This window comes from Capricornis sumatraensis, chromosome 13 (assembly GCF_032405125.1).
Source record: "Capricornis sumatraensis isolate serow.1 chromosome 13, serow.2, whole genome shotgun sequence".
Taxonomy (NCBI): Eukaryota; Metazoa; Chordata; class Mammalia; order Artiodactyla; family Bovidae; genus Capricornis; species Capricornis sumatraensis.
In genome coordinates, this window is record NC_091081.1 from 76,980,333 (window position 1) to 77,052,421 (window position 72,089).

At 39.6% G+C, this 72,089-nt stretch overlaps 2 protein-coding genes across 7 annotated transcripts; both read right to left on the reverse strand.

The window, feature by feature from the left end:
* Positions 1–4,419: 4,419 nt before the first annotated feature.
* Positions 4,420–17,623, reverse strand: MTRF1L (mitochondrial translation release factor 1 like). Of its 6 annotated transcripts, none has more exons than XM_068985173.1 (8): positions 17,450–17,575; positions 14,604–14,683; positions 14,285–14,333; positions 12,548–12,731; positions 11,792–11,955; positions 7,824–7,941; positions 6,566–6,702; positions 4,660–5,064 (listed from the first exon to the last, which is right to left on the reverse strand). In XM_068985173.1, exons 3-8 carry the CDS (start codon positions 14,309–14,311, stop codon positions 4,864–4,866), a joined length of 831 nt encoding a protein of 276 aa, XP_068841274.1. In that variant the 5' UTR covers positions 14,312–14,333; positions 14,604–14,683; positions 17,450–17,575; the 3' UTR covers positions 4,660–4,863. The 6 variants fall into 6 exon arrangements, 5 of the variants coding, with proteins under 5 accessions (XP_068841271.1, XP_068841274.1, XP_068841273.1 ...); XM_068985172.1 differs by lacking the exon at positions 17,450–17,575 and adding an exon at positions 17,341–17,378; XR_011145823.1 differs by lacking the exon at positions 14,285–14,333 and adding an exon at positions 6,011–6,382 and having other exon boundaries at positions 4,957–5,064; positions 17,341–17,623.
* Positions 17,624–27,151: 9,528 nt separating this feature from the next.
* Positions 27,152–60,237, reverse strand: RGS17 (regulator of G protein signaling 17). Its single transcript, XM_068985396.1, has 4 exons — positions 60,101–60,237; positions 40,718–40,807; positions 38,370–38,604; positions 27,152–27,340 (listed from the first exon to the last, which is right to left on the reverse strand). The coding sequence occupies exons 1-4, from the start codon at positions 60,217–60,219 to the stop codon at positions 27,152–27,154; spliced, it is 633 nt and encodes a 210-aa protein (XP_068841497.1). The 5' UTR covers positions 60,220–60,237.
* Positions 60,238–72,089: the final 11,852 nt, after the last annotated feature.

Consider the following 72,089-nt stretch of genomic DNA (forward strand, 5'->3'; position numbering starts at 1 on the left):
CACCGACTCGATGGACGTGAGTCTGAGTGAACGCCAGGCGTTGGTGATGGACAGGGAGGCCTAGCGTGCTGTGATTCATGGGGTCACAAAGAGTAGGACACGACTGAGCGACTGAACTGAACTGAACTGTACATGGCCCCGCCCGTCAGAGCAGGACCCAATTTCCTCCTCAGTCAGTCTCTCCCATCAGGAAGCTCCCATCATAAGCCTCTTACCCTTCTCCATCAGAGGACAGACAGACTGAAAATCACAATCATAGAAAACTATCCAATCTGATATCATGGACCACAGCCTTGTCTAACTCAATGAAACTATGAGCCATGCCTTGTAGGGCCACCCAAGATAGACGGATCATGGTGGAAAGTTCTGACAAAACATGGTCCACTTCAATATTCTTACCTTGAGAACCCCATGAACAGTATGAAAAGGCAAAAAGATAGGACACTGAAAGATGAGCTCCCCAGGTCAGTACGTGCCCAAAATGCTACTGGAGCTCAGTGGAGAAATAACTCCAGAAAGAATGAAGAGACGGAGCCAAAGCAAAAACAACAACCAGTTTTGGATGTGACTGCTGACGGATGTAAAGTCCAATGCTGTAAAGAGCAATATTGCATAGGAACCTGGATGTTAGGTCCATGAGTCAAGGCAAATTGGAAGTGGTCAAACAGGAGACGGCAAGAGTGAACATCGATATTTTAGGAATCAGTGAACTAAAATCGACTGGAATGGGTGAATTTAACTCAGATGACCATTATATCTACTACTGTAGGCAAGAATCCCTTAGAAGAAATGGAGTAGCCATCATAGTCAACAAAAGAGTTCAAAATGCAGTACTTGGATGCAATCTCAAAAATGACAGAATGATCTGTGTTCGTTTCCAAGGCAAACCACGCAGTATCATGGTAATCCAAGTCTATGCCCTGATGAGTAATGCTGAAGAAGCTGAAGTTGAATGGTTCTATGAAGACCGACAAGACATTCTAGAACTAAAACCCAAAAAAGGTGTCCTTTTCATTAGAGGGGTCTGGAATGCAAAAGTAGGGAGTCAAGAAATATCTGGGATAACAGGCAAATTTGGCCTTGGAGTACAGAATGAGGCAGGGCAAAGGCTAATAGAGTTTTGCCAAGAGAACGCACTGGTCATAGCAAACACCCTCTTTCAACAACACAACAGAAGACTCTACACATGGACATCACCAGATGGGCAACACCAAAATCAAATAGCAGCCAAAGATGGAAAAGTTCTATGCAGTGAGCAAAAACAAGACCAGGAGCTGACTGTGGCTCAGAACATTAACTCCTTACTGCCTAATTCAGACTTAAATTGAAAAAAAATGGGGAAAACCACTAGACCATTCAATTATGACCTAAATCAAATCCCTTACAATTATACAGTGGAAGTGACAAATAGATTCAAGGGATAAGATCTGATAGACAGAGTGCCTGAAGAACTATGGACAGAGGTTCCCGACCTTGTACATGAGGCAGAGATCAATACCATCCCCACGGAAAAGAAATGCAAAGAGGTAAAATGGTTGTCTGAGGAGGCCTTACAAATAGCTGTGAATAGAAGAGAAGGTAAAAAGGCAAAGGAGAAAAGGAAAGATATACCCATTTGAAAGCAGATTTCCAAATAGCAAGGAGAGATAAGAAAGCCTTCCTCAGCAATGAATGCAAAGAAATAGAGGAAAACAATAGAATGGGCAAGTCTAGAGATCCCTTCAAGAAAACTAGAGATACGAAGAGAACATTTCATGCAAAGATGGGCTCAAAAAAAGACAGAAATGGTATGGACCTAACCAAAGCAGAAGATATTAAGAAGAGGTGGCAACAATACACGGAGGAAGTATACAAAAAAGATCTTCATGACCAAGATAATCACGATGGTGTGATCACCAGTCTACAGCCAGACATCCTGGAATGTGAAGTTAAGTGGGCCTTAGAAAGCATCACTATGAACAAAGCTAGTGGAGGTGATGGAATTCCAGTTGTGCTATTTCAAATCCTGAAAGATGATGCTGTGAAAGTGCTACACTCAATATGCCAGCAAATTTGGAAAACTCAGCAGTGGCCACAGGACTGGAAAAGGTCAGTTTTCATTCCAATCCCAAAGAAAGGCAATGCCAAAGAATGCTCAAACTACCGCACAATTGCACTCATCTCACATGCTAGTAAAGTAATGGTCAAAATTCTCCAAACCAGGCTTCAACAATATGTGAAGCGTGAACTTTCAGATGTTCTAGCTGGATTTAGAAGAGGCAAAGGAACCAGAGATCAAATTGTCAACATCTGTTGGATCCTCAAAAAAGTGAGAGTTCCAGAAAAACATCTACTTCTGCTTTATTGACTATGCCAAAGGCTTTGACTTTCTGAATCACAACAAATTCTGGCAAATTCTGAGAGATGGGAGTACCAGACCACCTGACCTTCCTCCTGAGAAATCTGTATGCATGTCAGGAAGCAACAGTTAGAACTGGAACAACAGACTGGTTCCAAATAGGAAAAGGAGTATGTCAAGGCTGTATATTGTCACTCTGCTTATTTAACTTATATGCAGAGTACATCATGAGAAGTGCTGGACTGGAAGAAACACAAGCTGGAATCAAGATTGCTGGGAGAAATATCAATAACCTCAGATATGCAGATGACACCACCCTTATGGCAGAAAGTGAAGAGGAGCTAAAAAGCCTCTTGATGAAAGTGAAAGAGGAGAGTGAAAAAGTTAGCTTAAAACTCAACATTCAGAAAACAAAGATCATGGCATCTGGTCCCATCACTTCATGGGAAATAGATGGGGAAACAGTGGAAACAGTGGCAGACTTTTATTTTTTTGGGCTCCAAAATCACTGCAGATGGTGACTTCAGCCATGAAATTAAAAGACGCTTACTCCTGGGAAGAAAAGTTATGACCAATCTAGATAGTATATTCAAAAGCAGAGACATTACTTTGCCAACTAAGGTCCGTCTAGTCAAGGCTACGGTTTTTCTTATGGTCATGTATGGATGTGAGTTGCTCTGTGAAGGCAGAGAGCTGAAGAATTGATGCTTTTGAACTGTGATGCTGGAGAAGAGTCTTCAGAGTCCCTTGGACTGCAAAGAGATCCAACCAGTCCATTCTGAAGATCAGCCCTGGGATTTCTTTGGAAGGAATGATGCTAAAGCTGAAACTCCCGTACTTTGGCCACCTCATGTGAAGAGTTGACTCATTAGAAAAGACTCTGATGCTGGGAGGGATTGGGGGCAGGAGGAGAAGGGGACAACCGAGGATGAGATGGCTGGATGGCATCACAGACTTGATGGACGTGGGTCTGACTGAACTCCGGGAGATGGTGATGGACAGGGAGGCCTGGCATGCTGCGATTCATGGGGTCGCAGAGTTGGACACGACTGAGCGACTGAACTGAACTATTTAATAACCTGCAGCCATGTCCTTTTCATTCTAAAAGGAAACCTAAGACCCAAGGGGAAACTGCCAAGTCCGGGAGAGCCAGGCTTGCAATGTGGATAGTGAATATTGTTGAAGGAACATGTCTTGCCATAATCTTGGTTGCTTAGGTCACTAAAAGCGGTGTTCATCAGCTGTTCTTGTGAAGGCAGAACAGAATGCCTCTCATGAGCAGAACATTCCAGGGGAGAGGGCTACTCTTCAAATTAAAATTACCTCATATATTTGATAACCTTTGGCTAGCTTAAATTTTTAACTGTCTTTAATGGTATTTCTACACCTCCCTTTTAGAGCAGTAAGAAGCCACCAACGTAAAATTACTCTGAAATTTAGCACATGCTGGAACTCTAAAGGAAATCTGGCTAACAAATGTTGACTTACGAAAGAGGAAACAGTTACCTGACAATAATGTAGGTTTGAATCAATGTCATACATATGCCCATCAAAATTCAGACAACTATTGATTTTAACAAATATGGAAAAATGTGCAATTCTGAGAGTTAACTAAATGTCTCCTAGTTCTCTAACATATAAATCATATAACCTTAATAGTGAAATTGCTTTTCCTCCTCTGGAAATCCTACCTAACTTGTTCTGACTAGCATAAATTCAACATTTATTCATTATGTACTATGTGCGACTTCACTTTCACTTTTCACGCGTTGGAGAAGGAAATGGCAACCCACTCCAGTGTTCTTGCCTGGAGAATCCCAGGGATGGGGGAGCCTGGTGGGCTGCCGGCTATGGGGTCGCACAGAGTCGGACACGACTGAAGTGACTTAGCAGCAGCAGCAGAGCTCTTTGTAATTGTCATCCTGGAGTTTATGTTTTCAGAATATTCTTGAGCAAGCATTTCCTGCTTCTCACTTTTTTACAGGATAACTGACATGTCCTATTTCTTTTCCGCAGTTAGGGTGGGATTTATTAATATTTTGAAGTGAAGGAGCACACACACCATGGGAGAACCGTGAGGGTCTGTTTATCAAGCACATGACTTATTGGTGTTGCTCTAAACACCAAGAGGTCTTTGACAGCCGTGCAGCCTCAAGCAGACGTTCCTGGGCTTTCCTTCCCTCTCAGGCTTCCATCCTCTGAAGACAGTCTTATCATTTCGTGTTTCAAGTTTCCCTTAAGAGATAAACCAAATTTCTGATCACTCATTAAATACTTTACATAAAACAAAGGACTATTCTCTTTCGTCTACTTCTTGTAAGGAAGAGTTCAAAATATCCAGCCAGAGTCATAATTATATGTTTTTTCATTTAATACGTTCAGAGACGTACATAAATTATGTTTATTAAAAATGTTACTCTCAACTGTGTTAACTCATGTGTTTCAAGAGAATACTGTGTATATACAACCTGATTTGCTATAACAGAATTTTCAGAAGCTATACAAGTCTTTAATAACAAATCAACTTAAACTTTTTTGGAAATAATTTCTACTAAAGACTCATAATTAGCATAGTCCTTCAATGACTGTACAAGTTCATCCAGTAGGTACTCTCCTTGCATAAAAGTTTCAAGATCATGAAGTGACTTGTTTATTCTGTGATCTGTGACCCGGTTCTGTGGAAAATTGTATGTTCTTATTTTCTCTGACCTTCCTTTTGTGCCAATCTACATATTAAAAGAAAAAAAAAAGGATACAAGATAGTTAAACTCATGGCAACTAAACCTACAAAGTTAATTTACCTGGAGATTAAGCTCTTGGTTTATAATTTGAAACACAATGTTAAAAACCAAATTTTAAACATTTTGAATTCTCAAATAACATGGGCACTTGATACAGAAAAAAGAACATAGGCTTGAAAAGTCAGACAGCTTAGTACTTGAATTTTGAATCCTCTCTGCCATTTTTTACTTTATAACTTCAAGTAATTTATTTCAACTTTAAACTTTAGTTTCCCCATTTATAAAATACAGATAATACCTACTACACAGTGATAGTGTATACATACAGCCTGGCACAGAGCTGATATCCGAAAGTGGTAGCTAAATATATATAATCTCTGTGAATTAATCTGGTTATCATCAGTGATAACAAAGTGATCAACTCTCCATAATAAAGGAGTTAATAGAAGGGCTCTGTAATTATAAAATCAACTGCCAAACAGGAAGAAGGTTAAGTTCAATTTCCTTTCCAACTTTCTTCCATAATTTTGAAAGGATTCAAAATGAATGGGATTTTGGTATTTTTTTTTTTTTAATTTTTTTTTTTTTTAAATTTTAAAATCTTTAATTCTTACATGTGTTCCCAAACATGAACCCCCCTCCCCTCCCTCCCCATAACATCTCAGTGGGTCATCCCCATGCACCAACCCCAAGTAAGCTGTATCCTGCGTCAGACATGGACTGGCGATTCAATTCTTACATGATAGTATACATGATAGAATGCCATTCTCCAAAATCATCCCACCCTCTCCCTCTCCCTCTGAGTCCAAAAGTCCGTTATACACAGCTGTGTCTTTTTTCCTGTCTTGCATACAGGGTCGTCATTGCCATCTTTCTAAATTCCATATATATGTGTTAGTATACTGTATTGGTGTTTTTCTTTCTGGCTTACTTCACTCTGTATAATCGGCTCCAGTTTCATCCATCTCATCAGAACTGATTCAAATGCATTCTTTTTAATGGTTGAGTAATACTCCATTGTGTATATGTACCACAGCTTTCTTATCCATTCATCTGCTGATGGACAACTAGGTTGTTTCCATGTCCTGGCTATTATAAACAGTGCTGCGATGAACATTGGGGTACATGTGTCTCTTTCAATTCTGGTTTCCTCGGTGTGTATGCCCAGCAGTGGGATTGCTGGGTCAAAAGGTAGTTCTATTTGCAATTTTTTAAGGAATCTCCACACTGTTCTCCATAGTGGCTGTACTAGTTTGCAGTCCCACTTTTAAGATAACTTTGCTGAAAAGTCTGAGAAAGACACCTTTGAATACAAAAAACAGTGTAAATGTGTAATAAGATTACTATAAAACAAGCCCTTGGCTGAATGATATGAATTATACTTTATCTTTGACAAATACAGTGAAATAATTTTAATACATATTAAAACCGGGTAATCTAAAACTATTTTTATCCTTTCAAAGCATTTTAAAAAATTCAGTTTTACCTGAATCTTTCTAGCATTGTATCGTTTACTTGTTTCTTCTTCTAGCTGCAGGCTGTACAGTTTTGCACGTAACTTTTTCATAGCCATCTCTTTATTTTTCAGTTGAGATCTTTCTTGCTGGCATTCAGAAACAATACCTGAATAGTGTTATGAGAATTAAAAGAGTTTTAATAGAAACATCTTCATGTATTATCAAGGAATACTCCTTTTCCTTCTTCCTTTATGAGGGGAAAAAATAGGACTCTGATATTAAAAAAGGAATACTAGACACATAACAGATAACTTTACAGTTATTAGAAAACTGAAAATTGGACATATAGCTCAAAATATTTACATACTGAAAGCATACATACTGAAGAGTAAGCATTAGCCACTTAATATGGATTATTTTCTGGTACTTTTAGCTAGTCACCACAATTTTTTTCAAAAAGTAGTAACTACTCATTATACAAACTAAACTATAAAAGTTAATGTTATTACCAGAGACAATCACTATTAATATTTTTGAGGTTCACTTTTTTTATTCCTGTTTATATACTAGGTGTTACATAAAACATCATCTTAAAGTTTAACATGAGAATTTTCTCATTAAAAAAAAAAAAAAGAAAAAAACAAGCAAGGACTCCCAGGAAGCACTACCAACCATGGGAATTACGCCTGAGATCATTTATAGGAAGATTGAGGTTTCCTATCCCTGTGCTCTTTTTCACGTGTAAATCACCGGAGCAGTACTTGTAAAAACACGTGTAGTTCTATCTAACACAATTCTAAAGACTTAAGAAAAATTACAGCTTCACTGCCTAACACTATAATCACGACAGAACCCCCAGATGTCTGCAGATGGACTTAATGGAAAGAAGCCCCTGAAATTACATGCGAAACTTTACATATAAGCAAGTTTCTGGGTAGAAGGTCCAAGTTTTCATTTTCTCAAAGGAATGCATTTCTTCCTCCCTCCAAAAAACACTAAAAACTGGTGATTGAGAGCATTTTCTTTTAAAGAATCACCCATGATATTACTTCACTGTGAGGATTTAAATTAGTGATATAATCACTAATGTGGAAATTTCCTGGAAATGGATCTCTCCCCCTCTTCCTGCCTTTGTAATTACCCTAAAGAGTTTCAGCTAAGGAATCTAGATAAACTGTTGAAAATAAACAGTTCCTAAGAGCCTATATGTCGCTGGTAACTGAAGATCTGTTTCAGAGGGAAAGTCATTCAGAGTTTGATTTTTATGTTGAAGAAGTAACCACGCACCCGTTGGGAGATGAACGACCCGGACAGCACTGTCTGTGGTGTTCACATGCTGTCCCCCGGCTCCACTGGCTCGCTTAGTATCAATCCTCAAATCCTTAGGATTAATCACCAGGTTAATCTATACGTAAGAGAAAAGTTGGGAGTTTTGAAAATTACATGTGTGATCTGTTCAAAAAGAATTATTTATAAAAATGCATGTCATAGATAATATTTACATTAAGATTTGGAAGGTTTAATTTTAAGAACAGAAACTAATTGGAAGGATACCATTTTTTTAAAGACTTTTCTTATTGGAAGAGTGGGGCTTACCAGGTGGCAGTAGTGGTAAAGAAGCCGCCTGCTAGTGCAGGAGACGTAAGAGACGTAGGTTCAATCTCTGGGACAGGAAGATCCCCTGGGGAAGGAAATGGTAACCCACTCCAGTATTCTTGCCTGGAGAATCCCATGGACAGAGGAGCCTGATGGGCTACAGTCCACAGCGTCACAAAGCGACTAAAGTGTCTTGGCATGCACACAGTGGATAAGTATCAAAATATAATGCACAAAAACCCAAACCCTCCCTAATCCTCAAAAACTAGACTTCTCTGTAAATTACCCTCTTCTTACCAATGGCAGATCTCAGCTATTAATAGAAATGTGAATATAATCACTAAAATGATTTCTGAGTTCAAAAAGACTTTAGCGGAGAAAAAAAAAGACACTAAAACACTATAGGAAGGTTTTATTTTGTTTCATTTTAAATACAGGAGGACTTAAACATACCTAGAGGCAGAGTAGAGATGAATGGAAATGGCAAATACCAAGAAGTCAAGGATACAGACTCAATTCACAAATACACTGGATCTGATGTCAGCATAATGCTCTGTCCTGGCAGTCACCATCCAAACACTGTGTTTAAAAAGCTCTTGCATGAACTATACCCACACTGTGAGATGTCCACTACTCTAGCAGCAGGCATCTTATCATTCACAGGCCTTCTAGGTTTCCCTATGTAGCTCTTTACTGTTGCTACGAAGAATTAAATGAGATGATATATGGACCTCAGTCTCCCATCTTTTCCTGAAAACCTCCATCTCCAAGATGCTTAAGCCAAAGTGACTAGTATCAAGGTGTCGCTTTTGCCATTTATCCTGCTTCCCTCTCTCTCTTAACTATCCTGTTCCTCACCTAGATTTCCTACAAAAATTAGACTAAAGAAAGGAACTGTGTACCCTACTAGACAGTAATACAGACTTTCTAAAAAGTAATAATCAGAAATCCTCAAGCTTCCTTCTAATGTGCTTCTTATTTCATTCTAAACAACAAGTTACAAATTTCCCATCACTTTTCAGCGTAAGTGATGTAAGCAAAATATAACTTCCCAACTAAGCTACTTAAAAATATATAGACTGAGAATTTGCTGGTGAAAATAAAGTATACTCATTGTGTACAATGTAGCGATGTTACTATTTTAATATGATTGGATTATAAACTAGCAATTCTGTAAAGCAGTTGAATGAATGAACATGAAGTCGCTCAGTTGTGTCCAACTCTGCGACCCCAAGGACTGTAGCCTACCAGGCTCCTCTGTCCATGGGATTTTCTAGGCAATAGTACTGGAGTGGATTGCCATTTCCTTCTCCAAAGGATCTTCCTAACCAAGGGATCGAACCCGGGTCTCCCGCATTGTAGACAGACACTTTACCGTCTGAGCCACCAGGGAAGTCAGTAAAGTAGTTACCCTTTGTTAAAACAGGATACTTGCTATTGATCTTCTGGGAACAAGTCACACAAAGCAAGTCTCCATAAAGGCAAGCAGCTCGTAAACTTCTCCTTTAGATGGTCTCAAAATACCTGCTGTAAGCTTAGTAGTGGAGAAAAATAGACCATGCAAGATTATATGACTTTGTTGTCGTTTAGTCACCAAATCATGCAAAGATGGACACAATAAAGGACAGAAATGGTATGGACCTAACAGAAGCAGAAGATATTAAGAGGAGGAGGCAAGAATACATAGAAGAAAGATCTTCATGACCTAGATAACCATGATGGTGTGATCACTCACCTAGAGCCAGACATCCTCGAATGTAAAGTCAAGTGGGCCTTAGGAAGCATCATTATGAACAAAGTTAGTGGAGGTGATGTAATTCCAGTTTAGCTATTTCAAATCCTAAAAGATGATGCTGTGAAAGTGCTTCACTCAATATGTCAGCAAATTTGGAAAATTAAGCAGTGGCCGCAGGACTGGAAAAGGTCAGTTTTCATTCCAGTTCCAAAGATAGGCAATGCCGAAGAATATTCAAATGACCGCACAATTGCACTCATCTCACATGCTAGCAAAGTAATGCTCAAAATTCTCCAAGCCAGGCTTCAACAGTACGTGAACCATGAACTTCCAGATGTTCAAGCTGGATTTAGAAAAGGCAGAGGAACCAGAGATCAAATTGCCAACATCCGCTGGGTCATCAAAAAAGCAAGAGTTCCAGAAAGACATCTACTTCTGCTTTATTGACTACGCCAAAGCCTTTGGCTGTGTGGGTCACAACAAACTGGAAAATTCTTAAAGAGATGGGAACACCAGACCACCTGACTTGCCTCCTGAGAAATCTATATGCAGGTCAAGAAGAAATAGTTACAACTGGACATGGAACAACAGACTGGTTCCAAATAGGGAAAGGAATATGTCAAGGCTATATACTGTCACCCTGCTTGTTTAACTTATATGTAGAGTACATCATGGGAAATGCCGGGCTGGATGAAACACAAGCTGGAATCAAGATTGCCAGGAGAAATATCAATAACCTCAGATATGCAGATGACACCACCCTTACGGCAGAAAGTGAAGAACTAAAGAGCCTCCTGATGAAAGTGAAAGAGGAGAGTGAAAAAGTTGACTTAAAACTCAACATTCAGAAAACTAACATCATGGCATCCAGTCCCACCACTTCATAGCAAATTAGATGGGGAAAAAATGGAAACAGTGACGGCCTTTATTTTTTTTTTGGTTCGAAAATCACTGCAGATGGTGACTGCAGCCATGAAACTAAAAGATGCTTGCTCCTTGGTAGAAAAGCTGTGACCAACCTAGACAGCATATTAAAAAGCAGAGACATTACCTGGCCACCAAAGGTCCGTCTAGTCAAAGCTATGGTTTTTCCAATAGTCATGTATGGTTGTGAGAGTTGAACTATAAAGAAAGCTGAGCGCTGAAAAATTGATACTTTTTTTGAACTGTGGTGTTGGAGAAGACTCTTCAGAGTGCCTTGGACTGCAAGGAGATCCAACCAGTCAATCCTAACGGAAATCAGTCCTGAATATTCATTGGAAGGACTGTTGTTGAAGCTGAAGCTCCAATCCTTTGGCCACCTGATGCAAAGAACTGACTCATTTGAAAAGACTCTGATGCTGGGAAAGATGGAAGGCGGGAGGAGAAGGGGATGACAGGTGATGAGATGGTTAGATGGCATCATCAACTCAATGGACATGAATTTGAGTTAAGTTCCGGGAGTTGGTGATAGACAGGGAAACCTGGCATGCTGCAGTCCATGGGTTGCAAAGAGTTGGACACGACTGAGTGACTGAACTGAACTGAACATGTTCAACTTGCAACCCTCTGGACTGCAGCCCTCCAGGCTCCTCTGTCCATGGGATTTCCCAGGCAAGAACACAGGAGTGGGTTGCCATTTCCTTCTCCAGGGGATCTTTCCAACCCAGGAATTGAACCCACATTTCCAGCATTGGCAGGTGGGTTCTTTACCACTGAACCACTAGGGAAGCCCTTACGTTCACTTATATATCCTTAATTCTTACCATTTATTGTTAAAATCATACCTATTGGACGGTGATAATATATTTGAAAAATCAGTTCAAATACAAGATGAAAGTCAAATAAGAAAAGGAGATACTCAGTTCAGTGAGGTGAGTGTTACTTGGGGGCAAGGCACTGTGCTGGGCTAGGACTCCCAGAAGTGTGGGCTATGGCGCCTCACCTCACTGGGCTGGGGTAGGATGGCTACAGTCATGGTGCTGGTGTGGATGCGGCCTTGCTTCTCTGTCTTGGGCACTCTCTGGACTCTGTGCACACCTCCTTCAAACTTCATGTGCTTATAGGCTTCTGAACCCCCAATGCTGGCAGATGCATGTCTAAGGCCACCTTGAAAACATTGGTGAAAGAGGTTTGTTATTCCTGCCAGTTATAAATAACTGACCATCACTTCTACCATCTTGAAATATAATTAAAGGAGCTACAAACTTATATAAACACATCAACTGTGAAACACTGAAAGCCTTTAGCAAGTCTATGATATTCAGTGTTTTAGTGTCTTTATTGGTTGTAATTATTAAACATAAAGCATTTATGGTGTCAATAAACTGACTCAGTAACACCCTGAAGGACCACTTTTAAAAGACCATTAGCCATTGAATGACAAGTATTTTATAGGCCATTTCAAAACTGGTAATATTTCTGCATTCAACATTATTAAGTTTGAGCAAACTCTGCAAGATAGTGAAGGTCAGGGAAGGCTGGCATGCTGCAGTTCACGGGGTTGCAAAAAGTTGGACATGACTTAGCAACTGAACAGCAACAATTATTAAGTAAATGATAAGCATAAAACTACTTAATCCTCCTTACACAAAAATTATAAAGCTTAATCATGGTCTTTCCAACCCTTTTCCCTAAAATACACAGAGATAAATAAATAAAATCTATGCTTTTCTCAAAACAAACTGAACAGTTTACTGACCTATTTCACTTGGAAAATATTCCAGGGTTTCAAAATGCCATCTTTTAAATGCAGCATAGTGCTGATACATATCAAATATCTCTGAGGTAAACAACATTGCCTCCTGACCCCCAACTCCTGCAGTTACCTCCAGGATCAAATCATTTTTATCTGTTTCTTCCGAGGGAACCAAAAGTAAGATAATCTGCAAATAAAAAATATCACCCCTCCTATAACTACGATTTAAAACTTTTTGAAAAAGAGCTCAGTGATTAGATATAGAATTTTAAATATTTAATTTACTTAAAAAAGTTTCTCCAAGCAAATACCTTAATATTGCTGATTACTATTCAACCACCTTGCCAATTAGACCATACAATGCACAACTTCCAAAAACATTAATGTTATAACTACATTACAAATGCTATAAGGTTCAGCTAAAACTTACAAGTTTCTTTCTTTTTGGTGCTCATATATACTTTATATTAGTTCTCTATTCGGTTAATGATTAAGTCCTTGCTGTGAGTAGGACACTGTATTGTGTGTAGCAAGCAGAAGAAGCAATCCTTGAAGATTTATAGCCTACTATGGCAGGGAAAGAACACCTAGATTCCATCTGTATTTTTTCTAAGCTTCTTTAATATGGAAGAGACACTTGCAGTTTTGGAACTGGAACTCTAGCCTGTGCCAACAGGCTCTTAGAAATGATCTGGTCCAATTCCCTCATTTTACAAGTCAAAGAAAATGAGATTAACAGAGTGCAATGATGAATTAAAAAGCCAAGTGTCAGTTACTGGAACTCAGATCCTTGTGCCTAAGTCAGTCTTCCTTCCATTAAAATTGTATGTTTCACACTTCAGTCACAGACACATAGAATTAAGATTTCTCTGATGAGGTGAATTAAGAAAGAAAAGCTGCCAACATTTATAAAATGGTTCTTTATAATAGAGAGGCACTCTGCTAAGGACTTCATGTATTTTAATTCTTAATACATCTTGGGCAGGTACTATTAACAACTCCACCTTAAGATGTGAAAACTAAGTTTCTCTAAGTTTAACTTAACTAATAAGTTTACCCCTAGTTGGCCAATACCCTACAACTAGAACGTGGAAGGGCTAGAACTTGAACCCAAGTCTCCTTGAGTTCTGAAGCATCGCCACGTTGTGTTGGTCAGGAGCTATCCTTGTTCTCCTGCTTTTCCATCGCTCTAGCCTGTGCCAACAGAATGTGACCATTCACATCCTAAACTAGCACAGCGCAGTTTACACCTGTGAACTACAAGCAACGAACAGAAACCGTTAATACACACATTCTTCTACCTCACAAAAAGTTTATAGAGTAGAAGGCAAGTTACCTGAGGCTTTTCCGTCTATTGTGGAACTTTTCTTCTAGAGTAGGTGGTGGGGAAATTAATTTTTGGTAAGTTCCACACTCAGGTAAAGAGAGAGAATTTCTAAGTTAAGCATCCCAGTTCCAAGCTCTGTCCTCATTTTATCATGTTCTTTGACTTATATTTCCAGAGATAACTGCTGTAAACCTTAAAGCTCTGCTTTACAGAATTAACAAACAATGGATCTAATTTCATGATTTTTCATCTAACTTAATATGTTCTTCTGCAGTTCTCCTAGATATAAAGCCAATACTCTTAGATATAAATGCAATTCTGTTTTCCAAATCCTGAGGGGCTTAGTCTAGGCTGGGACTCTAGAAGAGTGTCAAAGATAAAAAAGATAAATAAATATTCCTGCTTCCACCTACCATTGCTCCACAGTCTCTTCTACTCATGTCTACCCCCGCCCTCACCGCTCTTAAAAAACAAGAGAGAAAACATTATCAACATTTCATTGCCTTCTTGGAAAATTCTATTAATGTGACATTCATCTTTCTTTCAGACTTCTACAATCCTTTTAGTATGATAAAAACAGCTACAAGAAGTATGCTTTTTCTGCTTTAAAAACCAGGTTTATAATTGTAAATACTAGCATGCTGATTAGTTCTTGACTTGCTTTTATAAAGTTCTAATAAAATATAATAGAAGTAATAGCAAAATGTTTTAATCTTTGCACAAATGTCATACCTGATGCTTTAATTGAGCTATTTCTTTTTCACATGAAGTTATTTCATTTTCGGCAAGTTTCCTTAAGTCCTCATTTTCATCTAAGAAGAAAAAGGCAGCAGGTTGAGTTTTCCTTAATTAGTATTAAATAGCTAACAGAGTTCAAGGTAAAAGTTCTGTCATTGCTGAAGGGAAACATAACAATTATCCTTTTTTAATAAGTCATTAATTCATAGCACTTTATGCACTGGTTTTTATAAGCAGGCAGTTAAAAAACAAAAACTTTTTCCCTGATGAGAAGGGTAGAAGTTAGAAATAAAAATAATCTCTATAGGAAAATACAAAGAAGCTACTAAACTTTTCTATAATTCTTCCTCCCCCAACTATTCATATTAACAAATATGCTTTTAGTTTTCAAACTTAGACTCTACGATAACGAATGAATGCAATGAGTGAGCTGGATCAGAGGGGAATATAAGGTTCCATTAGTAAAGCCAAAACTGAGTTAAAAAGTAGAAAGTTATTTATTGTCTTATTAGTAAATGTTTCATTAATATAAAAGTATCCACCTAAACATTTAGAGCCTGCCTGATTTTTACAGAGTGTCTACATGAAGTACTCTTCTTCTCTTTCAGGCTTTATTCTAGTTCTTATTTCATCTAGTTTTCACTTTTACCTTACAAAATATACCTCCTCTTTCCTCTATCTGAAGGACAACATGCAACCTATGAAAAGGAGAGAAGGGGAAATTGTATTAGCTATTACAGTTTGCTATCTCTGTTGAAAGATCAAACTCTGTATTGGCTGGAAAGTCTTATTCATTTACTAAGAACCAATTATGCTGGGAACTGGGAATAACATGTAAGACTTGCCCTCAAGGCAGGATTTTAGATCATTTTAGTTTCTTTATATTATTATAGGGGAGAAAAGCTCACCAAAAATAACAGCCTAAAACATTATGTGGTTAAATATTAAAATAACAGCATGCAGAAAGAATTTTTTGCTTGTTTTAGGGATGGGCAGAATAAAGGAAAAAAGGATTAACTCAATGAGATAATAACAACAGCAAATTGAGATAAACAAATACAGGGAGTGTTGGTGACATGGCAGGAAATTATTTTGGTAAGAAGGGGTTATGAGATTTGGTGAAATGGAAAAATGTGCTTCACTAAAAAAGGCAAAAACGAATTAGAGCCCCAGTTCAACCACTAAGGTTCTCTTAGAATCTCTCTCCTAACTTCTCTGAATCTTAGTAATCTTAAGAGTAAAATGAAAGATCTGAGTTGGATGACCTCTAAGGGGCCTTATTAGTTCTGAAATGTAGTGTTCCAGTTAAGATGAAGACTGAACTAGAGTGTAGAAGTAATCTAACTTAAACACTACATTTTACTTAATTCAGGTCCCCCAAACACTATCAATTGCAACAAGTAATGAATATAATTTTTTTTTTGTATTGAGGCTTTGTGGCTGCTACGTGGACTTGAAGCTTGGCTAATAAAACTGATTTAATTTTCCCCTAAAAGATATCACTTCTAATTTTTTTTTTTCTTTAACACTCTGGGCAGCTTCTCTTAAATCACTTAATTTAGACTCTCCTTAAGTCTCAACTATACAGTTGCATTAGCCTTCTGTCTTCCATGGCATCTTTAGTCCCGTTCCAGATTGCTTCTAAACTGCCACTCATCAAAGTTCCTAAGCAACAAAGCTATTCCTATTATTCACTCCCAATCCAAAAGCTTCTGCTGGCTTCCTTCTGCCAAAAGAATGAAACCAAACTTTGCAGGTTAGTATTTGAGCTCTCTTACAAAATGGTTAACCCCACCCCCCACCCTCCCCAAACCTACCCCCTTCCTCAGTTAACACAGAACTCAGTAATTAACAGCATGAGATTTGGAGTCAGCCCTATTCAAGCACTACTCCGTAAGAGCAGTTTAACCTGGGCAGAGCTATGTTCTCTTTGTATCTCAGGTTCCTCTTCTGTTGCATGAACTAATAGAACCTACTTCACAGTTTATTATGTGAACTGGATGAGTTAACAGATAAAGAAAAGCAAAGCCTAGAGTAGGCAAAGGATCGATAAAAGTTAAACTATTATTATATCATCTAAGGTTGGGCCTTTATCCCTGTACAAGCCTTTCTCCTTCCAAGTTCTCCTTGCTCTCCCAGGTCTTTACTGATCTATGTTCTCACTTATCGGCTGTATCAGAATTAAATTTCTTGCTTCAGTAGACTGTGACCCTCTCTAGAACCTTTCCTCTGTGGGCCACAGGCCAGCCACTAGGCAACCCCAGGAATTTGTGCAAATTAAGTAACGGGCCCAATCCAGATTCGAATGGGCATGAATCACTTGGCAAGCTTGTTAAAACCGCCGCATGTTTCCAAGTCTCAGAGTTCCAGTCTGGGTTTACTTAGCACGCATTTCTTCTGTCACTTTTGCGGGTGGCCGCTCTACCACACTGAGAAACACTGCTCTCGACTCCTTAACAGGAATAGGGCCTTGTCTTCGGTGAGCTCATCTCCTGCCATTAAATACGCAACCAATTAAAGTCAACTTAAGTTTTGTAAAAGGGCGTACAGCACTGTTAGGAGAGCACAAGGAGAGGATGGGACCAGAACTAACAAAATGATGTCTTGACCTCTGGTGTAAACCATAAAGAGCTGCAACTGAGTAAAAACTTCAAAATCAGAGTATGTGGAGACGTGAGCGGCGGAGTCAAGACTCGGCTCTGAATCCCGCCGCCCTAGGCCAGGCCCTTACCATGCAGCAGGTGCTGGGTCTCCTGCAGCTCCTGCTCCTTGTCGCTCAGAAGTTTGGCCACCGCCACCAGCTCAGGCCGCCTGACCTGTAACTGGGCTTCAGAGCCTACCTGGCGCTCGAGAAAGGTTCGCAGAGGTCCGCCGCGGGCGAACAGCTCCTCCAGGGGCAGGTTACTGCAGCTTAGGTGTCGGCGGGCCGGGACAACATGCCGGCGGGCCCAAAAGCCCAGAAAAACATTCCAAACTAACCTGGGGCGCATAACTACAGCCAGTCCACCATGGCAGACAAGACCCGGAAGTTCCGGACAGAGCAAATCTCGCGAGACCGCGCGGCTCGGACACAGGGGCGAGACCTATCCGAACTCCGCCCAGCTCACGCGCCGGTTTAAAGGGGCCTCCAGGAAGCCTCGTTGGGAACTTCCGTTCATGCATTATTAAACGCCGTGTTATTCGCGGAGGCCGGAAGTTGAGTAGCAGAGCGAAAAGTCATAGGGGCGGGTCTGAGAGACCTCGGGCACCTCCTTTAAAGAGTAGGTCAACGCCTCCTGGAACGTGCCGGGGCGGAGTATTGGGCCGGAAGGGGAAAGGCATAAATTATTACGCTTTCTGACGTCAAGATTGCTTCTCAGGTACTCAGTGAAGCTTTCAAGTACCGCGATGGAGGGCCGTCCAGTGTCAGCTACAGGAGCTGAGATCACACACAGATGTCAGCCTGGACTGTCGTCTCCAAGGGCGAATTGTAGAATGGCCATCAGTGTGTCTATGTGTGTTTACTCCTCTTCCATTTCTCGTGCTCCTGTTTCTCCTTTCGACGGTGGTTAAGGCTCCTATTAATGGGGACGTGACAAGTGGACTCGAAGACCAGTTACCGAGTGATTTAGCAAAATCTACTTTCCTGCCCTTTATCTGCCACTTAATTTACATAGCCTTTAAGCCACTTGCTTCCACACCGAGTCTCCTGCCTAGTCTCACTTATCCCTTGTTAATCGGCTACTTTCTAAAGACGTAGAGCCATTCGTTTCCTGTTGCTGCTAACCACTGCGAAGCAAAGCCTTGAGAACCCCGCCTCCGGGGGCCCCGCCCGCCGATTTGACATGGTGGATTAGTGCCCAGAATACTGAAGTTTATTGGTGTAATGCTTTGGAATTTTTTAAGACCTCTTCATAGACCTGCCATTGCCTTCTCCAGAAGAATGTATAGTGCTAAGTCACTTAGGTCATATCCGACTCTGTACGACCCCATAGACGGCAGCCCACCAGGCTCCCCCGTCCCTGGGATTCTCCAGGCAAGAACACTGGAGTGGGCTGCCATTTCCTTCTTCAATGCATGAAAGTGAAAAGTGAAAGTGAAGTCGCTCAGTCCGGTCCGACTCTTGGCGACCCCATGGACTGCAGCCTACTAGGCTCCTCCGTCCATGGGATTTTCCAGGCAAGAGTACTGGAGTGGGGTGCCATTGCCTTCTCCAAGTAGGACAGTGCAATACAACCCAGAGAGGCCTGGGGTTGCTACAGCTGAACTCTCAATTGGGGAAGTCTCACCACCTAACTGGTTTGAGCAGGGCTTACAGTACAGAGACCTGATACACTGAAAAATTTTCTCATTTATTTATTTTTTAAAAATAAAAATACAGGAGTCCTCTGCAAGGTTCAGTCATCCTTAAGTCATTTAGTCAAAATTGTTAAATATAAAACTCTTATAAAATGTGCTTGCATTGCCTCTGCTATATTCATTTCTGTACTCTACATACAAATGCAAAGTGAAGTAGAAGAATGAGATCACTCTCCAAACAATATAAAACAAAAATATATTTGGCTACTTAGAAGCTTCCATTAACTCAGATCTTCTTTCATTTTGTATGTGAATTAAAGCCACACTACTTTTCCAAAATTGTCTTGCGTTAAAATAGTGATTGAAATAGAATCTTAAAAAAATTCTAATCTGAGTATAGAACAGGACTGATGAGGTTATCTACATCTCTTTTAGGAACAGGTATTTCTCAAAAAAGGAGTACATCAACTTATATGCAGAGTACATCATGAGAAACGCTGGACTGGAAGAAACACAAGCTGGAATCAAGATTGCCGGGAGAAATATCAATCACCTCAGATATGCAGATGACACCACCCTTATGGCAGAAAGTGAAGAGGAGCTAAAAAGCCTCTTGATGAAAGTGAAAGAGGAGAGCGAAAAAGTTGGCCTAAAGCTCAACATTCAGAAAACGAAGATCATGGCATCCGGTCCCATCACTTCATGGGAAATAGATGGGGAAACAGTGGAAACAGTGTCAGACTTTATTTTTTGGGGCTCCAGAATCACTGCAGATGGTGACTGCAGCCATGAAATTAAAAGATGCTTACTCCTTGGAAGGAAAGTTATGACCAAGCTAGATAGCATATTCAAAAGCAGAGACGTTACTTTGCTGAGTAAGGTCCGTCTAGTCAAGGCTGTGGTTTTTCCTGTGGTCATGTATGGATGTGAGAGATGGACTGTGAAGAAGGCTGAGCGCCGAAGAATTGATGCTTTTGAACTGTGGTGTTGGAGAAGACTCTTGAGAGTCCCTTGGACTGCAAGGAGATCCAACCAGTCCATTCTGAAGGAGATCAGCCCTGGGATTTCTTTGGAAGGAATGATGCTAAAGCTGAAACTCCCGTACTTTGGCCACCTCATGAGAAGAGTTGACTCATTGGAAAAAACTCTGATGCTGGGACGGATTGGGGGCAGGAGGAGAAGGGGACAACCGAGGATGAGATGGCTGGATGGCATCACGGACTCGATGGACGTGAGTCTGAGTGAACTCTGGGAGTTGGTGATGGACAGGGAGGCCTGGCGTGCTGCGATTCATGGGGTCGCAAGGAGTCGGACACGACTGAGCAACTGAACTGAACTGAAACTCAACTTTGAATATTGTTTTAAGCGCAGAACTGGGGGGAGCTACTTGACTCCAATCTCTCAGCTGAATTTTCAAAACAAGTCATTTCATGGACATACTTCATTACTTATAAAAGGTGCAAAAATGTAATAAGCAATAACCTTGTAAAATAATGTAAAGAATCCAACCAGAATTATTTTCCCTCAATTGTGTAACAATTTAAATAATATAAATAAGTGTACCTTTACTCCTGTAATGTGACACCAATGAGGAAACAGTGACTTGTCTAAGGATACATGGGTGAATTCTTTATTAATTCAAAACATTTTTAAAAAGTCAGTGTGTAATACATGTGTTTTACAGTAATGTCCATGTGTGTCCACAGTGTAGTCAAATGAAAACAGCTTTAGTTTGATTTACTTTGAAAAGTCAAAGATATATACTGTTTGAGATTTCTGAATTTTCTTACATTATTGTCATGCTCAACTTCTATTATATGTTGAAAATTCTAGCATTTTCAGGAAGTCTTCTTGTACATAGGTAAAAATAATAAAATAGATTCAAGGAAGGAGGAATAAAAACCCCAAACAACTTAAGTTAGAGGAAAAATGATCCGGATTATCTATTCAATTTATAAGTACCTACAGTTATTTTGGCATTTCAAAATAACCAAGCATGGTATCTCAAGTTATTCATGCATTCAAAACTTCTTTATGGTCCATTAATAAATATTGATCAACTCCAAAATATGGATATAGATTATTAAGTACAATGAACAGAGTAGCAAAAATTTACACATGTTCAATATGATAAATTTTACAAGAATTGAACACATTGAAATTATTTTTAATATTTAGCAAACATCTTAAAATCATATACAAGAAACATTGTATTTATGACAAATAGGTTAAAGCAAGACAGAAAAAATCAAGTCTTTTACATTATTCCAGTATTCGGTACTCATTGTTCAGTGAAAGGCAATATAGAAAAGTACTCACCAAAATGACCATCAATTGAGATTACCTTTTAAGACAGCAAGACTAAAATCTTCACTACCCAAGAGACATAGAGGATTAAGGTAATTATACACGTAATTCAAGAGAAGAAATTCACTTTCACCCCCATTAAGTGAATATTCAACTTAACACTATTTTGGAGTTTTACTTTCCTATATCAATTTCCAGTTCATTATATTTTCTTCATAGTGTTTGTTAGCAGTCATTTAGTGGAAACTAATAGCAGTGCGGAGGAATCTGCTCGGAGTATTATCTCAGTGTAAATGTCCAGTAAATTTACCTCTAAAATACCCTCTTAAAAAATGTATCACTTTACAGTGGGAAAATTTAACAGACACTACCTCAGTCAGACGATGAAGTTCAACATCAACAATAAGTCATGTTGATGATGGTATGTACCTTTGATATGGTGTGATATGAGTGGCACTTCTGTGGTCTTTCCTCCAAAATCTGATAACACCTGTCTAATCTGGGAAAATGATCAGAAAAAATCTAGTTGAGGGACATCTTACAAAACACTAGGCCTGTAACTCCCCAGTACTGCCAAGGTTATCAAAAACAAGAGAAGTTTGAGAAAATATCATAGCTAAGAAGGTAACATGATGACTAAATATAATACCGTATCTTGAACAGAATCCTGGAACAGGAGAAAAAAAAATTATGAAAAGCAAAGAAGGACAGGGAAGCCTGGCATGCTGCAGTCCATGGTGTCTCGAAGAGTCGGACATGGCTGAGCAACTGAACAACAGCAAAGGAATCTGAATAAAGTGTGGACTTAATAATGCATTGATATTGGTTCACTGGAGAAGGAAATGGCAACCTACTCCAATAGTCTTGCCTGAAAAAAATCCCATGGACAGAGGAGTGGTGGGCTGCAGTCTTTGGGGTTGCAAAGAGTTGGATGGGACTTTGCGACTGAACATGCATGTATTGGTTCATTTATTGTGACAAATGTTTCATGAGCGTGACATGTATGGATCCTATCTGTACTATCTTTTCAATTTTTCTGTAAATCTAAAACTATTCTAAAATTAAAAGTTTAATAAAAATTTTTATGAACACACAACTACCTTTTATTCTCTTACTTTCATGATAAACTTATTTTAAAAATCATACTACCTTAATAGTAAAAAGCATGCTTTCTATTCCATGGCAGTGTCAATGTTTTCTACTGGCTGTCTTTTTTAACTTGAGTTTTAGCTCTAACTCCTACATATTTACTTGGCAAATTAACTGAAAAATTCTTCCTATGCTTGGGAATGATTATTTCCTGTGGAATTTAAATTTTCAAATGATTTCTCTTAAACTTTGATTTAAACCTACAATATTGTACACACACACACATCTGCATACATACATCTAAATATATCTGTGTGTGTGTCATTGAAAGAAACATATTTCTTGTTTGTAGATTGAGTGTGATGTTGGTGAACTGAGAACAGTGATTTTGAATCACATTATTGAACAAAGCAATAACATATTCATATATTCTTCTGTCAAAATGAGCTTGATTGTATTTTTTGAATGAATAATTCAATCAGATTTTTAAAGTACAGTTTCAAAAAAATCTGGGCAAGTGCATTGAAGGCACTTAATGCATACATTCTTGAAACGGGAATTACTGAGCTAGAGAACTTTGATAAACTAATAATACATAACAGTTCACTCTTTCCATGTTTAATTCATTCTCATGGCAACCCTGTAAATTGTTATATTCTTCGTTTGAAGAGAAAAAAAACAGGTTCAGAGAGGATAAATGATTTGCCCAAAGTCACATGAGATAGAAGTATAACTGGAAGTCAAATTTATAATCAAAGCCTGGCATTTGGAAAGAAAATATATTCCTCTGTGGACTGTTGTGTGTTACAAGGATACTACTAAGAGTGCTGCAAGGAAGATCTGAAATAAGTTTTTGATATCAGTTTCACTGGTAAATATTTGCAGTTGTAGCAAGTAAGGAATAACTAAACTTTTTACGGATTGTTTTCTCAGAAGAGCAAACATTTTATAGTGGTCAGAGATTTAAAAAAAAAAACTGAAAAGGGCATACAAAGTGCTTGCAAGTTATACTTTGAAAACTAAGGTCATAAACTGTCAGTATAAATATAGGTAAAAAAACAATTCGAGGAATATCTTTCCCACTTTTCAAAATAATTTGTCATCTAATGCAAAGTTTTCAAAGCTTGTGTTTGATAGGGCTCTATCCATAGGCTTTTTAGGTGGCTTATTTTCTATTTTCTGACTGTATTTTAAATTTCTTCCTTGCATACTTCTCCTCAAAGCATCTGGTATATTGCCATTTTGTAAATGTAGTTTGTTACAACTTCAATATGACATATTTTTTCAATATAAGTTAAAAGTATATAGAAAAGAAAGGATACATTCAAAAATAAGAATCAGGTATTATTTTAAATCAGCTTAATGGGATGAAAGTGTATTTTTGCCCCTAATAAATAAATACTATTTACCTATTTCTATAGTCCTTTTGCAAAACTGAACTCTCAGGTAAATACATGATACACATTTCATTCCACACTAACAACCTAGGCAGCATGAAAGGATACTAATAAACACCCCATGCACCATGACCAAATATCAACTGGTCATCTTATGTACATATTTTAAGATTAAAAAAAGTGACCACATTACGGCTTTAACTTTTGCACTTCATAGTGTTGATATCAAAATTGTGTTTTGCTATTGTTCTTTTGCCAGTGCACCTACTGCGCTTAGAGCTGCCCTATAACACTGTTGGGATATCTGTATTACCTTTGGGTAACGTAGTAACAATTATTCAAAGTAAAGAAGCGTCATCCATTCATTTTTAATGTGATCTAAGTTCAAAATGCATCTCTGAACAAATCTCTCCAATTTATATAAACATAGATGTATATTTATATATGACCTATATCCTCTACTTTTCTTTCCATTATAGACACATCTGAACTTAGGCATTATTTAAAGAGCATTAACCTCTTTCTGTGTACATTAGCAGATTCTAACAGTATACAAAGATATCTTGGTAATGTAAAACATAAAGTGTACCTTCTAAAGTGCTAATTTTTCCTCAGGGAGGAACTTACTCTCTAGAAAAGATCAAACTCTACCAAAACAAACATTGTGCTCTTAGAATGGTAGCATAGACACCAGTTGAGGGCTATTTTTGTTTGTTTGTTTATTATAGCTCTGTAATTAAAACAGAAAGAATTACACCATACTTTAAAAATTGGTAGAGTTGCAGATACATAGACATACTGTTAGATACACTTAAAACATTTTGAAATTAAAAGAGATGCTCTCCCCTCCCCCTGAAAATAGGAATTTAGCACAGAAGTCCTCACATAGTGTGGTTATCAATATTTGAAGTGTAAATCTACCCTAAACTCATTCTCAACACATTTCTAATCAGGTTTCAAAAGGGTATATCAGCTTCAAAATCTGGATTCTACAAATGCCCCAGGTTAGAGATTAGGACTCTTTATAAGGGCCCTATCTTTTACATTTGGTAAAATATTAAAAGTATTGTCAAACAGACAATTCATCTAATAGGCCAAAGTATCTTATAAAGATAACTTATGACTAGCAGGTCACCATCATATATAGTAACAACAAGAATATAAAGTCTACACTTAAAAAATTTGATTCATGCGGTGTATCTTAGTATATTACATATTTTCTAGTCATGTATACCATACATTGTGCCTCAAACACAGGAACAAATATGATATTACAACATATATGTGTATACATCATTGTAGCATAACAAACTCAACTCTAATCAAGAAAACAAATAATTTAGGAACAATAAACTTCACGATAGAAGTGATGATTCTTTTAGGTTTTTCTTCACTCGTTAGGAAAAAAATATGACTTTTTGTAAACATCTTTGTAGCTCTCTTTTCCCACTATGTTACTGAAAACTATTATTCAAACAGTAAATATTTAATTGACATGGATAAAGCATGTCTTAACACTAACACTTTCAGACAAAAACAGGCATTTGTTAAAAGAAATGTTTATTATAAATATTTTCTATCTTATATTTTAACTACATTTTCATAAAGAATGTATTTAAAAGTGCTGAATACGGTAGGATAGTCAGCAACGCCAGTGTAAACAGGATGCTTTGTTTTCTACTCTGCAAACGTGTTTTTTTAAATCCCATTTTGTCAAACACTGCAACAGTTAAAATATTTGCATAGGGAATAGATTATAGCCCTTTTAATCATATCTCCTGAATGCTATACAAATTAGAAAATCAAATTCACATAAAAAAATTCTTGAAATGTTTACCTTTATGGAAAAAGAAAATTACGATGCCAACCTTTCAAGTAAAGTAAATTTTAAAAAGAAAACCCCAAACTTGTTTTTCTTAAAAAAAAGTTTAATAAATTAAAAAAATGAGAGGTAGTTAAAAAATGACAAAGGAAACTTATAATTTTAATATCATCCTTAATATAAGGCCAGTATTCTTAATGGATATAAATATTTTTAAAACTTTCATTTTAGGTTACTCAATATTATACTTATTAAGTTTAAGATTAAAAAAATAGCCTCCAGGGGATATTAATATTCAAATGTAACACTTTGATATAAATATGACACTGTTGTTTGTGTGTGCAGGATAGGATACTGTTTCCTTGAATGTCAAAAGTACATGCCAAGGTCAGGCAAGTATTTTTTGTCTTAAAAGATTTAGTGGTACTTATACAAAAATAATATGGTAGCGAAAACATTTGAGCACTGTTCTGCCTTTCAATTAGGGATGAGAATTAATAGTTTGGTTTTAACATATTTTAAATAAGTTATTTTTAAGATACTACATGAAAACAGTTAAGGTCTGAAGTAGAGAATTATCTTCTAAAGAACCCCTATAAAACTTTTCTTCATTAAAAACCTTAGCTTTTACTGGATTTCACTTTCAACGAAAATATGCCACAGTCCAGATGCTATTCATCCAAAGTTTTAAGATGCTACATATAGGCATTCCTTATTAAATCTTTTCTTTATATTCCAAAACTAAGTTATCAAGCTTTTTTTTTCTTGCTAAAGTACATACTTATGCAACCATTTTAGAACTGGAGAGCCAGTCTTTAATAAATTAATTACAGTATTGGACATCTGATATATACATAGATTCATTTTCTTGTATTACAACTAAAAACAATATCACTCTGATTTGTCATTGAGATAGAATATCTTCAAATTGTTTTGTGCTTTTTTCTTTTTTCCTCATATATATATGTATATATTATTTTTTACATAGCAAACTCTTCTGTAATGAAAATGCCACAGTTTTGGCAGTGAACAACCAGAGGAATTCCCCATGAGGATCTTCCAATGAACAGAGATAAATAGCTCTTTTTTCATGTACAGAAATATTGGCTTCAAAATTAGTGTACTGAACACAGCATATAGCATGTTGACTATCAGAGTTACAATTTTAAAATTGGCTTTTTCTGTCTTAGATTATATTTAAAAATGCAAACCACAGCCAACTTTTGGGCAATTATTTCTATAAGACCATATTGCACAAAAGTCCTTAAATACAGATATAAGTTATGCCATTTGGATTTAAGTGTTGCAACAACTATATGGCAAATGAAGCAGGTTTACTTGGCACATGCAGTCTCTGGGTACACTAGGAGACTGTTCATAGGACTACAAATACAGTTTGCTTGCAAGTAGAATGAATGCGTGTTCAACAAAATAAACTTAATTTGGCAATTCATTGTTTTATGTGGTATTTTCTCCAAAGTAACCACGGATAAACCTTGATAAAAATGGAGACAAAGACCATATGGTTGTATTTTCACAGTAGCCTGAGGAATGCTAAACCGTAGTTCTCCGGGAACTCAGTTTCAGGTGTTACATAACTACTTTTATTTCTCATTGCAGCCCTCCAAAATGATTTTCTTTAATAAAAATTAAGATTCAGAAGTAGAGCTGGCAGTACTTTCAACAAATGACTTATAAATTTGAGAGTTCAAAAACCTGGGGAAAGAATCTCTGTGCATTAAGGTATATATCTGGAGTTGGGCATCTTCATACATGTGAGGATTAGGATCCAACAGATTTCTATTGATCACCTCTCTAACTCGAGAATCGAGACTGACCTAAAAAGAAATAAGAGCAGATACATTAAATAATATTTTTTCAAAAGATCTCAATCAAGTAACTATACACTCATGACATTTCAGAGAAACCTTAAAGAGTAAATCTAAAAATCATGAGGTTATGTTTTCAAAGCTTTCATAACCCTGCATACCTTTTTCCTTCAAAAACTGAATTAAACAAAAACCAACTTTTAAACCAAAATTTGAGTTCAGATATCTTGGCTTTCTTGGATGTACTTTTTCTATGCATTCATTCAGGAGTTTTTGACAATTTCTCTTATGTTGCAGTGCTAGAGAGTCCCCTAGCTAGAATACAAAGTTGCGTGTGTGTGTGTGTGTGTGTGTGTGTGTGTGTGTGTGTGTGTGTTAGTCGCTCGGTTGTGTCCAACTCTTTGTGACCCCATGAACGGTAGTCCACCAGGCTCCTCTGTCCATAGAATTCTCCAGACAAGAATACTGGAGTGGGTTGCCATTCCCTTCTCCAGGAGACCTTTCTGACCTTCTTCTCCTGGGCTTCCTGAACTGCGGGCAGATTCTTTATGGTCTGAGCCACCTGGGAAGCCCCTAACCAGAATACAAAGTTACCTCCTCCTATTATGCTGGGCTGACTTCATTGAACAAGATAAAAATCTAGCAGAGAGTAGTTCTCTGTCAAAACAACATGTAAATTACATACTGATACCTGACAGTTTCACATCCCAACAAGTCACATCAGGAAGACACCAGGAACGTGGAAGGGCTGAGCAAGCAGAACCAGAGCACGTACTCTTCAGGCCTTACAACTATAGACCTGTTCACATAGAACACGCTACAGTCCTTCCCTAGGAATACGTCCAAATGACTCTGTACTAAAGATTAGAAGAACAATTTTTTGAAATGCAGTCTTTGAAAGGAGAAATGTCAGTAGGAACTCAGAACACCCATTAAAGTAGCCATACAGTGTTATCTGAAAAGTGTAAAGAAATTTTAAGAAATTAAATTCTGCAAGTGATTCCGTTTTTTGTTTTTGTTATTTCTCCCTGAATGCTAATCGTGTTGGAACTGGTAGGGTAAGTTGGAAAAGGAATGGGGAGGATTAAATAGCAATAAAGGCATGCTATGGGGAACAGAACTAAGCTCTTTCCTGAAACGAAAGGAAAAAGCCCTCCAAGAGGCAAAACACCTCTGAGTCTGATTGGTGTCTGACGTTCTCACTGTTGAACAAAGACTAAGGCATGGTGATCCACAGTTACCCGTTCCATGATGTACTTCTATACAAACCCTTCATATTTATAGCTAAGGTTTTGTCACAAGCATCTTGCAAAAGCCTTTTTGGTTCTGGCTTCATTTTCCACCCATTCTTTGTATAAGCCTGGGATCTGAGATGGTCCCAGTGAGAGAAGCACTCATATCCTCTCTGGTGTTTCCCGGATTCCTAAACTTTATAGCCCATGTGGAGTTGAGTTCATAGAAACACCCCAGGATGACAGCTATCAGGTGAAGATACATCAGGAAATGGTGATCCAGACTAAATTTCTGTGGTTTTGCTAGACTAAGTTACCCAAAGACAAAAGTAAACGTTTCTTGGCCGAACTATGTGTTATTCTCTCTAGATTCTAAAGAAAGAAAAATGTTCTGGAAATGGGTCAAGTTTTATTCTCTGTGTTATTGCCACAAGGGTCATCATCAAGTATAAAGTAAAAAAGTACACAATTTTTCGCTAAACTTCTTATTAAAAAATATTTGTGTCTCTCGCTCAACAGGGAAATGTTGACATTGAAGTTTAAACTGATAGGTCTTGTTCTGAAATGTGGTATTATGATAAAGTGAATCTTAACAAACATATTCTACTATTTTTTGCAGATGGTACTTTTACTTTCAAACTTGTGTACTTTTTGTTTCATTGGAGAAAGGAACACTAGATTAGTGATAAAGAAATAAAGAGGTCTTTATTTCATAAATAATAGCATACTGAATATATGCTATTTAACACATATGTTCCCTAACATATATATTTAACATATGATAAACTGATAACAGTTTATCCGTTGCTGGAATGATATTCATTATCTTAAGACAGAAAGTAAAATAATTTGAATTATTAAATGTGTTGAGTCTTCATTGTATAATTTAACTTTTATTTTCAAACTAAAAACAGTAGTGAAATATCGTAGAGAAAGTAGTACCATTCAACATTTAGTAATCTGTAACAAAAACACATTTGCTATTTCCATTTAAAAAATAAAATATTTACCTTAATATCTGGTGGTTTGTTTGAAAAGGTTGTCTGTCAGTCAAAAGACGTGTAGAGAGGTCAAATAACAAGGATAAACCTCATGAGTATGACAATCTATAGTTTCACCTTGTGGCATCTTTGTGCTTCGACTGTGGAATATCTATAATACAAATTAGTGTGGGCAGATCCCAGCATGGGCCTGAGCCTAGGCCCCCTAGGATTCACCCCTGAGTAGTGCCATCTCATCTGGGGTCCAGTGCCTAAGGTACCAGGGAACTTCCTGTACAGACTTGGAAAAGAAAGCTGAGTAGCACTAGGACAACAGCTATTCTCAGGTAATGCAAATTCTTTTCTTAGTCTTCCCAGACTCCCGTTTAGGGGGTGAAGGAACCATGTGTGCGCAGTCGAGCCCCACACTGTGCGACCCTTTGGACTGTAGGATTTTTCAGGCAAGAATACTGGAGTGGGTTGCCATTTCCTGCTCCAGGGAATCTTCCCCACTCAGGGTGGCTCAGACGGTAAAGTGTCTGCCTGCAATGGGGTTCGATCCCTGGCTCAGGAAGACCCTCTGGAGAAGGAAATGGCAATCCACTCCAGTACTCTTGCCTGGAAAATTCCATGGACAGTGGAGCCTTGTAGGCTACAGTCCATGGGGTCGCAAAGAGTCGGACACAACTGAGCGACTTCACCTCACCTCAGGGATCAAACCCATGTTTCCTGCATCTCCTGAATTGCAGGCAGATTCTTTACCACTGAGCCACAGGGAAAAGGAGCAAAGCAGTGTTGCAGTAACAGAGTTAAAAGACAACCTACTCCTGTGGGGCCGGGCACAAGACAGCCCTGACAGATTTGGCAGCCCTGACCTAGCAGTCTCAGCAGTCCTGGAAAAGCTGGGAGTGTCGAGAGGTGGCGAGTGAAACTAATGAATGCGGGACCGCCCATGCCCCAGGGAGGAGACAGGGAGGAAGAAAAGCACGGGGCTCACAGACATAAAAATATCCACCAGCAACTCCACAAGGAGAAGGCGATGGCACCCCACTCCAGTACTCTTGCCTGGAAAATCCCATGGACAGAGGAGCCTGGTGGGCTGCAGTCCATGGGGTCGCTAAGAGTCGGGCACGACTGAGTGACTTCTCTTTCACTTTTCACTTTCATGCATTGGAGAAGGAAATGGCAACCCACTCCAGTGTTCTTGCCTGGAGAATCCCAGGGACGGGGGAGCCTGGTGAGCTGCCATCTATGGGGTTGCACAGAGTCGGACATGACTGAAGCGACTTAGCAGCAGCAGCAGCAGGAGCAGCAACTCCGCAGACTAGCTGGGAGGAAAATGAAATGAAAACTAAAGGTTCAACAAGAGTGTGGGGGTAAAATGGGGAGAATGAAAACAGAAATCTTGTTTGTGTGACTGGGGTAAACCTGGGTCAAACTGAATTATATAGTATGCATGGAGCTAATTCACGTGAAGTAGGTGGATATGGCCAAAAGGCAGCACACCAAGTTTTGAGCCTGACCTCCCCTTCTGGCCATAGGGCTGCAATGAAAATTTTGATTCTTTGGACATTGTTTTGGTGGAATTATACTGAAAATGATGAATTACCACTGAAAGTCTTTTATCCTCATAAGGACCCTCCTAAGTTAATTCCTTGAACATTTTTTTTTATATACCATGATTTAATTTCCCCACATTTTTTCATTTTATTTTTAGTTTTACTGAAGCCGCTTTATTTACTATTTTTTTCTAAGTAAAATACTGATTAATTTTTTTTCCTTTGTAAGTTCATGTTAAATTTTTAACAACTATTGTTTCTGCTACTGGAGATGTTCTTTATAATTTTAACTAACTGGTTTTCTCATGTAAAATTTTGTATATTTGAAGGCTATCTGATTCTCCTATCTGTTTTAATACACTTTTTACCACACGCATTTTTAGCCATATGACTTTGTGTTGGTTATTTCTATGGAAAATAATTATACATTACAAATAAGACTGATTGTTGGAATGCATTATTTGAAGCAAAGATCGTTGTTACAATAAAGTGGAGTAACCATACTCCTGGTGGCATATAAACGGTGGGAAAGTTTATCTTGCTTCTGAGGGACAGTTCAGACATGTGATGAAGGTTGCTAGTTCTCACTGTGTCTCAAATTGTAAGTTTGGGTTCATAGAAGTCCAGAGTTGTGTCATGAATAGAATACTAGACAATGGAATAACTAACAAGAATATTGTAGTTGGAAGAGCTGCACTTGGAAACAGAAGATCTTGGGCTTGTATTCCCTCTCTACCAGATATAATTCTACTGCCCTTGCTTTACTTCGTCGAGTTATCAATTGGTTTTGCTATAAAATGGTGCCATCTGTCCTAGAGGCTAAAGGATTATTGTGATTTATATTGTAATAGTATCCATAGAGCATTTTATCAACAACAAACTTTAAGCCCAATGTAAACTATGCCAAAGCCTTTGACTGTGTGGATCACAATAAACTGTGGAAAATTCTGAAAGAGATGGGAATACCAGACCACCTGACCTGCCTCTTGAGAAACCTATATGCAGGTCAGGAAGCAACAGTTAGAACTGGACATGGAACAACAGACTGGTTCCAAATAGGAAAAGGAGTACGTCAAGGCTGTATATTGTCACCCTGCTTTTTTAACTTCTATGCAGAGTACATCATGAGAAACTCTGGGCTGGAAGAAGCACAAGCTGGAATCAAGATTGCCAGGAGAAATATTAATAACCTCAGATATGCCGATGACACCACCCTTATGGCAGAAAGTGAAGAGGAACTAAAAAGCCTCTTGATGAAAATGAAAGAGGAGAGTGAAAAAGTTGACTTATAACTCAACATTCAGAAAACAAAGATCATGGCATCTGGTCCCATCACTTCATGGGAAATAGATGGGGAAACAGTAGAAACAGTGTCAGACTTTATTTTTGGCTCCAAAATCACTGCAGATGGTGACTGCAGCCATGATACTAAAAGACGCTACACCTTGGAAGAAAAGTTATGACCAACCTAGATACTATATTCAAAAGCAGAGACATTACTTTGCCAACAAAGGTCTGTCTAGTCAAGGCTATGGTTTTTCCAGTGGTCATGTATGGATCTGAGAGTTGGACTGTGAAGAAAGCTGAGCGCCGAAGAATTGATGCTTTTGAACTGTGGTGTTGGAGAAGACTCTTGAGAGTCCCTTGGACTGCAAGGAGATCCAACCAGTCCATTCTGAAGGAGATCAGCCTTGGGATTTCTTTGGAAGGAATGATGCTAAAGCTGAAACTCCCGTACTTTGGCCACCTCATGCAAAGAGTTGACTCATTGGAAAAGACTCTGATGCTGGGAGGGATTGGGGGCAGGAGAAGAAGGGGATGACAGAGGATGAGATGGCTGGATGGCACCACCAACTCGATGGATGTGATTCTGACTGAACTCCGGGAGATGGTGATGGACAGGGAGGCCTGGCATGCTGTGATTCATGGGGTTGCAAAGAGTCGGACACGACTGAGTGACTGAACTGAACTGAAGGTAATAATAGTACTACTACTCAATGATCATGTGTATAACAACACCTTTTTGGTCAGACCCAATGTGTGTAGATTTCATATCAGCTTGAATTTTCCCTTCTCAGAGTGACCTTACTGGGCTAACTTTATTCTAATGACATCACTTTGACCTCCACGCCATCATAATGTTTATCACGATTTTTAATTACTTGTCTTTGACATGATTTGTCTGTCTTCCTACGATGAAAGCTCCTTAAGGTTCACCATCATACCCCTAACATCTAGGCCAGTACCTGGCTCACAGGAAGTACTCAATGCACATTTTTGAATGATAATATGTACGCACAAAGAAAACTAGAAAGATACAATCAAATGAGTCCTGTTAGGAAAAACTGATTTAAATCATCAAAACTGTTAAATTCACATAATTTTGCATGAAGAGGCATCTGTCTGTGTGCACACATGGGACCACATGTCTATCACATATACAATATTTTTAGATAATTCTGGTTTTTAAATAGGCTTTTTGCTTTCTCCTCCTAGATAGCAACTATGACTAGGAGTTTAGGGTGAAATGAGAAGAAAACAGTAACTACTACTATAAAAACTGTCATTCAGCAGAACCTGAAAGTCATAGATTTAGTGGGTTTTAGAGCTTTTCCCCGGAGAAGGTAATGGCACCCCACTCCAGTACTCCTGCCTGGAAAATCCCATGGAGAGAGGAGCCTGGTAGGCTGCAGTCCACGGGGTCGCTAAGAGTCGGACACGACTGAGTGACTTCACTTTCACTTTTCACTTTCATGCATTGGAGAAGGAAATGGCAACCCACTCCAGTGTTCTTGCCTGGAGAATCCCAGGGACAATGGGCCCTTGTCTATGGGGTCGCACAGAGTCGGACACGACTGAAGCGACTTAGCAGCAGCAGCAGCAGAGCTTTTCCCAGGCCATTATTCTATAAAATGAGGAAGCTGAGGCCTCAGAACACTGAAGTGAGTTGCTTAGTGTTGGATGGTTGAGTGGCAGGCCTAGATTACAGCCATGGTTAAGGACAACACCATCACCAGATATCTGAACACACATGCTGCTGCTGCTGCTAAGCTGCTTCAGTCGTGGCCTGCCGGGAGCCAGCATGAGGAGTCCTGCCCGTGGCAAAGGTCATGAGGTTAAGGGGCCCGACAGGCGGCCGACTCTGTGCGACCGCATAGACGGCAGCCCACCAGGCTCCCCCATCCCTGGGGTTCTCCAGGCAAGAACACTGGAGTGGGTTGCCATTTCCTTCTCCAATGCATGAAAGTGAAGAGGGAAAGGGAAGTCGCTCAGTCGTGCCCGACTCTTTGGGACCCCATGGACTGCAGCCCACCAGGCTCCTCCGTCCATGGCGTTTTCCAGGGAAGAGTACTGGAGTGGGGTGCCATTGCCTTCTCCCCCAAATACACATAGTTTTCTGTAATTCTGATAAGTCTTACAGTTGTTGCAGGATTTACAATTATCTCTTTGTTCAATAGCTCAATGTTGCCAAAGCTGGTTACAACTTTTAATCAGACTGTTAAGTTATTTTGCTGAGCTTATCTTTTCAGTACTTAATATGAGCTGCCACTGGCAACTGCAATGCATAGCAAGGCTACTATTCATCTTAAATCCCTCTCTATGACTTCCATTTGAGCTACATTTGAGGACCTGACATAAAAAGAAAACTTACTTTTGAAAGAAATGACATTTTTTGTTTTTAGATTTTTTAAAATTTAAAATGTGGTCATTTCCCCTCTTGAAATGGATGCTACACCAAAAATGAGAGATATAGTGAGTCCCGATTGTCAACATCTATCTTATAAGATAATGTTTAAGTTGTCAAAAATGCATATAACAATCTTAAAACAACGAAATGTAGTTTTCAGCACACTGACTTCATGAAGGAAATATGCTATGTTGATAACATTTTAAGAATGGGGACCTCCTCTACATTTAATAAGCTTTCCTGAAGACTCTTGAGAGTCCCTTGGACTGCAAGGAGATCCAACCAGTCAATCCTAAAGGAGATCAGTCCTGAGTGTTCATTGGAAGGACTGGTGTTGAAGCTGAAACCAATACTTTGGCCACCTGATGCGAAGAACTGACTTATTGGAAAAGACCAGGATGCTGGGAAAGATTGAAGGCGGGAGGAGAACGGGACGACAGAGGATGAGATGTTTGGATGGCATCACCAACTCAATGGAGATGAGTTTGGTTAATCTCCAGGAGTTGGTGATGGACAGGGAGGCCTGGCATGCTGCAGTCCATGGGGTTGCAAAGAGTCAGACACGACTGAGCGACTGAACTGAACTGATGGCTCAGTTGGTAAAGAAATGTCGGCAATGCAGGAGACCCAGGTTCTATCCCTGGGGTGAAAAGATCCCCTGGAGAAGGAGATGGTAACTCACTCCAATAATCCTGCCTGAAAAATTCCATCAACAGAAAAGCCTGGCAGGTTACTGTCTATGGGGTTGCAAAGAGTTGGATATGACTGAGCAGCTAACAGTTTTCTACATTTGACAAAGGAGAACATGATGACCCAATCAAATTACGGTAAAATGAAAGTCTGGTGAGGAAAACTGAGGTTCTGGTTAAGAATAAAGTCCTGACAACTTGCAGCTATTTAGTTACTACCATTTTACAAATGATTCAAATGTTCACGTTCTTTAAAAAATATTCTAAGTAGAAACCGTTTTAGAGTTTCAGAGGTAGAGCCTAATTATCTAGCTGAAAAGTAAGAAATAGATTCCCGACTCCATTTAGTTTGCAGTGGCTGCTGTGTAGACCGTGTTAAGAGAGATTCTAAGGTTGAATCTGGGTGCAAAAGGGAGGATCATGGTGTGTATGCATTAGTCTCACAGTCGTGTCCAACTCTTTGTGACCCCATGGACCGTAGTCCACCAGGCTCCTCTGTCCATGGGATTTCCCAGGCAAGAATACTGGAGTGGGCTGCCATTTCCGTCTCCAGGGGATCTTCCTGACCCAGAGATCGAACCTGAGTCTCCTGGACTGCCGGCAGATTCATCACCACCTGAGCCACCAGGGATGCCCAAGATGATGAGTAACTGACCATGTCATTTGCTGGGACACAAGGGCCTTAACAGCTGTCATTTTGGATTTGGTTCACTATCCTCTGTGCCCCTTTATACTTTCAGTTTTGTAAACAAATCAGCTGAATACAGAGGCCCAGATAAAAGTGAATTAATTTATCCCAGGCCACACAATTAAGTTGGAGCTGAGTCAGGACTAGAATCCTATCCATCTGAGTGTTAATTTAGTGTTCTTACTACTATATAGGCAGGGATCTCTGAAGCTGAAATTAATACACTAGTAAAATTCAAGTAGAACTGATGAGATGCTGAGGTTCTAAAGAGACCAGAAACCTGGAGAATGTATTTTTAGGATGCAGAATCTTAATGGTGTTAGAAATACAAAGTGGCATCAGTAATACATGTATGGAGGCTATAGAAAAAAATCATCCCCACCTGGTTTCTATGACTACCTTTTTCTACCTTAATGCAGGAAATAAAAAAGTAAGACAATCTTTTGTGTATCCAATCCAAGGTTTCTCATTTTGCAGAGACAATACTACTAGGGTAACTCTGGAATACCAACGGCACTTATAGAATGGCTGATACATTAAAAAAAAAATTACTTAGGAATACTTGATGGGAAGTGAAATGGCTTATATAATATTCCAAATATAGTCAATAGACACAGTGAAAGTGAAAGTCGTGCAGTCATGTCCGACTCTTTGTGACCCCATGGACTATACAGTCCATGGAATTCTCCAGGCCAGAATACTGGAGTGGGTAGCCTTTCCCTTCTCCAGGGGATCTTCCCAACCCAGGGACGGAACCAGGGTCTCTTGCACTGCAGGCAGATTCTTTACCAACTGAGCTATGAGGGAAGCCCAGAGTAGACACAACTCATCTTACAGATTTCAAGGTAAGGAGTGTAAGACAGGTTGGGGCACATCACGTGTGGTAGCAGGTCGATGCACACGGCCTGTTTCCAGGGAACATAATAAATGTCTGTGTGCAGGAGAGGGGAGTGAAGGATAGAGTCTGGGGGCAGAAAGTACCAGGTCAGAACATTTACACGGACGAGTGGAATCACAGTGGATTAAGAGAGACAGAAAAGACAAGAAGAGGGTGACATGCAGAAGAGAAGGCATTCCAGGAAACTCTAAATTCGCATTCTTAAAAGCCCTGGTGGAATTCACTTACTCAGCACTTCAGAGGCTGGGCAACTGTGAGCCGCTCCCCCTCCAAGTGCTTGCAACTCTGGGAGCTGGACCCTTTCTCAGGAGCAAATTGATTTTTAAAAAGTTAATGGAAAGGTATTAAACTGGTTGTTTGAAATGTTCCCTATTTATTAGGAACATTCTAGCGATGGGAAGAACAGCTTGCACTTACCAGTAACCGGAAAGCTAGAACAAGGAAAACGATGACCATTACACATCTCTCCCCCAAGAAGAGTAACGGGGTGATGGATCAGGCTCAGTCACTCAGTCGTGCCCGACTCTTTTCAACCCCAAGGACTGTAGCCCGCCAGGCTCCTCTGCCCATGGGATTTTCCAGGCAAGAATACTGGACTGCATTGCCATTTCCTCCTCTAGGGGATCTTCTTGACCCAGGGACCAACCCTGCGTCTCCTATGCCTCCTGAATTGCAGGAGGATTCTTTACTGCTGAGCCACCAGGGAAGCCCAGTGGGTCACAAATGGTCATTTTTCAGTTCTATAAAAATTCTAATAGAAGCACTTATCAACATGCTTTTTTGAAGCATCAACATTCCCACCCCTCCCCAGACCAGAGGTTTTCAAACAGTAGGTATGTGGGAAACTAATTAAAGTTACAGATTTCTGGGCTCTATTTTCCAAAATTCAGGTTCAGAAGTTCTGACTCGGCCTCGAGAACTTGCTTTTCAAACAAATGCTCTAGGAGATTCTCAGACAGGTGATCTGAGGATCACACTTTGAGAAACATTGCCCCAATGTTAGTTCTTCTTTTCCATTTTAGTTGAACTCTTGGCCAATTGTATTTACCAGGCTTCCCAAGGTTAGTTCTGAAAAGCAAGTCACTATCTCAGGAGTCAGCCAGAGATAAACGATCAAAGCACAGTGGGAAAACCTAACCTTGACACACTCGCTCAGGTAGATTCTTAGAATGGAATCTAGATTATCTACCCAGATAAATCTTCTAGCCTCTCCACACCCAATGCATTACTCAATTCGGACAGAGGTCCTTTTAGGTTCATCCTTGGTCTTAAGCAGCCCACATCAATCCTTTACAGATTTTTACCTCTTTTGGTGAGAGTATAGAAATGTAATCGTCATATATCATCCTGGCCTTTTCTTCAATTACTTTTTTGTTCTGCTCTTTCTTTAAGTCTTCACAGGCAAGCCAGAAAAGTAGGTTCTCCTCACTGTATTCCGTTCGCAGGAACTCCCTGAAGAGGTTTCTTCCTGCCGGGGCCTTCATCATCTTGTCAAAATTTTGAGACCAGGACAAGACTTCATCTGAAGTGGGGTTTTGGCTGCAGAGACAGAAGGGGGCCATTATCAAAAGCAACTTTGGTGCAGGGATGAGAAGTAGATAGAAATGGTGCCATCTAGTGGTCATATAGACTCAGTCCAGCCTGACTTGGCAAACATCTGCCAGGACTGGGCTAGCTATTTCTGGGTCTTGACAAAAATTATTGTAGGTATAAGCTCTGTGTTTGGGAGCCAAGCATTCAAATAGCAAAGATCGATACACACTGTGCACATGGTCAACATCAGTTCAGTTCAGTCGCTCAGTCGTGTCCGACTTTGCGACCCCATGGCCTGAAGCTCGCCAAGATTCCCTGACTATCACCAACTCCCGGAGCTTGCTCAAACTCCTGTCCATTGAGTCGGTGATGCCATCCAACCATCTCGTCCTCTGCCGTCCCCTTCTCCTCCTGCCTTCAATCCTTCCCAGCATCAGGGTCTTTTCTAATGAGTCAGTTCTTCCCCTCAGGTGGCCCAAGTATTGGAGCTTCAGCTTCAGCATCAGTCGTTCCAATGAATATTCAGGACTGATTTCCTTTAGAATGGTCATCAAAGATTCCTAATGAAGCTGGAACATTTTTGAACTGTAACAATCTACTGCAAATCTATTACATTATTTTGAAAGGCAAACTGAACTTTTTTGGTTGCATCTGATGTAGATCTTAGTTTCCAAGCCATAAGATATAGTTTCTCATCTCTGGTCACTGTATTTTCACTTTTCACTGAATCAAAAATAAGAATACATCGTGTGCCCTTTACATATTTACCTAAACTTTAAGAATTATTCTGGTAGATATTATGAGTGAATTGTTACCACTGAATGGAGTTACCACAGCTTTTGAACCGTGGTGTCGGAGAAGGCTCTTGAGGGTCCCTTGGACTGCAAGGAGATCCAACCAGTATATTCTGAAGGAGATCAGCCCTGGGATTTCTTTGGAAGGATTGATGCTGAAGCTGAAGCTCCAATACTTTGGCCACCTCATGTGAAGAGCTGACTCATTGGAAAAGACCCTGATGCTGGGAAAGATTGAAGGCAGGAGAAGGGGATGGCAGAGGATGAGATGGTTGGATGGCATTACCAACTCAATGGACATGAGTTTGAGCAAGCTCCAGGAGATGGTGATGGACAGGGAGGCCTGGCATGCTGTAGCTCATGGGGTCTGCAAAGAGTCACACATGACTGAGTGACTGAATAACAGCAATGACAATTAAAAAGCATAGACCATTTACAATGACATCAGGGACTTTTTAGATATCTGTATTCAAGTTTTTTAGCAACTATTTCCCTGCAAAACCTCCTTTGCCTATACATCAAAGAAGTAAAGGAGAGAAGCAAAGATAATTTTATGGCTAATTGATCCTGATTTTGCTTTCCTATGCCTTGGTATATTTAATAATTTTCCAACCTAAAATACATTTGGTTAGAAAAGTAGTCATATTTATTTTTTCCTTACCTTTTGGACCAAATATTTTAAGTTGATTTACTATTATTCCAGGATGTCTGAACTTTCTCATTTGTTTTAAAAAATTTAAAAGACAGAAAAATCACTATGAAGCCTCAATATTAAAACCTTCTCCTGAGCAGCAGAAAAAGAAAGCACCTGTCATTATACAAACAATCTACTTGTGCTTCAATTCTGTTCTGTAGATGCTGTGTTTCAACTTCTCATTTTGGAGAAAATACTTGGTTAGAGTCTGTTCCAATGGAACAGCTGGGACCAAGGACCAGCTAGGTGCCTTTTCTGACTTAGGTAATTTCATATATCATTTTTGTTTTAGACTCTACACCTATAAAGAGAATGACTTAAAAAATTCTTAGAAAAGAGAACGAAAGAATTAAGGCAATTTGGGGGGGCATGGTTAACTCATGTATCAATCATTATTTTTGGAAAGATAAGGATAAACTCAAGCAATGTTTTAGCCAATAGTTGAACAGAGCTAACAGAACGAGTGATAAAAAGGAGTTGCAATCACAAAATAAGATCTGCCAGACGGAGCGGGCATGCATTTCCCAAAACCGTTTTGAGAAGGACCAGGAAGCAAGAGATGATGTTTAAGCCCTGGAAAGAGGTAAACAGCACAGACACGCAAGACACAATTACCGCACAAATCACTCACCATTCCTCTAGGACCTGGATACTCTCCATCTTTGTCGTATGCGTGGGTCTTCCTGCATTTTCCCCTCTTTCTTCATTCCTAACAGTGAGGCTGTAATGTAGTATAACACTTTATTTTGTCAAGGGAAAACCAATTATTTAAAGAAAAGAAAAGAAAAAGTTCTAGGACAACACTTCATGGAAGAATTTTATTGTCAACTATGTGAGCGTATTCAGAGTACAAAAGGAGCAGCACCATTTTTAAATGACAGGCAAGCCCACGTCAACGAAGGGAAAGAGAATTATCATTTAATAAAGCAAGCCATAATCTCAAGAATGGGTGCTGTTACACCTTCTGACTTCATCCTTGCAAAATTTGAATTACTTAAAATCTTTGCGACACCCTATGTGATTAGACGCCTCAAAATTCGATATATGTCATTATATTACTCTTTGGAGCAACGCTGTTTTGATTTGTGGTTAGTTCTAGTCTTAATTTGATTTCAGCTGATTCTCCCCCCTTGATAGCTCTGCAGACCAGGCTTTCTGTGACTCTTCCCATCATTCCTCTACCCACTCAAGTCTGAGCAACAGCATTTGTATTTGACATTTTCTTTGCCCTTTTATCTCTTCAAGCAAACCTAACAATAATCCTAGAGGGAAAGCCAGTCACTCTGAGGGTCTGAATAGGAGAGCATTGGGTGGGAGGCCTTTCTGTGTCTCTGGGACATAAATTTGGGAATTCTATAGGATTATAGGAACTAGGTTATTGATATTTCTCCCAGCAATCTTGATTCCAGCTTGTGCTTCATCCAGCCTGGCATTTTGCATGATGTACTCTGCACATAAGTTAAATAAGCAGGGTGACAATATACAGCCTTGACGTACTCCTTTCCCAATTTGGAACCTGTCCGTTTTTCCATATCTGGTCCTAACTGTTGCTTATTGACCCGCATACAGGTTTCTCAGGAGGCAGGTCAGGTACCCCATCTCTTTTAAGAATTTTCCAGAGTTTGTTGTGATCCAAACAGTTAACTGAGGGACTGAACTGAACTGATAGGAACTAGGATAATCCCAGGGGCTTTAGTAACCCAGAACAAGAATAAGAATTCTCTGATTCAGGTAAACTAGCCAAGCAGTGTCGTGGTTCTAATTGTAGACAGTGTGATGGGGAGGTTATGGGCACAAGGGGAAATAGAAACCATTATTTTCTAGTGCCTATTATGTGCCAGCCACTGTCGTTTTACCTTTAATTTTACTATCCCCATTTTATAGATGAGCCACGAGAGGCACAGGGCTGTCTGTTAGTCACTCCATTGTCTCCAACTCTTTGTGACCCCATGGACTGTAGCCCGCCAGGCTCCTCTGTCCATGGAATTCTCCAGGCAATACTGGAGTGGGTTGCCATTCCCTTCTCTAGAGGATCTTCCTGACTCAGGGAACGAACCTGGGTCTCCTGCATTGCAGGCAAGCTCTTAGCCACCAGTGAAGTCCAGTTGGCCCAAAGGCAGGCACTAAATATGCAGTATGATTGGAATTTGAACTCAATTCTCCTGAACAACCCTGTAACTTATTGAGTGCCTGTATCTGTTATTATGAACATGCTCTCTGATAGACACTACGGCAATAGACTGCTTATGTGTATGCAGAAAAGTGCCACTAAATACGGTGGTAGCTGAGTGCATGAAGGCTTCCAGTAATTAGCTGTTGTTAATCTGGAACATCTGGGGAAGGAAGCTGAGACAATATCTCATTAATTCATTCTCAGGTGCCAGGGTGAGGGTGGGAGAATGTAGCAAAGATTTGAAGGCAAAGGAGTCAATCTACAAATGAAAGTGAGACTAGATGGAAAATTCAGTCAGAGAGAACTTTCAATACCCGGAGATAAATGGTAATGGAAAAGAATACTAAAAAGAATGTATATGTACGGGTTTGCATGCATGACCAGCCACTCAGTCGTGTCCAGCTCTTTGCAACCTCACGGACTGTAGCCTGCCAGGCTCCTCTGTCGGTGGAATTCTCCAGGCAAGAATACTGGAGTGGGTTGCCATTTCCTTCTCCAGGGGATCTTCCTGACCTAGGGATTGAATCTATGTCTCCTGCATCTGTCTGTGTGTGTGCGTGTGTGTATAAATCACTTTGCTGTACAGCAGAAATCAGCACAACATTGTGGATCAAATACAATTAAAAAATGTAATCCTCAAAAAAAAAAAAAGTGGACGATCTGGAGGAAAGAGAAACCTATAGGAATTAGAAAGAATGCTTCAGTCAGAAAAAGGACACCTCAGTGAAAACAGTCATAATGAAATAAATTCAGTTCTTCTCTATCAACTTCTAGGGAAAGTGGCAGATTTTATTGGTGTAGAAAACCTCTCACAAAGTGGTGTGGCCCGGGGAATTCTAGCCAAGTGTCACTCAAACATCCAGAAAACTGAGGCATGCCCTGCAGAGAGGCAGCAATTAATTCCTGACTGCTCTCAGCCTTCAATGTAGGGGAGCCTGAGGAAGTGGTGAGGTGGGATTCAGAGAGCCCCCCAGTGGGTTGGGGGGCTGCCTGTGGGCATTGTGAACTGGCTGCAGCTCAGCAATGTGTTGGAGGAGAGCATCATTAACTCCTCCAAGTGTCTTTGAGGAAGAGTGCCTCTCTGGAATTTGACATATTTCCAGTAATGATGGGAAAGTGGGTGGGGAGGTAGGAATACACCACTGATAATATTACGTGAAATTTCCTGGGAGAAGCTAATGACGGGAAATGTATAAAATATGCAATTTAGGGTGAAAGTGAAAGTTGCTTAGTTGTGTCTGACTCTGCCATCCCATGTACTATACAGTTCATGGAATTCTCCAGACTGGAATACAGGAGTGGGTAGCCTTTCCCTTCTCCAGGGGATCTTCTCAACCCAGGGATCGAACCCAGGTCTCCCGCCATTGCAGGCGGTTTCTTTACGAGCTGAGCCACAAGGGAAGCCTGCAATTTAGGAGGTAAATTCTAAATAGAAAGATCACATTTAAATAGAAAATTAGTACTCATTCTGCCAAGCTTCACTGAGCTCCTATGTATGTGTGCATACACAGTGGGGGACTATAAAAATATTAGGACATGAGGTTGTTTTGCTGATTAAATAATAAACCCCTTAAGAATTTATTTTGGTTACATTTCCATACTGTGTCCTATGGAGTGTGCTACACCAATGCAGATATCCTTAATTTCCACATTTGTGGAAAAAAAAGTGTTTTCCATTGTGTCTTCACTGTAGAGCAACAAGTCTGGACTCCACACACATGATTCACAAGTTTCTGAACATGAATTCTGGCTCCTGTATCTGTTTCTGTGATATTTACAAACATCCCAAATGCCAGCATACTAAAGTGATCATTATGAAATATTGGGTTGGGTGTGTATCTTTCATTTCTACAGATGGCAAAATATGGACACATATTTGTACTAAAACTACTTATAACAGACATTCATTCAGTAAGTGCCTAACTGTTCACCGTTTGCTCCATTTCTTTTTTTCATTTTTATTTTAGTTTTGGCTGTGTCGGGCCTTAGTTGCAGCAAGTGGAATCTTTTGTTGCGGCACTTGGATTTAGATCCCTGACACATGGGATCCTAGTTCCCCGACCAAGGATCAAACCTGTGTCCTCTGCATTGCAAGGCATATTTCTAACCCTGGACCACCAGGGAAGCCCCTTGCTCCATTTCTCGATCTGGTATTGGACACAACATAGTCCTGCAGAGAGAAATTGACTTTAAGCAATCAATATGTCTTTTTTAATCAACTCCCCTTTAGGACCATTCTCTAAAAATTGGTTTCAAAGTTTCAATTATCAAGAACTACCGATGATGTCATTTTAAAAGATGAAGAGAAATGGAGACAACGGTAGAAGACTTGATATTAGACTGTTTTCTATCTATGTCTTAGACATGTCTGTCCCAAAGTTCACTGGGTCTTGCTCTAAGTAATACAGTCAGTTTTTTTTTTTTTTTTAGCATGGCTGATGATGTTTTTTTTTAAGGTAATAAAATACAGGACATATTTGCTGTGAATCAACATATACGTATAATATGTGCTTAAAAAAGCTCTAAAAGGGGGAAAAAAACCAGTCACGAGGGGTCACGTGGAGACATGTTATTTTTCACTTTTACACTGTCCGTAACATTTTAAACTAACATTTCCACTTTTTAAACAACTAAAGCTATTGAAGAGAACAGAATGCATAAACAATGCTCACTGTGGGAGTCTTGATCAAAGCTTAAATATTTTATGGGAGAAAATGCCAATAGTCTATGCTAAGAATATTAAAATAAGCATACAAAATACCGTTAGAGATTTCTTCAAATAGTGACTTTAGGAAGAGACATACATTTGGTATATTTTAGAAAATAAGGAAATAAGTCTGTCCTTTTTATGTGTGGGTGGGTTTCGTGTCTGTTTACTGACGAGTTTGGATAGCGGGGTGGAGAAAATATTACATACGACTCTTGATTCAGTTTACCTACTGGTTCTTCATCATGACTACGAATGGGACCTATTTTGGAAGAAGTTCTACTTTTTAAAGAAAAACAACTGGTTCTTAGGGAAAATCCTTGAAATGGTTGTAAATAAGATGAAAACTTTATAGTAGCCCTGGTAACTCTGAGATAAAGGCTGAGGACAAAACCACATATGTCTTTACACAAACCATCAACTGAGGAATTTATTAGATGCTTTAACTTAACACAGTATGACATCAAGGCTCAAGAAAGAATCAGTCATTGGTAAAAGGAACTCATTCTTTTGATATTCTCACATTTTACCATCAGCTTTTCCTTTATATGTAACAGCTCTACCTCAAATTTCCTAGTGCAAAATGGAATCAAGTTCCTTCAGGTTCTGGAAAAGAATTGGTAAGTTATTCTTTAAATTTTTATTTTTGTCAGTCAAAACATCATGGTAAATCGATACTACAGCTTTACTTAGGAGTCAAAGACAATTTACAAATGTGTATGAGACACTTGATTTATGCAAGAGCGTCTGAGTTGGAAAGTCAAGATGGACAAGACAGAGGCTCTGAAACTGAGGCATTCCGATAGGTAAATAGGCATCATAGAACACTGTACTGACAGCTGAGTTAGATGTGTTTGCCAGATGGAGACCGAGGCAAAGGGAATTCCAAGCAGAGGGGGAAGAGTTGTGTAGAGTTGTGAAAAGGCATGACATCAACATAGTGGACAGATCAGATGTTTCAAGATGGGAGCGATAAATTAGAACAGGCAGTGAGGTGTGATTAGGTGATGAGCCAAGAAAATAGTGAGCTGGAATCCAAATCTCAGATAGATTTCCTTTAAGATGATCTTGGTTTTCCAAGCTTTACTTTCCCTACTCACAATGGGAACAAAGACTAAACACGTAGCAAAAAGGCAAATTATTACACATGCTTAATTCAGTTCAGTTCAGTTCAGTCACTCAATTGCATCTGACTCTTTGCGTCCCCATGGATTGCAGCATGCCAGGATTCCCTGTCCATCAATGGAAAGCCAAACTGACTGCATACTTAAATGAAAATTTAAATGACTGCATATTTAAATGACAAGTTTACCCAAGTTTTCCCTTTCAACTTGAGAGAATAAACCCTTACACCTTGCTGTCATTATACAACCCATTTCTTCTTCACAACAGTCCTGGAAAGTAAGCAGGGTTTTTTTTTTTTTTTTTAAATTAATCATTCCCATGAGTCAAGAGGAAGTACTCGCTGAGGTTGACTTACTGACTACCCACAACTAAAACATATCAAGCCTAGCACTGGAACTCCTGCCTTCCGCCTGGTTTCACACTCATTTTTGCTGTGCAGAGTTTCTTTTCTTGATACAGAGGAATGAATCGTGGTATTTTACCTTTTCAGGTATTTACAAAATGGGTTGCTCTTCAATGTTTGGAAAGGGTAAAACCTCTTATTGCAAATCGTCTGATCACAGCTCTCAGTCTCTAGGAGGTATTGCCAGGAGGACTGAATATGCAATAGATATTGGCAAGGAACAACTTCTCAGCTCCCTGGGACTTGAGACTGCCAGGGAGAAAGGAGCTGTTCTAGAAGCTCTGACAAAGCCTGACAAGGGAAAGAAGGGGTGACGACACTCGTGACTACAGAACAGGGGTCGCTACTGCAAGGAGCCTCCCCGGGAGGCTTTGCTTCCACCAGCAAAGACAACTTTGGGGAGAAGCGGATTGGGAAAGGGGAGAAGCACCGATGCATTGCTTAGGAAACAAAGGAAGAAAAATGGGAGCCGAAGGGGCATAACCATATACCCGCTACCATTTCAGACAAATACAAATCCAGTTATAATTAAACCTATGACGTGAACCTCATCTCCTTCCTTTCTATACTCTGGTGAAACGACTTGGTTTTGAATGGGGTGTGGTGAGGATGGGAATGGTGGTTAGAAATGTGTCTGGAAAGGTTATACAAGACTTGTCCCCAAAAAACATTGCCCCTAGAATTACTCCTCCTATTTTTCATAATGAGGTATCAAATATTATAAAATAAATGTTTCATCTGGCTTAAGCTTTTATTTCAGAGTTAAAACCTGTCAAAAGTAAAATAATCTGCTACTAACACTGTCCGCTAGAGGGCAGTATTGCCTTTATAAACAATGTTTTCATCAACAGACTAAAGAAAAAAAATGAAAAAGTTTCTGAGTTTATCCTTATTTGGAAAAAAAAAACTATCCTTATATATAATGGGGTTTATATAATTACATCTTTCTAAGGACTTTGAAAAGAGTCAAATTTTCTGTGAGTGAAATAAACTCAAAAGCGATCAATTTAATTTTGGGCTAAGTCGCTTCAGTCGTGTCCGACTCTGTGTGACCCCATAGATGGCAGCCCACCAGGCTCCGCCGTCCCTGGGATTCTCCAGGCAAGAACACTGGAGTGGGTTGCCATTTCCTTCTCCAATGCATGAAAGTGAAAAGTGAAAGTGACGTCACTCAGTCGTGTCCGACTCTTAGCGACCCCATGGACTGCAGCCTACCAGGCTCCTCTGTCCATGGGATTTTCCAGGCAAGAGTACTGGAGTGGGGTGCCATTGGGGTGTGTACTCAGACGGTAAAGCGTCCCGCCTGCAAGGCGGGAGACCCGGATTCCATTCCTGGGTCGGGAAGATCCCCTGGAGAAGGAAATGGCAATCCACTCCAGCACTCTTGTCTGGAAAATCCCATGGATGGAGGAGCCTGATAGGCTAGTCCATGGGGTCGTAAAGAGACGGACACGACTGAGCGACTTCACTTTCCTTTTTGCTACTTAGGAAGTGTTCTGGATACTTCCCACTCTAAGTCACTTTAACTTAGGAGTATTTTAGTCCTAAAAAAGGGTCAGGCATAATCCTATTAACATTGTAGGTATTCTTCCCAAAGATAAGCTGTTTGAACTCTTAATATGTCTCTTGCTGGGGTAATATGGCCTGAAGATACATTCTTAGAATAAATTAATTAGAAAAGGTTTTAAACTACCAACAGGTAGGAAATATTTTTTTTCCTTAAAATGTGTGCAAAGAGCCATTGTGAAAGTGGATCCCAAAGGATTTCAATGCCAGTTTGGGCTGTATGTTAATTACTTCTTTTGCTGCGAGGTAAAGACAAAATCACTTCATCTTCTCACACCTGGTCTCTTTGCTACCAATTTCTTTCTATACCTGCTTCTGTTTGAAAAGATAGGTTTCCAAAACTTTTCTTTTTTCAAAACTCTTTTTCTATTGGTATTAAATTTTTTCTATTGGTATTAAATTTTTTCTATTGGTATTAAATATTTATTTCTATTAGTATTAAATTTTTATTTTACTTTATTTCTATTGGTATTACATTTTTATTTTTATTTCCATGTATTTTAGGTTTATGGACATTCAATTGGTTTAGGATGCCAACTGCATTTAACAAGTTATTACCTCGTTAAAATCTGGATCTACTATGTTAGCTTATGTTTAGTTAAATAACTGAAGCCTCCTATTTGGCATATACATAGTTTCTTTTTTTCCCCCCTTGAAATTAAAAGAATTACAGAACTGAATATTTAGATGTATTTTATATAATATATGCCAATCATTAGAATCCTCGACTTCAGTTCTCAGGTTGATTGAAACCCTACTTTAAGCTCTTCCTTCAGCCTACTGTAATTTTCACTGTTTAAGTCATAATTAAGTTAGTGGATGCTTCTGTGGGAAAGCAAGTATCTAGGATGTGAAAAGACCAACTGGACTTTTATTGAGTTAGTAGACACTGTTATTAAAATGGCATGTGATCACCATGTCCTTAAATGCTTCAGTTAAGTTGGAGTCAGGCTTCTCTTTTTAGTTAATGTGTCTATTATAAAAAGCAGAATGAAAAGGTTAAAACACCAGCAGTTGATACTCAGAAAAACATCTGCTAGCTGTCACTTACCCATCCATGGCATCCATTCCTTCCCAGGGATTTTCCAGTTACTGTGCGTGTGACTCTGTGTGGGATTAACAACTACGATTGAAGGTGATAATCCTGATCTTTGGGGAGACTTACTTAATCTCAGGATACGATGAACTTAGAACACTCTGGGTATCAATGAGTGTGTGGGCCCTGCTCCATAGAACTCAGGGAATACTGAGTTCTGTCTGTACTCCTTTATATGAGAGTTGGAGAGAAAGGACCATGGATACCCAATGTAGAATATAGGTTCTGTTGCATTAACTGAGATACAAATAGAACATGCTAAGCACACAGTGGCCAAATTCTACGAAATCTGAAAATTTCCTGTCAGCCTGAGACTTGCAACTAATATCTATATAAACGATTATTTAGGGATGCCCTAGAAAGTACTGAACCCTAAAGTAACAGGTATAGGTATGTTGTGAATCCCGTCTTAACAGATGAAGAAACTGAAGCTCAGAGAGATTGAAGTGAAAAGTCGCTCAGTCATGTCCGTCTCTTTGTGATGTTATGGACTATACAGTCCATGGAATTCTCCAGGCCAGAATACTGGAGTGGGTAGCCTTTCCCTTCTCCAGGGGATCTTCCCAACCCAGGGATCAAATCCAGGTCTCCTGCATTGCAGGTGGATTCTTTACCAGCTGAGCCACAAGGGAAGCCCCAGAGAGGCTGAGAAACTTGCCAAATATTTCATAGTCATATGTTATAAAACCAGGATTCATTCAGGTCTAATTCCAGTGTGGTTTTCTTCCCTCTCCCATGCTGCTTCTTGAAAGTCGGCTTTATATGAGGAAGGGAGGTTATTAGAATTTGTGTGTCATCTTTAAATATGGCCACGCCACATCTATTTAGAATGAAACACATGGACTTATTATTCGACTATTACTTATGATATTGGTCAATTAAAAGTTTCTGTGCTTTTTTTTTTTTTAATACAAAAAAGTAGCAGTGAAATCTACTTTCTGCTTAGGAGCACATGCTCCCAGGCATGAAAGTTAGAGTGTTAGTCATTCAGTCCTGTCAGACTCTTCTAATTTCAATCAGATGTAGGGAAATTATGAAATTTTCCAGATAAGCAAGGGGTTGCAAAAATGTCATGACTTTAGTTTTCATATTATTATTGATTTGAAGAGGCTGGGGAGGAGTGGAGGAGACAGTTCTTATATATTGTCCAGGTAGCTAATATATTTGGCTAGGATTTACAAGGGCTGGATTTCATCTTGTTTTAGAAATTGAATAATTTGATTAAATCAGAAAGGGAACCCCAGCTTCCCTCATCTTGAGTCTTCACTCCAAAAGATCAGGGTGTCTCAGAGCGTTTGGAAAGGGGTGCACTCGGCAGTGTTTCTCTCCAAGTTTTCCTCCTCATGCACCTTAAGGAGAAGTTTGATTCTCCGAGTTCACTGGCCACCTCCTGGTGGACCAGACGACATGATGTTTTACGATCCTTATCCCTTTGGACCTCCCTGGTGTGTTTGCAACACCCATCATTCCCCTCTGTGTGAAACTCTCCATTCTCCGGGCTGCTGTGCCGGCCCCGTGCTGTGTGTTGTATGTTACCTCCCAGACCATCTATTCTGTCTTCTGTGTTTGCAGAGCTGCACCACTCTTCCCTGAAAGGCTGGTTGGTATTTCCCGAGGTTTCAGCCTGTAGTTCACTGCTCTACATGCTGGGTCATCTTACCTCCTGTGTACTGTGTGCTGATGACTCCCTCCTTGTTCTATCTAACCAAGACCTGCCTGCAAGCTTCAGCATCATTTCCACAACTAATCCTTGGATACCACCAATGGAGCGAGTCCAGCCGGGCCTAACCATATCCTCTGCCAACACGCTACCCGCTCTCTGAAGGCTCCGTCTCTCTACACCAGCGAAGGCAGCTCCTCTATACCGCCACCACGGGCCAGGTCAGGGTTGGCAGCCCCCACCACAAGCTCTGAGGCTTCTACCCTCTGACCTTTCCCTCCCCACCACCCCGCTTCATTCTCGCTCCCCTCCCAGGCTCTTCACACTTGGACTCTCCCCTCTCCATCTTCCCTTCCACGTCATGGGAACCATGACCCAGGTGGCCCCGCAGGCATCCCCAAGACACCCAGCAGGATGCGTGTGTCCCTGGTTCCTCCCTGAGCTCAGGCTGTGAGCGCCTGACATTCCTGGCTGGCTCTTGCTTTCTTCTAGCTGGACTTAACTTAATCTTTCTCCATTCTTTTTTGGTTCATTCTTTCTACTCTTTTCAACAAGATTGGCTATCATGTTTTCACTGAGTATTTTATTTTCTCCATACGCATCTTTCCACTGATAGTCTAAGTGCTGCAAATGTGACTCAGAAAAAATATATACACATTTACAGTAAACAAAGAGTTGAAAAGGAATGGATAAAGATGTAGTTCATATATACAGTGGAATATTACTCGGCCACAGAAAAGAACAAAAGAATGCCATTTGTGGCCACATGGATAAACCTAGAGATTACCACGCTAAGTAAAGTCAGACAGAGAAAGACAAATATTGTATGATACCACTCATTTGTAGAAATTAATTTTTAAAAATGATATCAATGAATTTATTTATAAAAGAGGAACAAACTCACAGATTTTGAAAACAAACTTACCAAAGGGGGAATGAATTTTGGGGGAGGGAAAAATTAGAAGTTTAGGATTAACATACACACAACTACTATTAATACATATTTAACAGATAATCAACCAGGATCTACCATATAGCACAGGGAACTCTATTCAATATTCCCTCATAACCTATATGGGAAAAGAATCTGAAAAAGAATGAACAAATGAGTGTAAATGGATCACTAGGCTGTACACCTGGAACTAACACAAGGTTGTAAATTAACTATGCTCCAGTACAAAAAAAAAAGAAAAAGAATGGAATGCCTTCAGTGGCAAAGGGTCAAGGAAGCCTGATTCTGGCAGTTTTCCAATAGATAGCACTCAGAGGTAACACAGACTCGGCAGAGGCAGCCTCAATACTAAATTTTTCTGGAGGGTGACCTGGGGAATAAAACCAAATATTCACGTCTAGATTCAACTGCTTATTGAGAGTCTGTTCCCTGTCACATTGAAGCAGGGAAAATCCTGTGAAAGCTAATGACGTCAACAGTACCAGGCAATGATCAGCCTTCAACTTTAAATGAGTGAATGAACAAGGGCATGACTTAGAGAAGGTCCATAACCCCAGTGGCCACTTTTTGGTTTTTTGTATACGGCCTGGGAAACCTGGGTTCATTTTGGTACAAGTCTTTTGACTGTGTGTGTTTAAAGATCATGATAAGTTATAGAAACTTACTGATAAAATTTACCCATGACATGGTGAGACAGAGTTTTAAAACTAGAATTCTTTGCAAGTGATGTTTGTGATCGTCTGGTTACAAGTCCTTTGGAAGTCCTATGTAGCAAACCTGTGCTCCCATGTGAGATAAATCAGGTCTCTGAGGGTGACAGGCAGAGAAAAGACTGCTTTTTCACTGGGGCCTCAGATGAAATGACTCAACTGGCATGTGTGAGTGGATTTATTTCCAGGGGGATGGTTTCTTTACCATGGAGCAGACATGGATTTTGTTTTTCCTTTCAAAAAATATCCTTTGGCTTTTAAAGCATGCCTTTTAGTATTTCCACTGGCAAAGAGCTAACGTGTGACAGCGTCAGAGGATAAAATAGGACATTATTTTTGCACTGTTTTGAATTATACAGGCTGTGGTACTTGTTAAAAATGGAGGGAGGGGTGACCAAAAGTATGTTGATGAAGTGTTTATGGTTCACTTAGTCAGATCTGTTCCATGGTCTGGAAACCAGTGTGTGAAATGGGATATAATTTTAACTTTCACAAGGCTATTTAACACATTCTTATTTTGACCAGTTTCTCCTGAGAAGGATGGAGACTATCCAATGCAGTGTACCAAATACTGTAGGCAGCACACAGTAGTGAGTGGGACTGTGAGCTCCATCGGAAAAGTTTTAGTTAATATAATTCTTGAAGAGTTTACAAAGTAAAAAGCTTTGGAAACGGTTCATATCCAGCCTGTAAATGAAAAGTATGGAAGTGTCATCTTAAAGTGGACAAAACAATGGATTGGGATACTAAGAGACTGGCATTTTAGTCCCCTACTATCATCAAAATGGCTCTCTGAGGAGGCCTTACAAAGAGCTGTGAAAAGAAGAGAAGTGAAAAGCAAAGGATAAAAGGAAAGATATAAGCATCTGAATGCAGAGTTTCAAAGAATAGCAAGAAGAGTTAAGAAAGCCTTTCTCAGTGATCAATGCAAAGAAATAGAGGAAAACAACAGAATGGGAAAGACTAGAGATCTCTTCAAGAAAATTAGAGATACCAAGGGAACATTTCATGCAAAGATGGGCTCAATAAAGGACAGAAATGGTATGGACCTAACAGAAGCAGAAGATATTAAGAAGAGGTGGCAAGAATACACAGAAGAACTGTACCAAAAAGATCTTCATACCAAGATAATCACGATGGTGTGATCACTCACCTAGAGTCAGACATCCTGGAATGTGAAGTCAAGTGGGCCTTTTTTTTTTTTTTAAGTGGGCCTTAGAAAGTATCACTATGAACAAAGCTAGTGGAGGTGATGGAATTCCAGTAGAGCTATTTAAAATCCTGAAAGATGATGCTGTGAAAGTGCTGAACTCAATATGCCAGCAAATGTGGAAAACTCAGCAGTGGCCACAGGACTGAAAAAGGTCAGTTTTCATTTCAATCCCAAAGAAAGGCAATGCCAAAGAATGCTCAAACTACTGTACAATTGTACTCATCTCACATGCTAGTAAAGTAATGCTCAAAATTCTCCAAGCCAGGCTTTAGCAATATGTGAACTGTGAACTTCCAGATGTTCAAGCTGGTTTTAGAAAAGGCAGAGGAACCAGAGATCAAATTGCCAACATCCATTGGATCATCGAAAAAGCAAGAGAGTTCCAGAAAAACATCTATTTCTGCTTTATTGACTATGCCAAAGCCTTTGACTGTGTGGATCACAAGAAACTGTGGAAAATTCTGAGAGAGATGGGAATACCAGACCACCTGACTTGCCTCTTGAGAAAACTATATGCAGGTCAGGAAGCAACAGTTAGAACTGGACATGGAACAACAGACTGGTTCCAAATAGGAAAAGGAGTACGTCAAGGCTGTATATTGTCACCCTGCTTATTTAAATTCCATGCAGAGTACATCATGAGAAACACTGGGCTGGAAGAAGCTCAAGCTGGAATCAAGATTGCCAGGAGAATATCAATAATCTCAGATATGCAGATGATACCACCCTTATGGCAGAAAGTGAAGAGGAACTGAAGAGCCTCTTGATGAAAGTGAAAGAGGAGAGTGAAAAAGTTGGCCTAAAGCTCAACATTCAGAAAACGAAGATCGTGGCATCTGGTCCCAGCACTTCATGGCAAATAGATGGGGAAACAGTGGAAACAGTGTCAGACTTTATTTTTTGGGGCTCCAAAATCACTGCAGATGGTGATTGTAGCCATGAAATTAAAAGGGGGCCTTATTGCTTGCTCCTTGGAAGAAAAGTTATGACCAACCTAGATAGCATGTTGAAAAGCAGAGACATTACTTTGCCAACAAAGGTCCGTCTAGTCAAGGCTATGGTTTTTCCAGTGGTCATGTATGGATGTGAGAGTTGGAGTGTGAAGAAAGCTGAGCACAGAAGAACTGATGCTTTTGAACTGTGGTGTTGGAGAAGACTCTTGAGAGTCCCTTGAACTGCATGGAGATCCAACCAGTCCATTCTGAAGGAGATCAGCCCTGGGATTTCTCTGGAAGGAATGATTCTAAGGCTGAAACTCCAGTACTTTGGCCACCTCATGCGAAGAGTTGACTCACTGGAAAAGACTCTGATGCTGGGAGGGATTGGGGGCAGGAGGAGAAGGGGAAGACAGAGGATGAGATGGCTGGATGGCATCACTGACTCAATGGATGTGAGTCTGAGTGAACTGCGGGAGTTGGTGATGGACAGGGAGACCTGGTGTGCTGTGATTCATGGGGTCGCAAAGAGTCGGACACAACTGAGCGACTGAACTGAACTCAACTGAACTGTCATCAAGGAGCTTAATAATAGCAGGCAAGTCTTCAGTTGCCTTATCTTTCAAATCAGACATGGAATTTTCCAAATACTAGTTTTTAGAAAAACCATTTTTCTTTCAAACAAAATCCTGTATCTTAATCTGATGAATGAAAAAGCTGAATAGAGAACCATTCCCTTGGATACTGTCAATGGGGAGCTTGGGACTGAAGCCAGTGACACTCCCCACCCAAACCCCCCAGAATCATCGTCTCACCATCACACTGCAGCAGGAGGAGTCAATGGGACATTCTGGACACATGGTATCTGAAATCTGTGGAGTTCTCATCTTTTATGAGTAAACACAGAAATGAGTGTTGCTTGCTAGGACACCCCCAGGAGTAATGGAGAATTAAAACAGAAGTGGATTAGCACCTAGAGACTTCCTTGAAAAAAACACAGTCTGGGTTATTTTAGTGTAGCCTCTGAAGTTAAGGGAGAGTTCATGGAACAATTTGGAAATTAGGTTTAAGCTCGCAGTGCATTCTGAAAGCTCACCCTTTCTGCCTCCTTTTTGAGGCACCTGGTTTTGTTATTAGCACAAGGCAACACACTTGCACAGGTGTCTGAATGATCTCATGGATTCACACTGTGAGTGGTTTCGTAATGAGTCCAATCTTTAAAAGCATCCTTTCTCATAAAGGAAAGGGAAGGGGGTTAACTACCTGAAGAGGCTGGTCGCTCTTTTTGAGTCCTGATATAAGGGGAAACACTATTTTGACAAACCTGAAGCTCTAGTCGTGTGGTCTTGACAACACTGTCCTGGTTGGGAACAGCTTGGTCCCCTGTGCAGAAGGGCCTCCAAGTTTATCGGCTGTCTGCTTAATGGCTAAGACTCGGACATCCGTGACTTACTTGTGTAACACAGGTTAAAGAGGCTAAACCCGATTCCTTTGCTTTCTTTTCTTGAAATGGAGGGCACTGGGGAGAAGAGGGAGATAGGTGGATTTGGGAAAGGAACTGAAGTGTTCTTTGACAAGGACAGAGGACATCGTGAAGTAGTCCTAACTGTTGAGATTTTTGAAGGAAAATATGGGAATATTCAGTACTTACGTATTTATTCTCTTTATTATTGCCCCAAACAAAACATAGTGGTAATTTATAAGGACAGAAATAAATTTAAACGAGAGAGGAGCTGACGATGAAATGCAAAAGAGAAATGCAAATCTGAGAAATACTAAGCTGTTTCAAAAAGCTATAACATGGGAGGCCCCAGTGAGATATTTATATTTATTACTAGACAGAGAAATTTATTTTCTTGGCACTCTATTTCCTTAAAAGGAGGTAAAATCAGCTACATGACAACTGTTCCTACTTAAGAATGACGGTTACGTCAGACTTTGATTGCTAACTTTTTTGTACCTAAATTACATTTTTTGGTGTTTCTTCTTGTTCTACTCCTTTGACCTAGCCTGGAAATTTTGAAGAACACTTCTTTCTTTTTATTTCCCCTCTTAATAAGCTTGGACAATTTCTTGCCCTAAACTCAAAGTATAAAAGTTATGATACTTAAAGAATGGATGGGTAAAGGACATCTCCATTTATGAAGAGATAACAGTTCCGATTAGCATCCAACTTAACTATCTTTTTTTTTAACTTTAATTTTTACTTTATTTTACTTTACAATACTGTATTGGTTTTGCCATACTTAAGTAGTTGCTTACATTAGAAACTACCTGTGTGAGCTCAGTCGCTCAGTTGTGTCCGACTCTTTGAGACCCCATGGACTGCAGCCCACCAGGCTCCTTTGTCCGTGGAATATTTTAGGCAAGAGTCCTGGAATGGGTTGGCATTTGCTGTTGGAGTGGGTTGCCATTTCCTACTCCAGGGGATCTTCCTAACATAGGGAATTAACCTGCGTCTCTTGCACTGGCAGGTGAATTCTTTACCACTGTGTCACCTGGGAAGCCTCCATACTACCTTGATCTTAGAAGCGATTACATACTATTTATCAAAAAAAGACTTGTATGCTTATGGACTGTGCATTTTATGACCTAGACTCGGGTATCCATGACTCACTGATAGCAAATACAGCTCTTGACAACAATGCTCTGTTGTCTAAAACTAATACAACGCTCATCCAAGGCACCATATGTTTAGGGTCCAAATAGCAGGTTGGCCAAAAGATCACTCGGGTTTTCTGTAAAAACCCAAAAGAACTATTTGGCCAACCCAATACTTGTCACCCTAGAGGTGTGGAGAGTTATTGCAGCTTCCAAAAGCTAATCTGTTCTCCACCCACAGTCTGTGTTCTGAGACAATCTGATGCTCACGAGCTCTCATGGACTATTTTGCTTAATCTGCACCTGAAGAATTAATAAAAGCATGTCTTGCTAAATATCTGAAGGACAGATAAAAACAAACTGCACAAAACACCTGTTTGACAACAAAGATTACACAACAAAACTTCAGTGTTTGGTATTTTAATCCTGAAGCAATTCAGAAATGAGTTCCTGCAGGCAAATACACTCATATCCTAATTACTGGAACATGGCATAGAGCAAGTGAGAAATAGAAGTCTAATTGTCAACAGGATGTAACAAAATATTTGCAACGTTTTATACAGACTTTAAAGTAAAACAGTTTTCCTTTCCAAAATAATTTTTTTATTATATCCACAAGCTGACAGTTTTTTAAAAAAATATGCATTATTTGAAGCTAGGTCTTCTGTAAAGAGTTTTTATTTTTCCAATATGAAATGTTCCATAGCCCAGTGACCAACTCTTATTAAATGTACACTATGGATCAGGTGCTGTTCTCAGCTAGTACGTGTTTTATCTCATTGAATGTTTAAAATGACGTTATTACGTAGGGATTCTTATCACTGTCATCTGATAGATGAGAAATCTGAAGACACTAAGCAACTTGTTGAAGGTCAAACAGACAGTGACAGATGAAGAGTTTGAACCTAGGCAGTCTGACTTGATGCTTTTGAACTGTGGTGCTGAAGAAGACTCTTGAGAGTCCCTTGGACAGCAAAAAGATCAAACTAGTCAATCCTAAAGGAAATCAATCTTGAATATTCATTGGAAGGACTGATGCTGAAACTGAAGCTCTAATACTTTGGTCACCTGATACAATGAGCCGACTCATTGGAAAAGACCCTGATGATGGGGAAGATTGAGGGAAGGAGGAGAAGGGGACGACAGGGAATGAGACAGCTGGATGGCACCTCCGACTCAATGGACATTATTAGTTTGAGCAAACTCTAGGAGATAGTGAAAGACAGGGAAGTCTGGTGTGCTGCAGTTCATGGGGTCTCAAAGAGTTGAACATGACTGAGTGACTAAACAACAAGTCTGACTTCAGAACCACCATATTAAGTTGTTCCCCCATAATTCATGGATTAAGGCCAGAGCTAGATGATCTCCTGAAGAACGAGACAGAAAAAAAATTTACACAATTGCACTGAAATACTTCCCTCTTCTAGAACTCTCTTTCTTCCATCTGAAATACTTAGTTTACAGCTTAAGGTTGAAAGAGAAAGGAATCGTAGCATGACTTTTCCCAACAAGGAACCATCATCTGGGAAGCAATTTTGATATTTACAAAAACTATTTTAAACCTTCTAGATTGCTGCAGTATTGGATAGTTTTCTGGAAATGAAGTCTCCTAGAGAGTTGAGAGTGTGTTCAACACCAAAGCTGCTACTGGAGCATCACATGTTTCATCTTCTGTTTGGGCCACTGTGATAATGCCACTAGATTACAGGACCAACCTCCAAGGATGTTGGGAAACTGTAGCGATCATGCACAGGAAGATGACTCCAGCAGCTGGGCATTGCCTTATGATTTTTTTTTTTAAACATTTATTTATTTTAATTGGAGGCTAATTAATTTATAATATTGTAGTGGGTTTTGCCATACATTGACATGAATCAGCCATGGGTGTACATGTGGGCACATGTGCTTTATGGTTTTGAAACAGGTCGGGGAGATCCAACACACCACTGCTAACCCAGAAGATCCACCTATGAATTGGATCTTACAGGACCCCGAAACGTGCGGTTCTACGGAAATTTCATTAAGTCTAGTTTGGCCCCTCCAACCTCCCAAGGGATCTCATCTTTGTAAATCTCGGAATTCTGGGTCCCACTGATTTTCTTATTTGAAGACACTTTGTGGGTTTGGAATGGAAACAGGGTTTCTGAAGTGCCCCAGTCACGGACATTTAGCACTAGACTATACCTTGAGAATCAACTTTAACTCTTCATCACTTTTCTAGTGAGGAAACCACAAACCAGAGATTACAACTTTAATGTCGAAGAAGCTGCCAGACAACACTGCATTGGTGGCAGCTTCTCTGGCTCTAAGTTCAGAGTCTTTAACAAACTGGCTTGACCTTCATACCCAGCATAGCCCCTGGCCTTTTAGATTTGTGGGCGTGAGTCTGTGGCACTTCTTTATCCTTTTTAGGAGTCTGTGGCTGAGGTTGCCACTCTAATCTGCGACAGAACAGTCAATCTCTCATGAAAGCACATAGAACTAAAACACTACACAGAATTCAATACTGCTAGAGATTACCTTAGTGTTCTTGTACCTTCTATAATATGGGAGAATGCTGTTTACTGTTCAACAAATACATAGCCACAAATCTTATTTTTACCCAGACCTTTAAGAAGCACGGGTGGAAAAAGTCATGATACAAAACAATTTTTCATTCTTTACTACCAATTTCAGTGTAGATTCGGAGGAAGCATTATATTCTGCTTAGGGAAAGGTGTGCATTAAACCAACAATCATCTCCAATAACTACTGCTTGTAAAGGGAATAAAAAGACAGATTGAGAAGTTTCTATGGTTCCAAGGGCTGACACGCATGCTCACGCCAGTTATGACGCAGCTCAGGTGTGGTATCACACAGATAAGAGGACGTACCAGGAGCAGCTGCAGCAACAGCACCAACAAAAGCAACACGTGTTGTTGGGCCTCTGGTTTCCAGGTGCCTGAGACACAGCAGGTGTTTCTTCATTCTGTGATTGCTGCCTTTTGCGCATTTCAGCTACTGCAGTGCCCAGCTGGCTGAAAGAAGAGAGAAAACATGAGATTGGAAAAAGTTACAAGGGTAAATTGCCTCTGCTGAAGGAAGCATACCTTAGTTAAGGGGTTGGGCAGAAGACAATTTGAGAAAAGGTAAACACGAATAAGCTTTAGCAGTCAAGTTGCCAATTCTCCAGAAGTTATTTTAGGCGAAATTCTAAAAACTTTGGGGACAGACTACTACCATTATCGGCTGCATACAATCACAGTAAGTGTTGCCACGTAATCAGAATCAGTTGGGAAGGTAAATATGATAAGGTTTGAAAATGTATTTTTCACTTCCTTCTTTACTCAAGGATGACTACACCTGCTTTCCTTTATGGACACCTTTACATGGTTATAGTGGGTGTGAGTAACTCTTTTCTCCACTGACGTTTATAGTAAGGTTATATAAGTTTACAAATCATTGCTACAAGGTTTCTAACTCTATAACATAGTGAAGAAGTACAGTTTGATTTTGGCCCTCTCTTACCTTTTATTTTTTTTCTCCTCTCTTTTTAAAACATACAAACTCCTTTGTGGCACTTCTGGCTCACCGTCCAGGGACTTGATAACATTGGCAAAATTCCTTATTCTGGTAGCTGTCCCTGTTGCAAATGCATCAGCTCCCTTTCCTCCAGCACTCAAAATTTATTTTCATTTAGTAGATACTTGTGGAAAAATAAAAAGTTATCAAACCCACAAGAATCATTTTAGTGGAATTTATATATCATGGCAGATAAGAAAAATGCTGGGGTACAGACCGTCCTACCAGTGACCTTACTGGTAGGGTGAGTGGCCACATATTTATAAGCCAAGTGAGTTGCCACATATTTATAAGACCAACTCTAACCCAAAAGTTATTTATGATAAAAAATAAAGTTTTCTTTTATTAGACTAAAATAAAAGATAGCATAAACTTCTAGAAAAGGGAATGATTCTACTGAATAATATTTTCACAAATATGTAATGTATAATGTATGTAAACCACACATATATATTATCATATGTATGACTATGAGCAGTATTTGTTAATAACATAAAGTACTTTGGACTTTTTTAGCATTGTGATCTCATGCTTTAAAAAACATTTTCAGTTCTGAATACAATGATAGATACTTAAAAAAATACCATATTCTTTTTTTTAATTTTATTATGTTTTGCTGGAGGATCATTGTTTTACAATGTTCTGACAGTCTCTGTCATACATCGATATGAATAAGTTATGTCTATATCTATATAGATATATAGATACAGATATCCCTTCCCTCTGGAGTCTCCCCCTCCCCATCCCACCCCCTCTAGGTTTTCCCAGAGCACCAGGCTCGGTTCCCTGTGTTACAGTAGCTTCCTGCTAGTTATCTATTTTAAACATGATAGTGTATATATGCCAGTGCTCCTTTCTCAAGAGCAACCCTCTCCTTAGACCAGAAACAAACAAGAAAACCACAGTGGTAGATAAACAGGGGTAAAGTCACAGTAATTCTGTAATTCAACTAAGGGAACAGAAAGCAGCAAAGGTTCCATATTCTACTGGGGTAAAAAACGCTCCACTGTGAGTAGTGGAAGACCAGACTTCAGGTCACCTGAATAAAATCAGGGGTGGTGGTTCTGTCACTCATAAAAAGATGCTAAAAAAGCGATCTGTACTATCAAGGTACCTAGTTGCAGGAGTGGGAGGATGCACAGAGAGCCCACCTGACCTGACCTAGGCCAAGCAGCCCACAGGTTCTGTGACCGGGTTAAGGATATCTCCAAAACCATTCCTGGATGAGAGAAAATCCTGAGATGCCAATGAAAGAGCTCCTTTGGAACTGAAGGTCTTGAGGGACTACAGGAGATAACTGAGAAGCATTATAAAGAGTGAGAGTGAGGAATACACCTGTTAGTGTGTTGCCTGAAAGCAAAAAAATCCAATTAACACTAAAACCAGAAAGTCACTCAACAATCATGAGATGACTATACTCCTGATCAAATGCAAATAATAGAATAATCTAAAATTAGTTTAATGAGTATATATTTAACATAAACAATATGACAAAGGAAAAAACTGTTCATATAAGAGAACAAGAAATTATAAAAACAAATATAGGCAAAAATGAAACAAGAATAGACAAAATAGAAAATGTAGAAACAAACAACATAGCCATTAAAAAGATTCAAATGAAATAATCTCTTCCCATAGCAACCCCCAGAAGAATAAGTATCAAGGACTGTACTCAGAATTCAACAAAAAGAGAAAAGTTGAAACATATAAAAGGGAATTGAGACAAGTATAGCAGTAACACTGAAAGATTCCAGTATATGTCCTTTTTATCATAAGGAAAGAATTAACAGACTGTCAGGGAAGTATTTTCAAGGAAGTTTTATTGGAAGAAAAAACAAAAAGCAAAACCAAAAAGACTTACAATGAAAGAGCATACCACATGCTTTAGCAGAATTAATAAAATCCACACATATATGCATTAAAATATAATCACAGAACTCTAAGATAAAGATATAAGCTGAATTACCCACAGAGGAGTAACAAGGACTGACATAAGAATAGTCACATCAATCAGACAAGAAAAATAAAAGATCAAAATTGGGGACTGACCTGGTGGTCCAGGGGTTAAGAATTTGCCTGCCAATGCAGGGAACATGGATTCGATCCCTGGTCTGGGAAGATTCCACATGACATGGAGCAACTAAGCCCATGTGCCTCAACTACTGAGTCTGTGCTCCACAATTATTGAGCCTGTGCTCTAAAGTCTGTGAGCCACAACTATTGAGCCCGTGTGCTGCAATTACTGAAGTGTGTCTAGAGCCCGTGCATTGCAACGAAGAGTAGCCCTCACTCACCGCAACTGGTGAGACAGCCTGGGCAGCAAGGAGGACCCAGGGCAACCAAAAAATGAAATCCAAATGGGAAGGGAAGAGGTCAAATTGACTACACAGGAAAACTACCAGAACTAATAAACAAATTCAGCAAGGTAAGAATCCGCCTGGAGTGCGGGAGACCTGGGTTCGATTCCTGGGATGGGAAGATTCCCTGGAGGGCATGGCAACCCACTCCAGTATTCTTGCATGGAGAATCCCCAATGGACAGAGGAGCCTGGCAGACTACAGTCCACAGTGTTGCAAAGAGTCGGACATGATTGTGCAACTAAGCACAACACAGCACACAGCAGGATACAAGATTAACATGCAGAAATCTATTGCACTTCTTTATGCTAACAATAAAATATCAGAAAAAAAATGCCTAGTTGCATTTGCTTCCTGTGTGCCATGATAAACAGTGATGCTGAAGGTAATTCATGTGGTTTACCTATAAATACAGAAAGAAAAATTTGTATGTCTGTTACAGTTTTCTCTGAGTTCATCAATCAAGTTTTAAGCAAAACAAGTCTTCTTAATGTTATACAAGTGAAAAAAGGAAAAAAAAAAGTTTTGCAAAATGATCATATCTATGGACTGAAACTGTCAAATACTTTTGAATATGTGGAGGTCAATCCTTCTTCCTTCTCTTCGACTCCATAGGAAGAAAGACTGTCAAGAGATCACTTACTTTCAAAGATAGAGGAGAATGAAGTAGGAAAAATTCTCCTTTACAAACAAGAACGCACCTGTGCACAAAATTGGGACTTCAGGCTTTGTGAAGTGTGCAGCCCCAGGAGGACGCAGGATTCAGGGGCAGAGCAGGGCTGGGAGCAGGTGTGGTGGCCTTTCATTGCTCCCCTCACCCTGGCTGACTTGAAAACACTTCATTTAGGGCTTTCCTGGTGGCTCAGTGGTAAAGAGTCTGCCTGACAACGCAGGAGACATGGGTTTCATCCCTGGTCTGGGAAGAAAATACATGCAGAGCAACCGAGCCCACGTGCCACAACTATTGAGCTTGTGCTCGAGAGCCCAGGAGCCACAAATATTCAAGCCCTCGGGCCCTTAAGCTCAGCAACAAGAGAAGCCACTGCAATGAGAAGCCCGTGTACAACTACAGAGAAGCCCCTGCTCTCCGCAATAAGAGGAAGCCCATGCAGCAACCAAGACCCAGCACGGCCAAAATAAATTAAAAAACAGAAGTACTTCATTTAGTTCTCACTGAGGTTCTGGGAATGCTGCTATGGAATAAGATTAATGGCTCCAGCATCTTCATTTCCCTCTCCACGGCTTAGGCAAATTTATTAACAAGGAAAACCCATAAATCTAGATAGTGATCAGAGAGGGCTTTCCTTCTGTTGTGAATTATTGTTATCTTCCAAGAAATGAAGAGAAAATTCTGCTCTCACTTCCAGTTGTATACAATTTTATCCCATGTTGCTCCTTTCATTTTTTCTGGATGAGATGTAATGATCAAAACCATCTTTATGCAAAAAAAAAGCAAAAATCAACATGCAGAACTATAGCAAACCAAAAAGCTTCTGCACATCAAAATGAAAAGTCAATCTACAGAATGAGGGAAGTATTTGGGGACAACAGGTCCTGATATGGTCCCCAAATATTTCCCCCATCCTGTAGACTGAGTCAGTGATAAAGACCCCACCAGCAAGGCAGGAGTCATAGTTGTGGGTTCGATCCCTGGGTCAAGAAGATCCCTGGAGGAGGAAATGGCAACCCACTCCAGTATTCTTGCCAGGAAAATCCCATGGACAGAGGAGCCTGGTGGGCTAGTCCATAGGGTAGCAAAGAGTCAGACATGACTGAGCGACTAAGAACATACGTCTGATAAAAGGTTAATTTCCAAAATATACAAAGAATTCCTACCATTCAATAACAAAAAGACAAAAAAATCTGATTTGAAAATGGGCAGAGGAATTGAACAGGCATTTTTCCAAAGGAGACATACAAATGGCCAAACAGATGGCAAGATGCTCAGCATCACTAATCATCAGGCAAGTGCAAATCTAAACCATAATGAGATTATCACCAAACACTTGCTAGAAGGGTTATCATCAAAAAGACGAGAGATACAAGTATTGTCCAAAATGTAGAGGAAAGGGAACCCTTGTGCGATATTGGTGGGAATGTAAATTGGTTCAGCCACTAAGGAAAACAGTATGGAGGTTCCTTAACAAATTAAAAGATAACCATATGATACAGCAATCCCACTTCTGAATATATGTCCAAAGGAAATGAAAACTGGATATCAAAAAAATGTTTGCATTCCCATGTTTACTGCAGCATTATTCACAAAGGCCAGGATATGGAGACGACCTAAGTGTCCATCGATGGATGAATGAATAAAGATGTGATATACAAACAATGGAATATTATTCATGGATAGTTCTTAAGGGCATTATGTTAAAGGTGATAAAGCAGACAGAGAACAAATATTGCATGGCATCACTTATATGTAGGCTTCCCAGGTGGTTCCGTGGTAACAGAATCTGTCTGCCAGTGCAGGAGAGGCAGGAGACACAGGTTCGATCCCTGAGTTGGGAAGATACCATGGAGGAGGAAACGGCAACCCACTCCAGTATTCTTGTTGGAAACTTTTATGGATGGAGGAGCCTGGTGGGGTACAGTGGGGTCACATGGGGTCACAAAGAGTTGGACAGGATTGAGCAACTGAGCAGGCATGCATTACTTATATGTAGAATTTTAAAAAGTTGAATTCATAAAAACAGAGAATAAAATCAGAGGTACCAGAAACTAAGGTGTGGGGGAACTGGGAAGATGTTGATCAAAGGGTACAAACTTGAAGTTAGAAGATGAATCAGTTCTTCTTATTCAGAGAAGATGAAGAGCAAATACATGGCACTGTGATTATGGTTAACACTACTATATTGCCTATTTTGAAGTTGTTAAGAGACCTGAGGATGAGATGGTTGGATGGCATCACCGACTCCCTGGACATGAGGTTTGAGCAAACTCCAGGAGATGGTGAAGGACAGGAAACCTGGTGTGCTGCAGTCCATGGGGTCACAAAGAGTCAGACATGACTGAGCAACCGACGATGACAAAGAGACTTGATCTTAAATACTCTCACTATAAAAAAAATGATAATTATGTGATGGGATGAAGGTGTCAGCTAGTACTACTCAGGTAGTCATACTGCAATATATAAATGCATCTGATCAACACATTTTACACCTTAAATTAACATTTTATATGTCAATTATATCTCAGTTTAAAGAACATCTTTACAGTTTGAATAATGAGTCAAATAAAACAATATAAAATTTAAAAGGATACATACAGCATCTAAAAAACTGCATATGACAAGGATGGGAGAAACACGGGCTTAATAGGATCATAACAAGGTACTTTATTGGACAATAAATTCATTACTAATCAACAGTATGATATAAACAAAATCATTTAGAATGCATTAATAAGAATATGGTTTGTAATACAAACTGGTGATAGGTCTTCTCTGGGCTGGTTAAATGATCACGTTCAATTTCGGCCCCCACAACATAAGAAGGAAAGTGGAATTTGCTCAGAAGATCAGGAAAGTTAAAAAAAAAAAAAACTCAAAGAAAATCTCATGAGACTACTACACTTAGAACACAAGTGTTTAAAGAAGATTCAGATAATCAGAATCAAAATTACCTAGTATTTGAAGTTACATTCAGTAGAAGAAAATATCCATCTGCTTGTAAGATCCCTAATGTTAGAAGGTGGATTGATAAATAGAAGCAACCGAAAGAGACTTGCTTTCATAAATAGAAAGTCTGTCTGATATTCAGGTAAGACTTTAATTTACCTGTGAGGTTAGTATCAAGTCAAGCTTTCTTGAACTTATTCAAGCTAAGGCTGGACATTCTGAAAGAGGCTGATGTGCAGGGGCCTTAAGTTTACATGGATGGTTAGGTTAGACTGAGAAAAATGTTCTTAGTTCTAAAGTTGTTATTCTTAAAATGGGCTGCCCAAGCTGAGAACTGTCTTTAAAAATACAGTTGGGAGGGAGATGAAAAACTGTTTTTCTTTTAAATTTGTTCTCTTGTGGATAGCACTGTCAAATCTTGAGTATGTCCTGATATTATTCTTTATCATTTTTGCTTATATGTTGTTTCCCAATTGAATTATAAAACTCTTATGGGGAAGGAGAGAAAAATACATTTAATATATATTGGTTTTCCCAGAATTTAGCAGTGTTTTCTGTCAACAGCAGATGCTCATGATACTGTATGAGCTATACCTCAATAAAAAACAGTGGATTTTTTACAATAAAAATACAACACAATAAAGTAAAATAAAATAAAAATGTGTATTTTATCCTCTTAGAAACATTCATATCTTATCCTAGGAACACAACTCAGGGATTGAAGCTGGGTCTCCTGCCTTGCAAGTGGGTTCTTTACTGTGTGATCCACCAGGGAAGCCCATATAAAACTTCAGTTCAGTTCAGTTCAGTTCAGTCGCTCAGTCGTGTCCAACTCTTTGCGGCCCCATGAACCGCAGCACGCCAGGCCTCCCTGTCCATCACCAACTCCCGGAGTCCACCCAAACTTAGAAATATACAAATGACAATATCCTCCATCCTTCCTGCTAAGCTGCAGTACAATATGGTGGTTAAACCATCTTTGGAGTTGGGCTGTGTCCCGATCTTCCCTCTTGTTATCAACTGTATGCCCTTTGGATAGTTATTTAATCTCCTTGTGTCCAACGTCCATATCTGAAGATAATTATTGATAATTACAGAACATCAGTATATCATTATACTATAAGGGTTAAGTGGATTGAAAATTTAAAATACTTGGAAAAAATCATCAAGTACAAAATCACTGTACTCAAGTACAATGCTTGAGAGCATTGTACATAAGGTCACCAACAAGCTGGTGTGGTAAATATTTTCAGGCTACAGCTGCTGAAGATTTCCATCACTTCCTTCCTCCTGAGAGATCACTCCACTTTATACAGGGCGGATTGTACTGCTCTTGTGTCCATTGGTTAGACTCTTCCTAGATCAGAGATCTACACAAAGGCTTACTCAGTGAAGAAAGAAAACTAATGGTTTGAATTTTCACTTCGCCACGAACACTGTAATTTTTATCACATGTAAATGAACTGAGTCTAAAGTGACTCATAGTATCCACAATCCACTCCCCACCCCACAGTCACACTTCGTTATAATTGAAGCCATCTTGTCATGTTTAGTGAAAGCATTCAGTTTGGTCATATAGTTGTTGATACAGTGTTGAGCCCCAAAAAGGTATTTGCTAAATGAGCCAAATTTGTGAGGCCCTTTTTAGCATGAGGGTGGACAAGGAAGCAATTCATCATATTTATTCCTAGTGGTGATATATTTCCCCTGTGAAGAAAACAACCCACTCCTCAATTTAAAACTTCTGGTAACTACCCTGCTTCAGCTAAGCTGCATATATCTATGTAATGGAGCAAGCTTTCCATGCCACCTCCTGTTTCACGACTTATTCTTCTAAAAAGGGTGGTATTCAAAACAGCTTTTCCCCCTTTTTTGAGGTGGGGAGAGTGTTTGGTATGCTTTTTTCAAAACTCACCATTTGGAAAAATCACCATTTTATGATTACATTAAACTATGAAACATTCAAGAAGTAAACTGTGCATTCAGAGCGAATAATCACTAAGAACAGGATTTGGTCCACTCTTGGCAGTTAGAATCTGGTTCCACCAGTGAATCCATCCATTTGATTCCTTTTTCTCAGTGATATATGAGGCTTGCTAAAATGCCACATTATGTTGAGTCAGCAATTCTCTCATGTTCATATTTTCATACATATTTATAAGTACATAAATATGTATCATAACATATAAATCTATAAAAAGACTAGAAATTTTTCCTCCTGTGCTTTCCTCTACCGTTAAAGTAGAGACCCAGAACCTTGTTAGTCCTCTTCCTCTTTCGGCTCATGAGCATTTTTTCAGACACGTTGAAAAGCATTAGTTCATGGAGCTATCTAAAACAGCACCTTGTACAGCTCAGCTGCTAATTTTTGTCCCCCAGAAGATTCAATCATTTCCATCTGACAGAGCATCACAATTTCTACTCTTGTGATTCTGCACTTCTATCAACTTTCTATTTTCTTCTTTTGACTATGATTTTTGGAGTATAGTGTCTTTAGAGTAAAAGAGCTCTGGACTGGAGTCACAAAGAGCTGCCTGTACTGGTTACATGGCATTAAGGTACTTAATCTCTGCCTCTGTTTGTAAAATGGAGCATACCTGCTTCACAGGTGCTGCAGCGGCAAAAAAATCTGCCTGCAACACAGCAGACACAGATTCAGTCCCTAGGTGGCGAAGATCCCCTGGAGGAGGAAATGAGAACTCACTCTAGTGTTCTTGCCTGGAAAACTCCATAGACAGAGGAGCCTAGTGGGCTACAGTCTATGGTGTCGCAAAGAGTCAGACATGACAGCACACAGAGACACACACACATATCTGTAATTACAATAGTAATAATTGCTCCTACTTTTATTACCTTTAGACAAATTACTGTCTTCATATTTATTTACAAACATACTCCTGATGATTTCCTTCAAAATTGTATGATGGGTTTTTAAAATATAACTGCAGGGATGAGAGATTTACTTAGCAGTTGCCGAGGTTTTCATACAAAGAGTTAAAACTTGGGTGCTTGCCATTCAAAGTGTAGTCTATGGACCAGAAGCATCACACCCCTTGGGAGGCTTTTAGGAAAGAGGATTTCAAGTCCCACATCAGATATGCTGGATCTGATTTTGCATTTTAACAATACAAAACAATATGGAGATACAAATGATGGGTGTACTTAGAGCCTGGGAAGCGCTGGTTCAGGCCACACTAAGCTGTGAACTTGAAGCATCGTGGTTGTCGTGTAGAGCAAGTATATTCACAAGAGTCAGAAAGACGTCGTGTGTTCGAGCGAAGCACCAGCTGGAAGGAAAGATCACCAAAGGCTTGTTCAACTGCTCCCTGTCAGGCTCATTCACTTGTTTTCCTCTCTCTAGGGCTTTCTTCCCAAAAGACCCTGATGTTGGCAAAGGCTGAAAGCAGGAGGAGAAGGGGACGCCAGAGGATGAGATGGCTGGACAGCATCACCAACTCAATAGATGTGAGTTTGAGCAAGCTCTGGGAGATAGTGAAGGACAGAGAAGCCTGGTGTGCTGCAGTCCATGGGGTCAGAGAGAGTCAGACATGACTGAGCAACTGAACAACAACAGGTGCTTTCTGCTCAGGGTCACAAAGAACTGTGTGCCTTCCTCTTTGAGCTATGACTTGTCTACAAGCCTGTTTATATGAGAACTGGACTCTGACACCCTAAAGGGTCTCACTTTTTTTGGTATCTCCAGCACCTGGTGGAGGTACTTCCTCCAGGAACCTTTGCAGAACTTCCCAGCCTGTGGGAAGGTGTTGGGCACTGCTTACACTTCTCTGACCTGTAATTCCATATTGTTTTAGAGCTTTGCCATTTGAGAGCTTTTCTTACAAGACTGTGAGTTCTTTTAGGGCACAGTCTAGACCATTCACCTTGGTACTTTTGATACACGTGAAATAATACTCATGTGTCTCAATTAAGCTTCCACTAAGAACGGGTATTTTGTGAGCTAATGGAGGTCATAGAACCAACCCTCTATTTTACTCTCAGCACAAGAGTTAACTTCATGGGGAAAATTTTTTCTCATGAAGTTTATCCCTATTTTTTCTTCTTCACATGTTGACACCTGCTCATGTTTGTGTGTTTTGGAATCTAATATAAGTGAAAGTCACTCAGTTATGTCTGACTCTTTGGGATCCCGTGGACTGTAGCCCACCAGGCTCCTCTGTCCATGGGATTCTCCAGGGAAGAATACTGGAGTGGGTTCCCATTTCCTTCTCCAGGGGATCCTCCTCGACCCAGGGATCGAACCCTGGTCTCCTGCATTGCAAGTAGGTTCTTTACTGTCTGAGCCACCAGGGAAGCCCATGCAAAATTTAGTTATTTGGATGCTAATATCATCAAAATGATATGTGGTAAAAGCACCATGTTTTCCAGGAATTTCACCACACACAAAAGCTTGAGAACTAGTGAGGTTGTCAGTGTTTGTTAAATGAGTGAAACAGAGAAAGAAAAGGCTCTTCTAGTGGAAGTGAGTAGGCAGATGCTCTAACAGAGGCCAGGGTTGCAGAGTTAAAATGAATGGAAAGGTTATTCAATTACTGGGTAATTTCAGAAAGTCTAGAAGACCAGTACAGACACAGCAGCACTTTTAAAGGTCCAATTTTTACCTGACTCATTCAAGCTCTGCTTTAGTTTAAAACAGCAGCATTAGCTTAGGGTGAATGTTTTCGAAATGGGACCAAAAATACATTACAGTAAGAGCAATTCTGTCATAAACACTGCCTGGTGACAATGAGACTCCTTAACATGGCCTATTACTGTCATTGCGCCATTCGAGAAAATACCAGTGATTAATATGGAGTCATAATGTGTTTACTTAGGAAAGCACTGATAGCACTTTCATCTTTGTGACATATTCATTTTGAGATTCATCAAACTGCTTTTCAAAGAGCAGACATGCTCATTATTTCAATCCACATAAAGAAGATAAGCAAGTTAACATGAGGAAAGGGAAAAAAGACCGAAAATGTGAAAAGGAAAAAGAACGCAGTAGAGAAAACAAAATCACAACATTTGGGAAAAGGGTGTGCCAGAGACAGCGTCTCTGAGTAGAAATTATTCATATAATTATTTAAGATGCTTATACAAGCAGGGATAATTACTATGGAAATTCAACATAGGGCACTGTTTATCTAAACACGTTAAACAAGAATAGACATTAATACCATGTGGAAGCATTCCCCAAAGGACCTAAAACATACAAAATATATCTCATTTATGTTTGTGTTTCATGTTATATCTCTGCGTGCTATTCAAGCAATTTTCCACAACTAAGCCGACATGGGTTCCCTCTGATTCTCTGTTGCATTT

What these genes read in the sequence shown, in the direction of transcription:
- MTRF1L (XM_068985169.1), bottom strand. Translation starts at nt 17,599, where the DNA reads ATGCGCCCCAGGTTAGTTTGGAATGTTTTTCTGGGCTTTTGGGCCCGC. An exon ending in TCCTACCCCAGCCCAGTGAG is followed by an intron (nt 7,942 to 11,791) that starts GTGAGGCGCCAT and finishes TCTTACGTATAG; the next exon opens with ATTAACCTGGTGATTAATCC. An exon ending in ACAATGCTAGAAAGATTCAG is followed by an intron (nt 5,065 to 6,565) that starts GTAAAACTGAAT and finishes TTTAATATGTAG; the next exon opens with ATTGGCACAAAAGGAAGGTC.
- RGS17 (XM_068985396.1), bottom strand. Translation starts at nt 60,219, where the DNA reads ATGCGCAAAAGGCAGCAATCACAGAATGAAGAAACACCTGCTGTGTCT. An exon ending in TGTTGCTGCAGCTGCTCCTG is followed by an intron (nt 40,808 to 60,100) that starts GTACGTCCTCTT and finishes ACTACATTACAG; the next exon opens with CCTCACTGTTAGGAATGAAG. An exon ending in CTATACTCTCACCAAAAGAG is followed by an intron (nt 27,341 to 38,369) that starts GTAAAAATCTGT and finishes ATTTCTTTTTAG; the next exon opens with GTCAGTCTCGATTCTCGAGT.